Source organism: Simochromis diagramma, unplaced genomic scaffold (assembly GCF_900408965.1).
Source record: "Simochromis diagramma unplaced genomic scaffold, fSimDia1.1 OVJJ01000321.1, whole genome shotgun sequence".
NCBI classification, from domain to species: domain Eukaryota; kingdom Metazoa; phylum Chordata; class Actinopteri; order Cichliformes; family Cichlidae; genus Simochromis; species Simochromis diagramma.
The window spans coordinates 15245720-15297503 of record NW_024386772.1 but is presented as its reverse complement, the minus strand read 5'-3'; the positions used below and the strand labels follow the sequence as shown (position 1 = coordinate 15297503).

At 39.2% G+C, this 51784-nt stretch overlaps 1 protein-coding gene across 2 annotated transcripts; it reads right to left on the bottom strand.

The window, feature by feature from the left end:
* Nucleotides 1–3664: 3664 nt before the first annotated feature.
* nptx2a (neuronal pentraxin 2a) lies at nucleotides 3665–16527 on the bottom strand. Of its 2 annotated transcripts, none has more exons than XM_040051722.1 (5): nucleotides 15443–16527; nucleotides 13663–13909; nucleotides 9358–9602; nucleotides 6296–6475; nucleotides 3665–5665 (listed from the first exon to the last, which is right to left on the bottom strand). In XM_040051722.1, the coding sequence occupies exons 1-5, from the start codon at nucleotides 15890–15892 to the stop codon at nucleotides 5438–5440; spliced, it is 1350 nt and encodes a 449-aa protein (XP_039907656.1). In that variant the 5' UTR covers nucleotides 15893–16527; the 3' UTR covers nucleotides 3665–5437. The 2 variants fall into 2 exon arrangements, with proteins under 2 accessions (XP_039907656.1, XP_039907665.1); XM_040051731.1 differs by having other exon boundaries at nucleotides 13663–13906.
* Nucleotides 16528–51784: the final 35257 nt, after the last annotated feature.

The following is a 51784-nucleotide window of genomic DNA, read 5'->3' as shown; positions in this document are numbered from 1 at the left end:
ACATTCATACTCCGATGGATGCATCAGAGAGGAAGTTGGGGTTAGTATCTTGCCCAAGGATACTTGACATGCAGACTGGAGGAGCCAAGGATTGAATCACCGACCTTCCGATCAGTAGGTGACCTGCTCTACCTCCTGAGCTACAGCCAAGTCTTAAACTGCCATTCATGCCTTTCTATTTTTTCCAAGGACCAAGACTTTCCTGTAATTTATTTAAAATGGTCTGTCTGAAAGTATTTAAAAGTTTTTCTTTGGCTGGTTTTTCACTCATTTTCATTTCAGTCCTTGTGTCTGACCAATTTAGGATCAGGTGCAATGACTGGACAAATACATGTGTCTGATTCTAGTACAGCAGACCTGTAGGGTCAGGTACAGGTACAAATATTTTTTAGGCACACCTAAAAAAATATCTAAAGCCATTACCTTAAGAAAAAAAAAGGGGCCAAATCCAACAACAGCTGCCTTGAGGCTCATATTGTAAGGTAAAGAGGAAAAACCAAACAATCAAATGACCCCCTTTGAGCAAGCACTTGGTGACAGTGGGAAGGAAAAACTCCGTCCAGCAGAACCAGGGTTAGGGAGGGGGAGCTATCTGCTGTGATCGACTGGGGGTGAGGGGAGAAATACAGGGCAAAAATCACACTGTAGTCTGAGAGCAAAGTTTTGTTGGTGTGATACAATACTATGGGGTCTTTAGCACAAAATAGGGCTCGATTATTCAAGACCTCGTATGTGATGAGAAGGATTTTAAATTTGATTCTGGAATTAACAGGAGCTAATGAAGAGAGGCCAATATATAGGTGAAATTTGCTTTCCTTCTAGTCCTTGTCAGTACTCTCACTGCAGGATTTTGGATTAACTGAAGGCTTTTCAGGAAGTTTTTAGCACAGCCCTATATAAAAGAATTACAATAGTGCTGTCTACAAGTAATGTATTAACAAGTTTTACAGCATCACTCTGAGACAAGACGTTTTTACATTTAGAGACATTGTGCAAATGCAACAAAACAGTCCTACATATTTGTTTAGTATGCACACTGAAGGATATCGCTCTCATAAAATGTTATGGTCAACAGTATCGAACGCTGCACTGTCTCACAGGACAAGCACAGAGATGAGTCCACTGTCAGAGACCATAGGAATCAATCACTTGTAACCTTCTGTGTTTCTGTGCTGTGATGAACTCTGAAACCTGACTGAAACTCTTCAAACAAACCATTCCTCTGCAGCTAATGAGTTAGCTGTTTCACAAATGCACTTCCAAGAGTTTTTGAGATAAAAGGTTGGAGATTGATCTGTAATTAGCTAAGATAGCAGCGTAAAGTGATGGCTTTTAAAAGTAAATGTTTCATTACTGCCAGCTTGAAGGCCTGTGGTATGTGGCCCAGAGATAGATTTAACATATTTAAGATTGAAGCATTAATTAATGGTGGGACTTCTTTGAGCAGTCTTGTAGAAATTAGGTCTAATAGACACATTAATGGTGTATATTAGACCCAGTTCAGCAATGCAAGAAAGACCGGATGCAGGCACTGGGAGAGGCATCTGGCGCTTCATTTATTTATCTACTGTTCACTGAAGCCTCATCAGAAATGGCCGAGAAACACGCAGAGGGTAGTTTTTGCCAGTGGTGTTGGGGATCTTGTCAAAATTGATCATCTGGTTCAGAAAACTGCTTTCAGATTTGCACCCGGTTGACAATAGCTTCAGTTTTCAGCATGTCAGCGATCCCAAACACACTGCCAATGCAGTAAAAGCATACCTGTATAAGAAAACACACAATTGCAGACCTCAGCATTATTGAGGGGATCAGTGTGGGATTTTCTTGAGAGAAAATGGAACAAAAGGCAGCCAACAAGAGCTTTGAATGTCCTTTAGGAAGCCTAGAGAACTATGCTTGAAGACTACTTAATGAAATTACAAGAAAACTTTCCTTAGATAGTTCAGGCTGTGCTGAAGGATAAAAAGTTGTCATACCAGATATGGACCTTTAATCTTGGTAGAATTGTACAAACTCAGATTTTTCCTTATATGTTGTATTTCAGATATTTCAGTAAATCACTATCATTTTCCAGCAAACATATAAAGATATGAGCACGGCTCAAGACAAGTACTGTGTTTAAAAATCAAATCACAGTTAATGATGATTAATTGTGATAGTCTATTCTTCTCTATTTTGACTGTTTACCAGCAACCTGTGGCTTGGCTGGTCAATAAAACCCAGGTGATAAGTAGACTACAGGGAAAAATATTGTCCCTGGCCTAAAGTTTATATTCATATACAGATGTGTGTTTATAGAGATTATCTAACACTAATACTGTTATGTTGGTAGCCACTAAAGACTTAACACAGCACATATGCAGTGGAACCCACTGGGATCTGCAAATAGACACTGATGTGCACAACTGGTGAAGTCTCTCATGGAGCGCCACCTCACAGAAACCAAATGAAAGAAAAAAAAAACATAAAGATGTAAAGTTTTATTGATGTCTTCATACAGCTGAGTGCAGATAGAAATGATGAGAAGCCACGAGTTTTTGTCATTAACTCTGTGGCGAACTGTTCTGTAGGCACGTGAAAAAAGAGCCTCAACGAATATTAAAATAAACAAACAAACAAAAAACTAGTGTATCCATCATTTCTGTAAATGCAAGTGGGATTCTTTAATTTAACTGCAAATTTTTACTTTACATTTCAGAACATCAAGATGTGCAGTGTTACAGCAGCAATGCAATGAAAATAGATACAGAAATATAGAATATGCAAAACAAAAAAACAAACATAACACATACATATATATATATATATTTCTTTGATGGTATTTTTTGTTTGTTTGTTTTTTTGAAGGCCTCATATTGTTCTCTTATAAAAACAGGGGCTCCCTGGTGCGCCTCCGCCAGCGCTGTGGCGACGGCATCAGAACACACAGGGTCGAGAAGAGAATGAAGAAGGCTCACAGTGTCCTACATTGTAGCAGCTCCCATAATCCGCATGGGCAGATTTTTTCATTTCCACCTGGAAGTCTGCCAATCCAGAGGATTTCTCCGCTGCTGACAACATTTCATTGCCCAGATGAGAGGACATATCCTAGTCCTACAAATAATATGGCTACCAACTGGACAAGCACCCACGTCTCCATTAAAATTAATGCAACCAAAAATGTTACAGTAAAAAAAAGGAGCTTTTTTAATCTCCCTCAAAGATTAAAGTAAGGTTTCCTAATTTAGAAACATCAGTGAAGAATAGAGCATGACCTTTGCAGGGTTACACTCCTCTCTGACATCATCACTAATGCAGCGCAATGATATTTTAATAAAACATGCTTCGACTGTTTCAAGCGCGTGTTCACTTATTCCATCACATCATTAAGTTGCTGCTTAATTTATCACGTCTCGGGAACTTGTTCTCGCTCTTTTAATGGGTGCAAAAGGACATTCAACCGCACCGCAGAAAAGTGCACAACCAAAAACCTCTGCTGCACGCACATAAAGAGGACTTTAAAACATTGAAAGCAAACACATTTTTTGCATTTTCGTGTGTCCCTTGTCGTCTGTGCTGCTGAGCTGCGCCTTAAAAGCTGACCAAAATTTCACAAGAAAAAGCACATATGGTTTTCGCAAAAGGCCATTTTCACAATTAAAAAAGCAAACAATTTCTCCATCTGTTTTTTTTAACATAATGTGCTGCCAATGGACAAAAATCATGAGCAGAAAGCAAGAAAAATACACTTTGCTGAAATCCAATTTCTTGATTTTACATTAAAACACTGTTAACAAAGACACCGAAAAGAAGAACAATCACAAAATGATCACACGTCTTTATGTTTATGCTATTAAGCGTGGACCATCGCATCTCTGCCACATTCTGTGCTGTCCAGTTACCTACTGCATCCTAGTTCTGTCAGCTGTGTGTAGAAGCTTTTTAATGGCTTTTACGCTAGTATCTACTCAGTCAGGAAAAGTCCACAAGGAGACTAAAAGAAAGCCTAGAGGTGATAACAAAGTTTATATCATTTGTTGCCTCTCTTATATCTGTTTCCTTAGAGGAATCAAATCAAGATGAAACAAATGTCCACCACAACAACAAGAAGTAACAATAATTAAGCTGCAAAAAGCGTAAAAGGTTTTATTAACCAAGCAGTAACAAGATCCATCAGTTTCCTATATATATATATTTTTTAATATAACATATCCATCGATTTAGACTTTTTTTCTGGCTTAGTGTGAGGCAATTAATACCAAACTCCACCTGACAGCAACATTCATAACGCCCACAGAGTGCTGCTCTCATTTGACTTCCCCTTTACATCTCAATATTTTATCAGCTGTGAACCACTTGGCTTAGAGAAACACCAGTGGACCGGGGCTGCTCACCAGCACACTCAATCATTAACACACATAATTACTACCCAGATGAGGAATTAAGGATTGTCCTTGAAGGTCAAACCCAGTCTCTGCCCTCACTGAGCACTCTGCTGGCATCCGCAGCTCAGTTGATTCGCCAGTCCTGGGCAGCTGTCCGACATTGCTATTAACCTGAGCAAAGCCAACCCATCCATAAAGCTGTTTGGGATATGGCAGCTGCTCAAGGGGCAGTGAGGTATTAAGCATAGATTTACAAGAATGAAAATGTCCTCCATCCCTCATAATCTCCAGTCCTTCTACACGCAAGACAAGCCTCACGCACATGAACATACACACACTGACTTATGCAATGTTGTCAGAAAGCGGCATCGACTTGTTTAGACACACCCCGCAACACTGTGTGTGTAAACAGAAAGCATGCACTGCCACTTGTGAGCTACTCAGGCTCATGCATAATATTTAGACAGTCTGCCATGTTGGAATACCTCAAAAATAATCAACAGCGAGGGTTGTTCTCGCCCACTTTGAACTCGTGAGCGTCCACCTCATTTCACCTCACTCCTTGGCTTCTCTGTTTCATTGCTTTTCAAACAGCAAGGAAGCTCACAGTGTGTACTGCACTGCCATGTTACTTAGGAATGGTTTTCCACAGCACATCAAAGCCTGTTTGGAGCTCACATTGACTATGAATACAGTGCAGCATTGTCATTATAAGGAATGCAACCAAGAAGAGCTTTTTTTTGAAAGAGGAGTCGAATAAAAGTTGATCTACTGAGGAGAAAACACGAAATGACAGCAGCTCATATCATTACAGCAGACTGATGCAACGGCACATCTTCTTCAGATAAGCAAACGATTTTGAAATCCCCTCTAACGTCTTAAGGGTTCGAATTGAACGGACACATGAACTTGTGTTTCCAATAAACACAGAGTCTTTGAGATTATGCAGACCACATAAATATGTAAAAATGTTGGACTGGTGCTCTTGCCTTTGGGATTTGAAAGAAGCACCAGTCAGAATATTTAGCTTCCAGAGCCCAGCGGCCACACTGGTTTTCCTGCATCGGATCCTTTTAGGAATCAAAAGCACGGTCTTCACAGATTTCCAGAGCAGCCTTGGTCGCACCTCCAAACACTTCCACATTAGCATCAATCCAAGGAACCACGTTTCCGGGCATGTAAGCTGAACAGTTGGCCAGGCCCATGATGTCCACGGGCCGCAGTACTCTGTCCCACATGTTGAACTGGCTCAGCTCGCCCACAAAAGCCTGGGTGGCATCAAAACGGCCTCCCACAATGTCCTTCATAGAGAAAGAGAACAGAGCTGAGTTTCTAAAGGAAATGTAAACAGACTTTAATTAAAATTAATAAATTCTGTTTGATTTTAATCAAAATGCAAAACAAAAGCAAAAAAAAAAAAACCTAGATCCCACTGCAAATTCTTTTTAGTGTACTGCCACTTTAAAATATCCAAATGCTGTGCAATCTGCAATACTGTGCAATCTGCAGCAATCTCACCTTAAATGTATGAGTGAGGAAAAAAATCACCTCCTCCTTAAGCTCCAAAGTAATGCACTATGAGTTAATAGTTCTCTGAGGAGATTTTACATCACTGTATATTCCTATTTATACACATAGCGCTGTCATGGAGTTAACCAGCGTAATAACTTGCTAACACAGCTCCCAGGGGTAAAATGTTGCCTTTTAGAAGTGGATGAGTGAGGTAATACTGAAAGGGCCACAATAGCGTGAGAAGAGCCTCTCTTCCTCCTCTTCCCTGCTCCCTGCTCAGAGCCTCTGGCGCTGAGCTTGGGGGAGAATACCCCCAGGGATGTTATTGACACAAGGAAAAATACACATACACACACAGACACACATATACATGCACATACACTTGTTCTTTACCATCAAAGCTTCTCTATTGCTCTCACCTGCTCCTGGCCCAGGATGATCACCCCTCCAGGTTTAATTGGGTGCCAGGGGGCCAGGTTGTCCCCAGTGCCTAAACGCTCGCCATCCTGGTAAGCCTCCCAGAAACCATCTCTAGTTGTCCAGGTGATGCAAATGTGGTGCCAGCGCCCGTCACTCACTGACAGAGGGAGTTGGGCCACCTGATTGAGAATGAAGTGCGAGGTGTGAATGGCGTGAGCACAGTGAGGAAGGCTGAAGAACGAGGAGCAACGATAGGCAGATACAGTATAAGGGTGCAAGAGAAGTCGAGAGAGGTACAAGTGTAATTGTGGCATGCTAGAAACAAGGACACCAATTAGAAGGGCCGGGGCTTCAAAGAGACAACCCTCTGCAAAGAAATCCCCACATGAGCCGTATGACATATAAAATTTAGATTACCCAGGTGACATCAAGGGATAGAGCATCCTTCAAAGCAGTCAGATAGCTAACAGCAAAACAGTGTCCTCTTATGCTTTGTTCACAGATCAAAGAAAAACAACCGGTTATTTTACCAGCCAATGACATCATAGTCCTCTGAGGATACAGTGCGGCACATAGGATTATCAGTGTGTACTGTAACTCATTAGCTTTTTTTTATATAACCCTACAGAGCTGCTTTATCCTAATACCTAGTTGCAGATGTAGCTCCAGATGCAAATAAACCCGAAAAGATGGGCAGTCACTCAAAATAAAATTCGACTCACTTGCAATTACAGAAGCAATTGACCCTGTTAAGGACACCAGGCGTTACACTTCACCACAGGGAACACTGGGAAGGTTGTTATAAAGTCTCTCTGATTTGGAGCATTCTGGGCCACATGGACTGTTTAAAGATTCAGGTTGTAAAATTGAAAAAACAAAACAAAAAAAAACAACAACATTCGTCAATTATTCTGCAGCAATGGATTTATGCCAGCTGTGATTCTTTGTAGACACAGAGTTTCGAATTAAAGCACTATATCCACAGGGCATACTCTTGAGAATGACTGACTCATTTTTTAATACTACAAATGACACACTCACACCGTAAAACATACAATTTTGCAGTTATTACATAGTTGAAATGCATATTCTCCTCTCGGCTTTTTAACAAAAAAATAATAATATTTTGACTCGCTATAGCAGGAAAAGCATGCATGTTTCTCTTTTGTTCCATTTCTCTATAAGACAAAACAAGGAAACTGGAGCCTGGAAGGGGACACCGAAAATGAAAACCATTGTTGGTATCTACATCTATGCTTTTCCCTCTATGAGATGTCAAAATGGCCCGTGATGTGTTTTACTTAATGTTCAGAGGACTTTCTGTTCCTCATCTCCAGCAGGGTGTTGATGAGGTTCTGCAGGTAAGTGTGAAATGTTTTTAGAAGGTGACGCAAGAAAGAGCGAAGTCATTAAAGTGTCCGTATTCTACAGCAGTGATTAGAGTGATGTTTGTCTTCGCAGACAACTCAACAAAAACACACCAACTGCATGAATTTTGAATGATATTTGGAAAAATGTGGACCCATCACACATTTGTACACTTACCAACAAAACAGTGTTACTATTGTACAAGGCCAGCTGAATCCATTACTGATTAAACTCCTGGTAGTCCCATTTGAATGAAAAATTGAGATGCCACCGGCATCTTTTGAACATTGGAGGGGAGAAAAAACATGACAAAAAAATCAACTTTTTTTTCCTTTTTCTGAGACAAAATATACGATGATGAAGATGCTGCTTTATAACTACAAAGACGCTCTCTCCCCCCATAACCAAGTACAAATACATAATACAGACAACGCTGCACTTTTTAATACTGTCGAGGCAGCTTTCTGCTTTCTTCTCAGTATGCTGCCAAATGAACAGCATAAACAATGTGCCCCAGAGGGCCCTGTTATCGCTGCGAACAAGTTTAGCACATGGATGTGCTGCTGCACATACGGTTATCATATTCACCAGCCTCTCCTCGCTCTCTCCTGCTCTCATGCTTTCTGTCTCACTTCCTAACTTCCTTTTTTTTCTGGCACCTTCTCATTTTCCCCCCTCTCTTTACCAACTCCTTCTTACACTGCTCCATCACCTCCAGAGCTTGTTTAATTTCCACCCTCTTTCCCTCTTTTTCTCAGTCATACTCTCATCATTTTCTCCCACCATCTTTCTATTATCTGCCTGACTTGAACACATGTATAATGCATAGTGAAGGAAAAACTGTGGGTAGACCTGTCTGTGCCAGTAACACCACAAGTAAACAAGATAGTGGGACTATGATTGTTTCCAACGCAGGAAAATGTTATCATAAAATTCCCCAATTTCAACAATAAGCTGTGATATCATAAGACAAAGAAGCGTTAAGTACTACATTGGATAATGTGTGTTCTTAGCTTTACACTAAGAACTTATTTCCCATGAAGCTTTGCTCCCAAGTTTCCATGTGATGTGAAGCTTGATCCCATCACAAAGAAAGCAACATTTAGCCTCAAAATTTTGTCTTTCATCAATAAAACAATTATAGGTCTTCTGCTTTATGACAAAATTGCATTAAATATTGATAAAAGTTTATTTATTTTTTAACATTTTCTTATTTTTTGGGTTAATTGCGATTACACTGTTTAACTACAATATAACCTCCAAAGAAAGTAAAGAGAACAATGAAGCAGATGAGCACATGTGGCAACACAACTCCTCTAATGAATTACTGTTATTCGCGGGTGTGAGCGAAATGTGGGTCGATGGTATTAAATGTTTATAAGGAGCAAAATTAAATATTCAGAGCTAATGGTCAGCGAATCGCTTCTCGGCTGTATCGTTATTGTGCACACATGTACGTACAGAAGCTATGTGCTTGTTTTGGATCCCAAAGCCGGCTCATTCTTATTCATTCTTTGCATTTAATTAGTGTCTTTGCTGATCCACATTTACGCCCATCATTAGAGCCAGCTGTGTTGCCAGGAAAATACTAAAGGATTTAGAGCATCTGTCTTCAGAAAATCAGGTCAGTGTGAAGGATTTACTCTGCAGCATGAGCAAATGGTGAAATTTAAGTTTATCATAATAGACTTACCTTGTCATTGACTAGTAGCTCAATGGGATTGTTTCCCCATTCAATGAGGACTATCTCATTGGCCTGGCCTGGAACGCCATATGAAAATGGAGTTCCTATTCCCGGACTAGCGCTGGACTTGAGCCACATGCAGACAGTGAAGGCGTACATCTCTGGGAGGCTCTTCTTGATGCGTCCATACAGGTAGTTTGTACGGAGAGGAAGGGACACCTTGAAATCCTCAGGTGACTTGAAGGCATTATTATCTGTTGATAGATGAGGAACACTTAATGTAATATATTCAAAGTTATTTTTAGTGTGTCACGACTTGATAGTTCTGAGGATGACGACAGAAAAAAGAAGATAAGAAAGGGTGAGTCACTGTCACACAGATCACTGCCACTGTCTTGGTAGTCCAAAGATGAAATGCAGAGCTTTAAAGATCCATTTTCCACATTTTGCTTTTTGCCAATTAAGAGCAATTTCAAAAATATGTAGAACAATTGGCAAGGTGGGTTATTGCAGCTCACCTTAGTGCTGTTATTCTTTTATCTTAACCTTTGCTGTGGAGAAGACGGATGAAGTCATAAGAAATGAAAAATGTATTTGCAACAATTACAACTTTCCACTCAGTCCCACTGCATTTCTGTTTTTTATGTTTCTTGCTCTTCACTTTTCCCTTTCCTGTTCAAGCCAACTTTTTAACCAGTCAATATTTGACCTAGGCATACTGCCAGTGCATGCTGCTGCATATCCATAGCCTCTGTGTTTTCATGATCCTTCACCCTGAAAAACCTGAAACATCTTAGATAGACACAAATTTGGGACCATAATTCTAGCCTAAAACAGGGAAGAGGTTTCATAGACAGTCACTACAAGATACATACAAGATATTTAATATGAGGTACAGCCTCCTCTGGAGGTGATGCAAACTGTCTCCCATCTGGTCGTGGAATGAACACGTGTCCGGATCTGTTGTTGAGGAATTGCTCTCCATTGCTGGATGTGTGCAGCCTGCAGCTGTGCAGTGGTCGCTCTGTGTGGCTAATGAGCACGTTGGGCCAGCAGGTCCCAGGCATGTTCAGTGAACCATATGAAGACTAAATGATGGCCAAGAAACTGTCTGGATATGTTCTTGATTTAGAAAGATCTGTGCTATTCTGGCAATGTGGGGGCAGGCATTGTCCTGCTGAAACAGCTGCAGGGTGGGGGGCTACCAGAATAGCACAAGCACAGGTCGGAGGTTGCACCTCTATCCAGTTAGATTTCCACCAAGGATAATCAGATCAGAGATGGTGCTCTCATAGGCATGCAAAGCTGTAGCAACGGCTTGGACATGCATGTCAGCATCCAACATGCCAACAGGCTGGCCTTGTTTGACTTCATTCAGTCACAGCACAGTGGCACTGATGACAGTGTTGTACAAACACTGTTTTTGTCTTCTAACATTTATGGCTTGAGCATCCAATAACTTCAACCAATTATTTTAAAATTACCAATCACAAATGATTAAAACCAACCAACCAACTTAAAACTACTCACACAAGATATTTGGGCTTTCCAAGAGATTAAAATCATCTGATGAGACTACACCAGCAGTTGGTCACCAACTTTTCTTTTTTTAGTCTAAAATGTTGGCATTCAAGTGATTAACCATGACGAGTAACAGTGCAAGTTAACAATTAAACACTAGCATTGTTATCTTTATGAGCTGGAACAGCCTGATGTTAGCATGCTAAATTTGCTGAGTAGCATGAGCACTGAGTCTGATAGATTTGCAGGTGTCTGGTGAAAAACTAAAAAAAGAAAAACCTTTATCAGTCCTATTAAATCATATCTATACCAAATTTCACAGTGACAATGATGGCAAAGAAAACCTAAATAGCAGCAGAGTGGTGCAGTACAACACTATGTTCCCTCCCTTGCTTGTGGAACTTCTCTCTGAGTACTCCGGCTTCCTCCCATGATCCAAAGACATGGATGGCGTTAATAACAATTCTAAATTGGCCATAGTTGTGAATGTGAGAGTGAATGGTTGTCTCTCTGTGTTGTCACCATGATAGATTGACAACCTCTCTACTGTGCATCCCATGTTTCACCCTGTGACCGCATCCCTATGGCCTTCAAATTTCAAGTTTTCTTTTTTCATATTCAGGTAACAATGGCACACGGGCTTCATTTGGACAAGAAGTTTCCAAAGAGAGACACAGAGAGAAAGAGAGAATAAATCTAATGGCCAGCTCTCTTGTAGTTGTCGGGACATTTTCAGATTTGAGTAAAACATGAATTTAGTGGATTGAGAGTGCCTAACAAGCAAAAGATCCCTGGGAAAACACACAAGACTCTGCCAAATAAAACATGTGGAGTGACCGTTTGTGAATAAAGGAGCAGCTGAAAGTAGCATCTTCTTCTAGTGAAACACAAAGTTAAAAAAATAATGTTGACGCAAAAAGAGAAGCCAGGAGAAATCAGGAACTATCACCTGGGGACCGCAAATGTCTAGCATCTTGTTCTATTGATTACTGAGATGCCCGAGTCTGGACCAAAATGCTGAATTGACCATGAACCGGCAGACAGACAGGGGAACTGGCTGACACACTTGGAGTCATGACTTGCTCCAGGCTTGTTTACCAGGTGTTTCCCAATCTGAGGAACACATCGCCGGCAGATAGTTCAAGAATTTAACAAAAAAGTTTCACTGTATAAAACTGTGAATAACTTAAGGATTTCATCATCTACAGTAGACATAATTATTAAAAGATTCAGAGACTCTAGAGCTTCCTCTGCACTTTGAGACCCTTATAAGGCACAGCACGGCAAAAACACGCTTTCCTGTGTTCTGTGGGTTGACTGATCAAAATTAGAAGCTCCCTTTTCTCCAAGTATTATTATCAGCTGTTGACAGCTGCTGAAAAGCTTTAAAGAAGATGTGAGGTGGCATTAAAAGTGCTTCTGTGCCAAATTTGTAAACACCGTGTTGGCATCACATGGAAAGATTAGCATTTTCTTTTTTAGAAAAAAAAAAATCCAATTTCAATTTTGTCTGTTTAAAAACTTCCTTTAAAAAAATCTTTGTACTGTCATAAGTTACATCAATACAGGTTTTACAATATTTTCAATTTGCTTCCATTGAAATTTGTATGAAATTTCAACTTTTAAAATTGTAAATGCACAAATTTTCATCCTCCAATGTTATTATGTTAGTGCTCCAATTCGCTTAATTCATTTCTGCTCAAACTCAAAGCTTGGAGTTAATTATTTAGCTGTTGGTCAGCTACATAAAGGAAAGGAAAGTTGTGAAAATCACACATAATATGATTTTGTGGTTGATTTGCAGGAAAGTAACACATTTCAGTTTTCAAAGTGGTGGAATCAGGGTTTTACCTGTGCTGAGCACAATACTCGGGCCTTATACACCGCTAAAAACCACAACTCCTCTGGTTATATTGTGCAACTTTAGCACTAAAATAAGGCTTTACAATGCAGACCATTTTAGAATTAAATTGGTTTGACTGCTGAACCGGTCAAATCAATTTAACCTGCAGAATTAGAATGTGAAATGTAAAATCTAAAAATGTGCACTGACCTTTAAGTCAATACTGTTCTATAAACTTGCATATTTTACTGTAATGCACAGGGCAGATGATACCAAGCTGTTGGAGAGCTATCACCAGTGTAAAAATCTTCACAAATCCGACTGACACAACAACACCACACCACAGCCTTGAAAATCGCTGTGGAATTGAATCGACATCTCTCTGGCACAGATTTGATATAAATTGAACTAAATAAGTCTCACAATGTAGCATTTGTTGAAGGTCTATTGTACTGACTTGCAATATCATACATGCGGTTGTGTTATTCGGTCCACTGCCCATCTGAGCAATTAGCTTTAGCTACCCAAATCTATAGCTTGTATCAGACCCCTGACTCTATCAGCTAAACCTTAGGGGGGTACATGGGGACAACAGGAAATAGGTGAGTGGCGGGATCATCTTCTAAAACAGTTTTCCTTCCAGCAGACATATTTTGTGGTATTTTAACATGTACCATCAAAGTGATACCCGGGAGTGTGGACATCTCTTGAACATTTCTTAAACTCATTAAGCATTCAACGTTGCTTTCCAAGCCTTATTTTCAAGACCAGGAACTTCTCTGAGAATGGCTCTGAGAAAAGGATCACTTTTACTTGCATCATCAGAAAAGTGCACAGGGATTGACTAATGAGTTCTAAATCCAGCAGACAACAAAAAAAGGGGAAAAGGAAAAAAAAGTTTGGCATTAAATTTTGCCATGAAATTTCCCAGCACCCATTGTATCACTTACTTTTTTCGAGCTCTGTGATCCTCTCCAGGAGGGAATTGAGCGCACTCTCGGTGCGTTGGCGGTGGGCTGCTGTTTCATTGTAGAGCTGGCTCTTCTCCTCCTCCAGCTCAGCCACCTTCCGGAGGAGCTGGGTCTCCAGCGCCCCCAAACGTTGCCGCAGCAGCTCCCTGAGCTCTGGTGGCAAGGGAGTCAGGGCCGAGACACCAGCGGTTGACACATTTGTGATGGGGAGACGCAAACTCTGCTGCTGGGAGATAGATAGATAGATAGATAGATAGATAGATAGATAGATAGATAGACATTTATATAAATACCCAGATTTGTCTTATAGTTATCTATATATTGATATCTGATATTCTTTTAGCACTATTGTTTTTGATACATCAATATCAACATGAAGACACTGATTGGTGACCTGCCATATATCTGTGGATGTGTTGGGTATTCGGTAGATTGCACAATGTTTGTCTCCAGGTTGTTTTTTGGACATAAGGAAACAGCTCTACAGCCTCATGTTTATAGGGGGTGCATGGTTTGATTGCAAAATGGCCCTCAGACATTTTTAGTTTCCTTTGCGGCCTGGTTCGCCATGGAATTCAGAAACCTTGTGGATTAATTTTTTTCTGACACAATGACACCATCCCAGAGCCTCAGTTGAAGAGGTTATTTGGTAATCTGAGACTGAAATCAGAAGCAAACAGTCACATGGTGCAACTGTTGATGTGTGTAGATGGCTTTGATATGAGCTGCACATCCTACTCTAGACAGCCATATTGCTATCAGCAACACTGGTTTTACAATAATCAGGATGTTAAGCAGGTCCAGATCAATAGATATGTGATTAAAATGCAATGTAATATGTATCCTTATGACTGCAATGCATCCTTCATCCAATCGGGGTATTGAAGCTTCCAATCAAGTGAAGAGGGAGAGGAGGGAAGGGAGTAGAGAGATAGATGGATCAGCAATGCAGTATACTGAATATAAAAATAGCCTTGAATTTAAAAACAGTATTATAACTGCTTATGGCATCAGGGCTGTCAGCTGGTGAAAAACACAGTGCGCAGTGACATGACATAAGCGACAAAGCCAGGGCTTATGTTAGCGTCTACTGCATGTAAAAAAAAACAAACGAAAAAAAACCCCACTTCACTATAGTTGACCTCACTAAATGTGATCTTTGAGCCTTGTAGAATTAAATGGGACTGAGCAGAGGGCTGGTGATGGTGCAGAACTCTCAGGCGAACAAGACAAACCATTAAGCATTTGATTTGATTTGAAAATGTAATGCTCTGATGCAGGTAAAATCTGGGGAAATCAAAATCATCAGCTGCCATGAATAATTAGCCACACGACCGCAAATAAAAGCGTATGTGGAACACATACACGCGGCACTCATAAATTATTCAAGGTTGCTTTGCAAATTCCTGCACCACATGTATGATTACACCTTTGACAAGATTTATTTTTTTTGTTACTCATCTCTTATTGATGGCTCTTATGCAGTGGGTTTCGCCATCAGAGATATCTTTTAATGATTAAAGGGGTATTGATGTGACATGGCCATTACGTGACCCTTTGATCTCCCGATTCCCCCGAGAGGTCTCCTGCGGCGGGGAATATTATCAGACGCACAATGCTCTATAGTAATACATGATAGTAGAGGGGGGGCGGGCTGGACTGGAAACGATGCAATGGTGCATCTTATGTTCACGGGGGGTGAGAGGGAAATAAGACAAAAGTGCTTTTCTTATATGTACACAGCATGTTTCCACCTTACCTCCAAGTTCTCGAGCCGACCTTTAAGACTCTGCATGGTCTTGCCCAGTTGATCTATAGTTTCACTGGGGTCCCGGGGCAAGTCTCCCATGGTGTTCTTGCCGTACTCCTTCCGTCTGGAGCCCTGACCTCGGGACTTGCCCTGCGACGACTCGTCGGCTGCCGCCTCACAGCGCGCAAGCTTAGAGTTGAGCTCTTTGATGGTTCCCTGCTGGCTCACGATGGTCTCCTTCTGCTGCAGGATGGTCTCCCTAAGCTGGATGATCGTATTCCGAAGCTCGTCCTCCACTGGGCTGCTGCTCTGGACACGGTTCCCCGTAGGACCATACCCGCAGCCGGGCTCTGCGCCCGGAGGAATAGCGTTACATACAAAGCGGCTACCTGTAGCATCCTGGCTTCTCACCGCGCGTCCAGCGACTAGATACAACAGTCCAACTACTAAGGCCAGCATCCTGACAAGATAGACTACACAAATCCCACCGTAAAAAAAGGGGAAAATGATCCTAAATTACGCACTTAACGCTTGAAAGTCTTCTGTAAAATAATAACAAACAAAAAAAGCCCAAACTTCCTACAACACAACTCATTCATTCAAATGGCCGCGGACATTTTTCTGGACTTTCAAAGTGTAGCAAGAAGAAAGAAAAAAGGATGAAAAAAGATCAAACTTCATCTACAGTGTAACCATGGCAAAAAACTAGATCAGAATCCGCAGTGAAAAATCGTAACAGCAGACATCCACCAAACTCACGGTCCTCTTAAATAAATAGATACCAGCAAATCTAAATTCTTTCTGCAGATGGTGCAAGAAAAACAGGTTTTGATAACTCCTTTACTGGGAAATGAGTTGCAGTCTACTGAGTTGTTATCATCACAGGGAAAGAAAAAGAGATGGAAAGGGGGAAAAAACAAATCGGGCTGCAGAGAACTCAGTTTTGCTGTCTTGCCTCTCCGGTTGGTTGGATTGTGAGTGAGTGGTGCTGAAAAGACAGCGACGCTGCTCAGCCAGATTATTATGGGGAGGTGCGCACTGGCGCATCCGCTCATCAGTGGAGCGCTCAGGTTATTCAGCTTCAGCCTACGTCATCACTGAATCCTAGTGGAGCGGGTCCGCGCTCCAAGTGTCTCTCATTGAGTTTTTATGACCTGCTTAGAAGCGCCGAAGCTTAAAGATGTCAAAGATTCTTTTTTTTTTATTGTGTTTCTTTTTATTAAACAAACGCACCGATAGGGAATGCTTCGCCTCTCAACGACCCGTAGAGCCTATAATGGAATACACAGGAAAATGTCCCCACTGGGAATAAACATGTACCACAGACTCAATAATGTGACACCCCCTGACGGATTTAATTTAACAGCTGTCGTGATCTTGCGTCGGCTCTTTCTCTCTCTCTCTCTCTCTCTCTCTCTCTCTCTCTCTCTGACCCACAGTGTCTCAGCGTTGAAGTAAGTGGCGTTTTTTCCCCAAGGTGCTCTAACTGTAAGGTCAAACATTAAGATTAAAACACATTTTTCCTATTCACACACTGATAATATTGAAAAGGGTTTTCATTTCTTACAAAATAAAATATCCAGTGACAGACTGTTAAAATGGGATAGTTAAAGGTGTATTTGCACCAAAAGTTACAGTGAATAAGCCACTGGTTTGTTATTGAAACTTCATGCTGTTACAGAATATAAAGCATAAAAGGGTGTGCTTCTTTTCAAGTGTTAATCCTCAGTCATTTCTCTCTGCAGGGGGTCTATCTTTGGGTCCAAGCTCCACCAATTTAATGAGGCTACACTCTCTCTGTTAGATAGAAAATAAAAAAAAAATGATAAACTTAATTTGTGTCATTTGAAGTCAAACTGGGCCAAATATAACTACCAAATTATGTTGCAAACATTTTCTAACATTTGAATCCAGTCCCTGTAGATGTAAATCTCCCACTAGCTTCCCATTTTAATGTGAAAACCTGTCTAAACTCCGAGTTAAACTGCAATCTCAACATCTTTTCAGGATAAGAGCTCTTCTCACAATACCCCGAAGACAAAGAACAATATTTCTAAAAAAGAAAAAAAGAGAGAAGTCTTTCTATTACCAAACACACAGCGGTGGTATGTTGTAGCGTGTGCAACATGATTTAAAGCCATCTTTTCTATATAAACCTGGAGGCAAACATGTGTAAGTAGAAGATGAGGTCATTAGCCTCACTAGGTTTTCACAGTAGGGAGGGTTTGGCACTCCCTTTAAGGGAGCAGGTGTCTGTCAAGTATCTAGTAAGAATATGAAAAACTTCAAAGCCAGACACCGACTGAGTTTATATTATAAATCCAGCTCAGCACACCTGATATCACGCACTGAAACTTTTTTCCCCTTGCCTCATCAACCTTTATTTCTCTAAGATGTTTCCACTCAAATTCTGAAACAGTGGGACAGCGACAGCTCCTGCCGGATGCTCTCTTAACATGGTGTGCAGGATTACCACGCTGCCCATCACAGCCTTCATCTCCAATCTGTTTGCAGGGCCTAACAGCTAAATGTCAGCAGGCATTAATGCACACACAGCATACAATGGGAGGGGAACAGCCCGTGGAAGTCACTGCTAAGGGAAGCAGTTTCTAATATGACAGGTCCCCCGAGAGAAGGGACGCACAATCACCATGGCAACTTTATCTTCTAGCTGGCTGCCCTCCAACCCCAACATCCCTTCTCCCCACTCTTTTCACCCCACCTCAGCGAGGAAAGGAGCTGGCAGAGGTGAAGCGGGAGCGCTGAAGACTGAGCAGAGATGACAACTTTCACTTCAAAGTTGATGGGATAAAGTTATTTCCTTTCATGTTGCAGCTGGTGAGTGCCGGGGTGAAGCAACTTTCCCTTCTTTTTTTGGCGCCTCAGTGAGGGTTAAGAAGTCAGCAGGGATTGAACTCTTATCCTTAGCTGAGTTTCCCATCTAAAAGAATACATGTCAAAACTAGGTTGCTCTGCTTGCCACTTTATACAAGACAATAAATCTTGGATGAGCATCCAGAAAAACAGAAACAGTGCTGCATGCAGTGGTGAAACACAACGCAGTGACAATACTACACTTCTCAACGCTTTGCAGATGCTATTTTATGGTTGCAACTACTGTGTGACTTTACAGAAGTGCATTAAGTAATGAGCAGTTTTCAACATAATTCTAGCCACCACAACCCTCTGACCTATACAGCCTTCAACATAGTTTCAAAACAGATTAAAAGAGTGTAATTTGTAAATATTACACAGCTGATAGGTATGGATTGCTTACCTCATAGACAAATAGATTCATCATAGACTCGTACACATAGATTGTGATTTGGTAAACACAACTAACACAGATAACATGTGATTTTCCCCATTGCATTAGGAATCAAATCACATCCCCTCCACAGATTTCAAAAATCTCACTGATGTAATGGCAACATCAGCATCCTAGCAACTCTCATTACGAGCTGCTTTTGACAGTAATGCTTCTGGGTCTATTTAAGACCTTAAGGAGTGTGATTCATTACCCCCCTCCCCGACTCTTTGCTCATTCCGTGTACTCATTCTTGCTCACCATGTGATATTTCACTACTTTCAGTTCCACCTGTTGAGTGTGATGTAAGCACCACACTCACAGAGCATGACACATTACAATGGCTGTTTGATATTTCAGCGAGTCACATTGTCCAAAAACACTGAGCGCATCTTCCTGTGTTCTCAACATCCCTCGAGCCACCCAGTGCCCCCCGCTGCCTGCTACCTGCTCAGCAGCATGCTCGTAGCCATCAGCTCTGCGAATTAGAGTCTGGCACAGCTGACGCACTGCAAGCAAAGGGAAAGTGCACGTATACTGCACACAAACGCATGCCTGCGGAGGCAAGCATGAGGCACTTGCGTTATGTGAATGGCAAAAGTCAGTCTCAGACATAATTCTGTTTGACGTGTATTTGTGTGTCTGAGGAGAAAATGACAAAAAAATATATAGCACGTTTCATTAAAAGTGAAAAAAATCTAATGTATGAAACATGTTCTATATCAGGCAATGAAGGACTAACCACCAATTCTAACCAAGTCAAATGAAGTCTCCAATATAAAACCTGGTGGTGCTTACCGTACTCCACCTGCTGTACTACATCTCTAACACACACGTTGTGGTAAGGTGGTAGGTTTAAAGGACATTGTTTTAATGCTGCTGCAGAACACTCATGCATACTGTTCATGTAGCATCTCATAAGCAGCCCCCATCTGCCAACAGTAATGCAGCTTGAGGATGACTTTGTGTGGGAATAATCATGTTTGCGACACACTCCCTGCTGGTGCTGCAGTTACTCAGCGACTCCATTCATTTCTCACATCAGCTGTCAGCCTCCAGCACCCCTTCATGGCAGAGGAATATTGTGAGCTGATGTCTTGGCTTTGTTCATCTGGTGTTTGCGTTCCTGGCAATATGCTGTTGGCTGTTTTGCTGGTCTGCTGCAGATTTGCTTGTAGGCGACGCCTTGGTTTCTGATGTCTGACAATCTCTCCTCTTATGCGGCTGCTGTTGCCAAGTATACTTATGATGACCGCTCGGTCAAGAAAAGTTCATGGTTAACTTAGCAAAGGTCAGTTGTCAGCAGATGATAGAAACCAAACAGTGGACTGTTTTGTAAAAGTCCAACTACTGATTGAAAAATCAACTGTGGACAAAGAAAACCATCTCCATTTGGCTGTATTGCAATGTACTTCATCTTTGCACTGAAATGAAAAAGAGTCATAGTCATAGGCAGCTTGGGACTTCATCACTCAGCATAAACGTACTTATATGTTGTTTTACTCATTTGCTTGGGAGGAAAGCATCGACTATAGTTTGATTTATCAAGGTCATACACTAGTTAGTATTTAATGTGTCCCTGAGGTGCCTATACTTTCTGGATAGTACATTTACAGCATGTTTACACACTTTTGAATAGTGATGTCAACTCATTTTAGATTGTGGGTCACATACAACCCACTTTGGTTCTTAGTGGGCTGGACCAGTGAAATGACCCTTTCTGTCAGTGTAAAAATACATTTAACTAAACATTTAATCCCTGAAATGTTTAAATTTAAGAAAAAAGTGCAATTTCAACAGTATGTCTCAGTTTCTCTACATGATAAATGTGTAAAAAAAAGCTTCTGGTAGCCCATTGCCCAGATTGTTTATTTATAAAATAATAAAGTTTTTGTTAATTCACAGATTTCTTAAAAACTTGAATCCACTATAATAAAAACAGAAATGTCTATAGCAAAAGTGGAAAAACAACTTTCCTCTGATTTAATTATTTATGTATTACTCTACTACCTTGGTGTAGTATAAATGGCAGTGCAGGTCTTTATTAATAGGAACAGCTGCAAAACATATGGCAATACATCTAAAAAAAATTTCAAAATCTATGCATTCCTTCTCAAAGCCTTTCTTTGGAAGTCTTTCCAAAGAAAGGCTGGGCCCCTGGTCTTATATTTGGGAGTAGGTTCATTGTGGGAGCCTAAAGTCAAACCCCACAAATAGTCTTTTTTTTTTGTTCATACTGAAGTAAGGTTTTCTAAAACAGGCCTGCACCAAAACTCATGAGCAGTCTTGAAACGAACCGGCGGAGGAGGATACGGCACAGAAAACAAACACGGTAATCTTTGATCCCTCTAATTTCAGTGCTGGGTGACACATCCCAGTGAAATTAGACAATTATTTCTCCACATATGCATCATTACACATTGGTCCTTTACGCAGCTATCATGCTGGATGTAGGGCAGCTGCCTTTTATAAATAAATAAATAAAAAAAAAATAACAAGGACTGATTGACTTTGTTCAGAACCCTGCCAAATCCTTTGATGTTGAGAGTGGCATTGAAGTGAAGCAGACAAGAGAATCATCAAGTTCAAATTGAAAAGAACTTAATCTCGGTCTGTGTTGGGAATGTTATCAAGCTGCTGAAGTGCTCGCCTTGGAAAAAGTGGGGAAGGATGTGTGAAGACAGGTGGACTTAACTAGGGCTTTGCAATGACCTGAACCCTGATGCAGGGCCACGTATGACACAACACAGTGTTTTAACAGGTTGTCTGAAGTGGAAAAAAACTGTCTTTTTCCCTTGCATCAGAACATTCTGGCTTCTTTCAATTAGAACTTGCATGACACTTATTGATTTAACTATTATCAAGTAAACTATGACTGACATGCCCGAGATTTGTGCTATTATTCATCTTTACAGTCTTTCTTGCTACATTGCTCCCAAGGCTGTGAGCACTGCATCATGTGGAAGTGCAATAAGGTCCAGTTCACACTTTATGGCCTAACACACAGCTCTTAATGACTTGTCCGTAAATGAAAACAAACAGGGTGGCTCACAGGTTGCATTATGCAATTCACATGCTGCCATAGGGAATGGCCGCCCACAAACACCACATGGCCCGCCACCATCGCCTGGCCATAAGACTCTGTCTGACTCAGTGTTTTTGCATGTGTTATAATTTGTGTATGTATGTACTCTCTATTGTAAAAATGAGATGCAGTAGCTTCTAGGAAAACATTTATAAGATAAGAAAACAGAAGGGAAATTATTTAAAGCTCTAATTCTCTGTGCAGTCCTCCAGTGCACCGTCTCTCCCCGCCTCTGTTGTTGAGTAACATAAGATACACTCAGCACTCACTGAGACGCCCCTCAGCACAACAGTGATGGTTGTTGTTAACTTCTGAGGAGAGGGTTTTATCTCTTTCTGTATTTTAATAATTTGCTGTTTGGAGGGTTATATGAGGAATGTGCTTCTCAGTCCCAGGAGAACTGCTGGCTTTGTCTTCCTGCTTTGTGATCAGAAAAACTGCTCCCATTTTAAATGAAGCAATTGAAAATCAATTAACCTCTAAAGCATGAACAGTCGATCCTCTAAGTAAGAGTTCTGCAAGATGATACAAGCATGGCTCATTTGAAGGTGATAGAAGTAACCTTTGGGTTGTTTTCTGATGATTTTATTGCTCTTATTGCCAAAGTACCCATTTAAACTAGAAGTGCTTGCTGCAGGTAGATAACCCACATTTGAAACTTGAATGATAACTCAAGTATTTGTTAAACTCCATGCAGAAAAAGAAAACAGTATTTATTGGCTGGCTCTAGGCCATAATTTTACAGCTGCACAGGTCTGCAAAGAACAACCTAAAGTACAATGGAAGATATATGATAAACAATAAAATATACAATTCTACATGTAATCTTGTAATCAATGCAATAAGCAAGTGAAATCCAAAGCTGTCCCTTCTTTATCTTTTCCTTTCATGCAAATGTGCACAAATATAAAAATAAAAGACTAGTATTTTATGTCCTTTTTGTGATTTCAGGTAACAGATATTTTTGGGGATTTAGTGCAATCCTTCAGCAAGCAACAGGTACTATAAGGACAAAACTGGTGCGATAAACATTTGTTGATAATAACAGAAAAGTCTGTGGAAAGCAATCCCTATTTAAAATTCTCCACTGATATTTGGGACTCACCCCAAATAAATGAGCGTTCAGTGTTCAAAAGGTCTGCTGGTGTCTCATAATATCATAACTGCGGGTGCTGTCTGCCAAATGTGGCTGTTTTAGATTAGAAGCAGGCCACGGGGGACTGAGCCAAGGTCCAGCTGTAGCAGGTTGTGGCTGGACTGGGAGATGGAGCATGGTGGAGGGCGGAGGGGTGCGGGGCAACAGGCCTGGCAGCATTCACGCCCAGGGGACATGCAAGATTGAGACCGAACCTTCTGCATGTGTAGGTTGCCAGATGTTCTCTGGACAAAATATAAAGCTGCCTAGCCCAGCAGGGGCTAGCCAAAAGAAAGCCGGTAGCTGTGTCTTTGTCATGGAATCCAATAGGCTCACACTGCTAGACTACCAGCTGTCAGTTTATGAGTTTTGGGTTGTCTCAGCAGGAAGCCAAATAATTTGGGAGCTTTTTTATTTATTTATTTTTGTCTGTACTGACTTATTATTGGTTAACTTTTTCACTCCTTTTCCTCACAATACAAAGTAAAGAAGAAGAATATTTTAGACCGGCCTTTTTGACAGACTTCCCAAGTCTCACTGATCACGTAAGCTTGCCAAATGGCTCAGGAGTCACAGGAAGCTGCGAGCGCCACGTCATGTTGGACTGTGATCTTTGATCACAGATCTCACATTTCAAGTAAAAGGTCAGGATAATACCATCATGCCACTGTTGCAGTGTTGTCAGAAAGATGTCAGAGTACAGGTTAATTGTTGAAAACGTACTTTTTTTCTTCTCCTTTTCACAAATCTGTATTGCATAGAGAGTTAAATCCATGTGGAAAATACATGCAGCTTGCATGAAATAGTCAGGTGTCATTTTGTTTGTGATTTGTTTTATTCATCTTTTATGTGTCTGGATGTCATATCAGAAATCTAGGACTGTGATTATAGTTTTTGTTTGTCTGTAGATGTGTCTGTAATAGATCTGCACTATAGCTTCAATAATGAGATCGCTATCAGATAATGTCTGAATGCTAAAGATCAACATCCCAGTATTGGACAATAACGTCAAATAAACCCTGCTGACTGTCATCAGCGCGCTGCTGCGTGGATGACTCCCAAATGGTTGTTACATTTTAGTTCAAATTAAGGATCCAAATAAAGAATACACAAGGCAGGTATAAAGAACAAAACTCTGGCTGTAATTAAAGCTGGTGAAAAACCACAAGAAGATCAAATGAGGAATAACAAGCAGAAAAGGGAGAGACGAATAAACAAAAAGGTTTAGCAGTTCACTGCATTTTAACAAAGATGTAAATTAAACTACCGTGTAGATTACCAGTGAGAGTTTAAAGTTATTCAAGCACATTATTGTATTCACTGATTTGTTTTCTCTCAACCACGTTGCTGAGGGTCAAACCACATAAAAGAGGATGACAAATTGCAAGTAAATATGGAAATGTGGAAATAATCATTTGTATGTCTAACTTTTCCAGACTCTATGAAAGCATAGCATAGATCCATACATGGATTTTTTTTATACTTTTCTTTTCTCTAGTGTTTTGATCCATTTGGGCTGAGTTTAGTGTTTTCATTAGACAGTCGATTCAGCCATCATTTTCAACTACTACATCACTGGAAATTAGGAAAATTTAAAATAACAAGTTTCAGTGTGAAATAAAGTTTTATTTCCTTAATTATGCCAGCAATTTAAACAAAGCAAACTTGTGATGCAAACTTGGCAGAACAAAAGGAGAGCCTTTATTAAGGCTGATTAAATCTAAAACAAGAAATCCCCCAAAAAAAGCACAAAACAAGGTTCAAAATCCTAAGGAAATCAGAAGGAACCCACACAGGCAATATACTAAGAACACCAGCGCAGGGAAACAAGAAATATGAAGCTATGAACACATATGAGGTAATGAGGGAAGAAACAGCCAGGTAACAAGAGGTAGCTGAAACTAATCAGATAAAAGGGGAAGTAAAATCAAACAGAAGAAATTACAGACAACAGACTACCAAAATAAAATGGGAAGTGAGCTGCATAACTAAAGGAGGAAATGCAGGCACGTTGTTAAACTAGGGCTGATGAGACAAATGGATGGGACAAGAAACAATAATGGAAAAAAATAAACTCCGAAATAATCTGGAATTAAGAGTTCAGGATTGAACAGACTGAGGAAACTGATGAAGATAAAAATATAAACAATAAGGAAACTTGTAATTTAATAATTAAGATATTTAATAATAAACAGAACCTGAATGTCCAGAAAATTAAAGTGTTGGGTAATGAAAGGCATCTCAAGCTTGGGATTTATGTGTATTCCTAGTTGTCCAACATCCTAGATAACCCTGTCCCTCCCAGGGTGCATAACTCCAGTAGGCTGCTGAAATAGACTCCAGGAACTGTCGAGACTTTGTAAAGACTATGCTCCTCAAATGATATGTGTTGCATTTATAAAAACTATCTTGAGGGAAACACTAAGATGTACGGCCTTGGCTGGTCTTTTGTTATTCATGATAATGGCTGGCTGCCAGCCACATACAGTGTACATGCTAACTTCTTTTCTTTCTTCTCCACTGCTGTATAAATGCCACTATCTTCTTTGTAAATGTATAACCTTAGACATCATATGGTATAGAAAGAGACAACACTATACTGGACTTAGGCGGTGTGCTCTGAAGGACTTATCAACTCCATTTGAAAGCCATGTAAACATCTTTTTTGGTTTGATTTAGCTGTCTGTACATGCTGTCTTGTCCTTGATATGTAGCATCTGTGGGTATTTGGATATCTAAGAGGAAGGAATAACCTCTGACGTGTGAAATCTGCTGCAACCTTCAGCCAGAAGACCTCAGGATTATCAAGAAACTGAAGATGCTCTTTTTAATGTCTTTGAAGAAACTGTTGGCCTGTGGTTCAATCGCCAGCTTAGTGTTCTTGGAATTACTTTCACCCTGAAATGTTTACAGGCAGGTTATGTCCCAGTGAGGTGCAGCTGTGTTTGATATAGAGACTGGTAGGTAATCTCTAGCTGTGAGAGCTCATAGGTTAAACTTGTAGCACACATTATAGCACAGCAACTTGTGACGTGATGCTAAGCAGCTAAGTAGCAGATTTCACAAACAACAGCCGACCATATTATTAATATTCAGTAGTAGTTCACTAGTTGATTGTCAACTGTCATCTTCATCAGCATCTTGGCTTTCTATTTTCTCTTTAAGGTCTTGAGCAGTCATGGTGAACACAGTTTTACCCCTTTACTCCCTCGCATTCTTCTTTGTAATCCACCAAATTCACAATCTTTGCTTTTGTGCATAATTTAACTCACAATCTTATCTACAGTAATTATGTCAGCTATGCTTTGTAGCCAGAACTGATATCTCTCAAACTCATTGCTTCACTTGATAATGTCTCCTGGAAGGCTACACAATCGCAGCCACAGTCTCTTTTGTGTATGAAGAATCAGTGCTGAATGTGTTTTAAACTTCTTCTGTTGTAGCCTACTTTTACCTCCTGCATCATTTGTGGCAATGTATATCTTGTAGGTCATCGTCAAATTTCACTCACATTGCCAGGCATTAGTGATGGTGGTTCCCTCCTTTTGACAGTTTGTTTTTGTCATTACCTCAGTGGTAGATCCAGTCGCACATTAATATTCCTCTAATGTCTAGCTCCAGATGTGCTCTTTTGGAACCTTTTGGTGGCTGTGAATTAGAAAGTGAACTCGCAAGTTACTTCTTGTAGCTTATTTCAAAGTGCTGAGACTGATCCTATTTATGACACCAGGTAAACAATTTTTTTTATTTTTGCATCAGAAATCAGACATGAAATGGCAACAAGATACCGACTGAACATTTTCATCACTTGTTATTGTTGCCAACCTGTGTACAAGACTGACTCGCTTGATCTAGGTAACTGAAGATCTTTTCTAGGCAACATCTAAGGTGTTTTGTAGCGCTATTTTAAATAGGCGATATCATTCATTTTAAGAATGAAAACAAAAGTGCAGCAAAGTAAAAGTTGGTGGTTTCTAAAGGACAGGGTTTCCTATCAGGGAGCAGTAACAGTTTATAGAACAATTTATTCAGAACAATTTATCGTTCCGCGTCCAACAAAGCTTTGAAACTGTCATTATTGAAATACATCAGCAATGTAGCATAGAAGTCAGTAGTATCTTTGGATTGTGATGGCAAACTGGGGCCACATGGTGTGTTCAAGCTGCAGGAGGAACACAGGTGCACACCAGGGTGTTGGAGAGGAGAGTATTCCTGAATTGTTTCTCATATTTATGAGGAACATTGTTGTTTTCAGGTTATTGATATTGTATTTGAGGGTGTGTATTAGATTTCTAAATCAGTCTCTGTGTGTTTTGTGGACATGGAGAAGGCATTTGCAGCATCACCTCAGGGTTTCTTGTGGGAGATGCTATAGGAGAATGTGAAATGAAGCCTATTGTTGCAAGCTATTTGATTCCTGTACAATTGTAGCGAGAGTTTGCTTTACAGTAAGCCAAACCCATTCCCAGCGGGTGCTGGAGCTGCCTTTTGTCACCAGTTCCATTCACATTTATGGACAGACTTTCTACATGCAACCAATGGACTAAGGGTGCTGGGTTTTGGTGAAGTGACTGGGATGCACTCTTGGTTGGGAATGAAGAGCGGGATATTGACAGATTGATTGGCATTGCATAAGATGATGTGGATGGACAGAATTTCTACATACAGCCAAGGGGAAAAATTGATTTTGATGGCCGCAGTACATCTTTTTTTTTTGGCTTTTATTGTTGCCATCAAATTAAAAATGACCTTTTTTCAACATTGCAGTTTTTCTCAGTTTAAATATTTGATAGGTTTTCTATCTTCTATTGTGTATAAAATATGAATTTAAGAGATCTGGAAATATTTTCAGGAAAATTTTTATTAATATTGTTCAGATCTTTTCTTTCAGAATGGGGTTTGTACTTGATTACAATCTTTTAAACCTAATCAACTACTTTTGGTGGCATAATTTAACTGAATGGTCCTAAAAGGAAAATAAAATACTGAGAATTAAAACAAAGCAACTAACAAGTAAAACAAATCTTCTAATCAGAATTTAAACCTATATAAAGCTGTTTCTACCACTGAAAAAAATGCTCGAAATTCACAGTTAAAAAGTTGAAATTTCGAGTTGTGGATGGCATTCTTTTAGTGGCAGAAAGGTAGAATTTTGAAATTTTGACTTAGCGCTGTCAATTATGAAGCTTTAGAAAGACATAATTTCCTTGTTACCAGATGCCGCAGATGCTTGGACATTCAAAATTGGGTAGTGACAGCATCATTGAGCTACCAATGTATGGCAATGTGAACAAATCTGTGCCAGCTTCTTCAGGTTTAAACGCCCTTAAGCAAATTATGACTGCATAAAAATATGTATCGGTGTGAATCAATGTGCTCATGTCAATGGGCTCATTTGCCTTCTACTTCCAGATACTAAGTAAATAACATATCGTCAAAGAGCTTCCTGATTTGCAGAGCTAACTTAATATTTCAAGTTATTTTCAGCATATTAAATCAAAAATCTAAGATACCAAACTTGAAAATTCAATTTATGGATGGTAATTTTTTTTCAGCTGTGGAAACAAGCTCACATATAAACCTCCTGGTTGACAGTCACCACTGTTGCCTCCTTATGTAGGCTTTGTTGCACTTTGTTGTCTAGTGTCTCATACAGAAGGTCAACAGCATTCAGCAGCTTCAAGGTCCCAACCTCAGCATCTCAGATTAAAGTCAAACAACTGAAGTGAGAGCAAAGGATATTTGCCGAGTGGCCGATGCGAAGGAGGTAAATACATTACAGGGTAAACTAGGGAAGCTGTGTCTGGAATGTCCACTAGCAAGCAACGTTTAGCTACCAAGTGATGTGCCATGATCGAATCACTAAATGTGTCCAGCTGCAAACACAAAACTGTCCAACATCATCAACCTCTTCTGTCCCTTTTCCCTTTACTGCATCCACATTCAGCACCCACTTGAGCAGAGAATTAAAAAGAGCATAAACATGATGTAAGGTCAGGACACCCTGATCTGATCATGGTTGTTTCTAGCTATTTGAGCAGTGAGTGCAACAGTTTATCTGGCTCACTTATCAGTGCTGATCAGTAGAGGTGAGTGATTGTGGGTTTTCAATAGAGATGCAGAATTTGGCTATGATTTGTTTTTTCAGAGAAACCTACAAACAGATTTATGATGACTCACTGGTACAGCGAACACAACAGCTCTGATAGTGATATCGTATGTTTGTTTTTGTTTTCCTTTATTTTTTTATGGTGAGTAGGATTTTACTGGGCAACAAACTGGTATCCTTCACTGTGTGCTGGACCAAAAGCCTCTTTGTGGTTATTTGTGCTCAATGGCCTCTTCACTTTGCAAAAGAGGCAGTTGTAAAGACATTACAGACCTGAGACCTTCACCTGATTGGGTGCTTGTTTCAGGCAGATGTGTGGATGGTGTTCTTTAACCCTTCAAAACCGGTCAGAGCGGGCACGCTCCGTTTTGCGCAACTACTTTTAAATCCTTGTAGAACTGCAACCACGTAAGCTAGCGCAATAAATTTTTTTGCATATGAAACCGGAGGAGTTGTACTTACATCTTATGCCATCAGCTTGTCCTAGGTCATGGTTTCCTTCCACATATAGCTTTGCAAAAACACCATAAAAAGCGCTTGCAGGAACAAAAACATAATATTCCAGAAACACGCTTTGCCGATCCGCGGAAATGTAGTTTTTTACCATCAGGGCCTCATGAGCCTATACTGGTGTTTTTAAAAGTTATGTTTGACTTTATGACTTTCTGTGTCATTTCTGGGATGCTTAGAACTAAAATTGCACTGCTGGAAATAGTTTATTTTGATGCATATGCTGCTTTTTTGCAAATTTGCACTATAATATTTATTTTTGTTTTTCCTGCAGTGTATAAAAATTGGTGTATTTCAAAAATAAAACTATGAAGACACTCAAAATAAATTTCCTGTGGTGGGAAACTATTTTGTGCAACTTTTTTGTATTTACAATTTTGAGGGATAAGCCTTTTAAATTTCTCTAACTAGAAATATATGTTAAAAAAACAAAAGCGATTTTCAATTTTTTTGGAGTTTATTGCACTTTCTTGCAATTTATGTAATTTCTATTTACTTAATGTGTACATATTATTAAAATTTGGGCTATAATGGTTGTATTGATGTATAGCAACTTGAAATGCTCCCAAAAGTGGCACTACAACATGTAAAAATATAATATAAGCTCTGGCGGACTTGGTTCTATGGTAGGTCTTAAAGGGTTAATGTGTAAACGTAGCTATATTTACACATTATATATAACTGCTTTAATGCTTTGTGACATAGATTCAACAAGGTGCTGGAAACATTCCTCAGAGATTCTGGTCCATGGTCACATCATAGCATCACGCAGTTGTTGCAGATTTGTCAGCTGATGTAAATCTCCACATCCCAAAGGTCCTCTGTTCTGGGTTGGTTTATCCAGTGGGTATTCTGGTCATGTACACAGGACCCAACGCACAGATGGGGGCCCAAATAAAAGGCAAATGAAAATAACTTTTTATTCTCTTACACAACTTAAACTTCAGCTCTTGAATTCATATATTATTATGTATTACCCATAATGATATTGTGGGTAGAATACAGTAGTCTGTATTTATTTGTGGTCTCTGCCAAACCCAGTTAACTACTTTTTCATTCAGATTCAGTACTTCCAAAATGCATAAAAGAAGCAGAAATTAACCAAATTAATTGAATTTGTTTAATCGTTTTTTTCATTCAACCAAATCACGATGAAAACATTGCAGTTAACTTTCAGTTTCCTGAGACAACTTACATGAAGCTGATCTGGAGGTTAGCTGTAGCAGCAGCTCACAGACTCAGTGCATTACTGACCTGATAGTGGTTAAATCTAAGTGAAGGAGTTAGACTTTCACCATCATTGGATGACCTGCTGCTCTTCACAACCAAACAAGTGAGTTCACAGGCAATATTTCTGCTTTTGCAACTTTTTAATTCAATTCTCTCTCTCTCTTTTTTTATTCCCTTCCTACATGGACACATCTCAAAAGTGCTTTTACCAAGAAAACATTCAGCCTGAACTTTCAACCTTGTAACTTTACCTGTGCATTAATTATTAGCTGAACAGTCATCAGGGAGTGGGACTAGGAAAAAGTTCAACAGCTTGAGGGAAAGAAGTTATACAAGAGGTGAGGAAAAACAGCAGAATGTCAGTGAGACCGACACAAAGAGAAGCAGGAAGAAGACATCTCTCTCTCTCTCTCTCTCTCTGTCTCATGTGTATGTGCATGTGCATGTGTGCATGTGTGTGTGTGTGTGTCTCATTGTCATGTTCAAGAAACTACTAAGCTTTGTGACGTGTTATCCTGCTGGAAACAGCCATCCGAACATGGTTACAATGTGGTCATAAAGGGATGGATATAGTCAGCAACAATAATTAGTAGACTGTGAGGTTTAAGAAATCCTTAGGTGGCACCTCGTGGGGTCTTCTGCTGCAACCAATCTGCTTCAAGTGTTATTTGTTCAAAGGTGCTCTTCTGCATGCTGTGGTTGTAATGAAGGATTAATTGAGTTACTGTTGCTTTCCTACCAGCTTGAAACACTCTGTCATCAACAAGAGATTTTCACCCAGAGAACTGCCACTGACTGGATAGCTTCTATTTTTCAGACCATTTTCTGTAAACCCATGAGATGGCTGTGTGGAAAAATCCCACTAGATCTGCAGTTTCTAAAATACTGACACCCGCTGGCTCAAAGTCATTTAAATCTCTTTTCCTCTGCCTTTTGAAGCTCGGTTTGAACTTTAGCTGGTCTTCTTGATGCTGTGTACACGCTTCAATCCGCTGAGTTGTTGCCACGTGACTGGCCGATTAGATATTTGTGTTAACAAACAGCTGTACCTAATAAATTGGCTGGAGGGTTGCATTCACAAGTTTCTGTTGCTGAACTGAAATGGGATCATTTATATTTTTTTGTAATTTATGATCACACACTCCTGGTTATGTTTCATATAAAGTGTAAGAGGGACTCAGTTCTTTCATCGTGTTTTATTAGCTTTAGGCATAACTTTATGAGATTAAGTGTTCTTAAATCTTTTAAAGGAATTAGTAAAAGTATTTATTGCTACCTTTGTATATGCCGAAGCCTCATTTGATTTCATGGATAATTAAATTTAGTGAAGAATTACTGAAATGAACTGTGCAACATGACTGCGTCTTATAAAAGGCTATGGATCACTCAGATTAAATCAATTAGCAAATGTGCGAACAAGTCACCCAGTGCTTTGAAAAGCTTTAGAATTATGGTGTAAATACCACATTATTTAGATTACACATTTAAATACTCAGATTTTGACTGTGTGCAAACTGCTGGTACTTTGTTGCAAATGTTAAAATATAAATGCAAATGTTAAAATATAAAGTAATTAATAACCCTCTTGTTTCATTGATTTGCTTTGTAGCCTTTCACTAGTCTTATAAGGAGAACTGCTGCGCTTTGAATAGTATTTTATATTTTGATTGTGTTACATTGTGAATAGGATGTTGGTGCTCCGGTTGCATTATAATACTCACTTTAGCCATCTTTCCATATACTGAAGTCACCAGTAGCCACTGCAGTTCCTGGAGCTGTCAGTGGATGGTTGACAGGAGTGACAAACTCACCTGTGAGGCTGCCTGTGAGTGATTTGCCACACTGAAAAGAAACACTGGAATGTTTTTGCAGTCGTAGCTAATTGATTGTTTTTTGTGCCAAACAAAGGACCTTGTTACTCCAAAAAAACTCAAAGCTCTAAGTGCACCAAAGAAAAACTTATTTCCGTGATGCTCCCCTGAAGGTTGTCACGAACTGCCCTTTCCCATGAAGGACTCCTGTCTCTTCTTTGTGTCCTCTAAGTTTACTCAACTTTTTTCTCTTTCTGCCAAACCCCAGACGAACACACACATATGTGCACACATCCACGCACACACTCTTACCTCTCCCTTTTCAACCGTGGGCCACAGATATTTGCTGGCTGGGAGAGGATTTGGCAGCATCCGGATTTAAAACAGCTGCGCCATGTGAAACAAATGGAGCGGAATGTATCCCAGAAATCAGACGATAATACTCTCGCACAGATGTGCCCCCACTCGGTAATATGTCTGAGCACGTTTCTGTCAGACATAGTGACCCGTTATTTGAATATGTTGGTCAATTTATCGTGAGATTGTGAGGTCTTTTTATATTCCTATTTTAAATAATAACGGAATGTTCCAGTCCTTGCATTGACAAAATAATTCAAGTGGCGTTTTGCATCTTTGTTTCAGCTGAAGGACAACTACTTTCCAGAATTTCCACGTTCATTATGAAAAACGCTTCAAGGAAAGCTACTTAATAACACCCATTCCCTTTTCCAAATTCTTCAGGCCGAGCATTTTCTAATATTCACAACCTTGCAATAATTTTCGAGGGCTGCTTGAACCTCGAAATCCATTTGTGATCCAAGTTTAATTAGATTTTTACCATGTGTTCCTCACTGCTTTCACAATGGAAAATACCTAAATATACATGTTTTTTTTTTTGTACAAGAATTCTTTGATGTTCTTTGGAACAAGCATCCATCCATTTAAACTTTGTCACAAAGTGCCACATTCGTGCGGGGTAGTACAAGAATAGCAGTAACAAAAAGCAGCTGATCTCAGTGCCTTAGGCAGGCTGAATTTCTAGCATTTTACAAGGGGTTTAATTCACAACGCTAAAACCTTATTTCAAAACTGCCATTTCTTTTTCAAGAGCTTAGAGAAACTTAGATTTAGTTCAGTTAATTTAATTTTTAATTAGAGTTTTAATCTGAAAACTATGCCTGGATTTTTAACAGAACCTGCAGTGTGCTAAGCTGAAAATATGTTTCTGTTTATGAAAAATAACAAATCCATCCAAAATGAAACTTAGGTTTTGGCAGCATGGAGAGCCTAATGTATGCAGCCCATGTCTTATCAGTACTTACCTTCAGAATCCAGGCACCAGAAAAGGAGACCATAATTACACAGACAGCCTAGTTTAATTTCACTTGTTACCTGTCTATTCTGAAATTGATTTCAGAGTTTTGGTAATGAATATTAAAGCTCATCTAGGATTTGTACTTATAGACATTGATGGGATTTTAATCCCACGTGAGCCAGAGGACAGTATGAGATCTTTTGGCAGCACTTCTACCTCCACCGCAGGGCTGAATAAGGATGAGGAGCAGTGTGTCAAAAGACACATCACTGAAGAAACGGTTAAAAACTTGCTTTTAGGTTATTATTTGTTTTTAAAGTGATTTTGTTTCCATTTTTTTTTCATTATGCGGTACTAATTTCTTTCTGGCATTTCTCCAAAGTTTGATGCAGAAGTGTGAGGCTGTGCTCACAAGCACACTTGGTTCTTGCAGTAAGGTGACATATGCTAGACCTTTTTTGACACAAACCTTATAAAAAAATGTATTGAAAACATATTTAAAACTTATGCAGGCAATCTCGTGAGCTACATGATGTCAATTCATTGTTGCTTACTGTTTGTTTAGCCGGACAGTCGTCTTGTTACTTCTCTCTGTGCCTAAATCAGTTGGCAAAACCCTTTGAGTCTAAAGCCAAGAACCATATACCGGTAAGCAGAGTGTGAATTATGTAGAATCTGAGATCCTCCCGTCTGTACAAACAATGCAACAAATGTTGCTTAAATCCCAGCCTTTTTTCTCATCTTAGTTAATCTAAGCTTCTTGCACTTTCTCCCTCTTTCTTTTACCCCTTCCTGAGTTGTGTGAAACCAAATCTTTGTTCTGAATAGAATTTGTGGAGACGGCTGGCATAAAACAACACCCACTGTCTCTGAATGCCACAGTGATATAGGATTCTTTTTGTCCTCTCAGCCTCTTCCTCACTCTCTGCATCAGCATCAGATATTCTTTTATAGCAGTCTCAGAGGGAAACGGGAAGGGAGGCTGCGCACTGAGCACTGACCCACACTGAAAGCAGACATCCTCCTCTCTACCCTGCTCTAATTCCTAATTTTACCCACAGTTGTACATGTACACACACATGCAGCTAAAAGTATTCACACACTCTGCTGGTCACGGTGCTTTTTTGTGCACCACAGCATTCATCACACAGCCAACCGTGGCGATGGTTTACTTTGTCTGTTTCACACTCACCTGTTTGAACCTGGGGAACCAATGATGTGAATTCTTATTTTTTCTGTGACTGACACATGCAGTGTATTTTTTCATTTCTATCCCTGCTTGTCAGAAATGCATAAAATTGCAGAGATAGACCCAGCTTGGTACTTGACCACCTGTCTCTTTATTGTCTGCAAATGAAGCATCCTCCTTGAGTTTCTTTCATATTAATTCAAGCCGTATGCAGGTAAGGCTCTACATTTGTTCACAAAATTTCTTTGTTGCTTGTTGCTGTCTTGACTTTTCTCCTTGCTCTCCCCTGGCTGTGTTTGACCACAAATCTCAAATTGCCTGCAAAAAGGTATCAGCACACCCCTCACTGAAGCCTCTGATACCGAGCATTAAAAACCCACATACACTGGGTAGCCTTCTGCAGCTTCAGTCATTAGTATGAAACATGTTTTCATATTTTCTCCAGATTGTGCTAACTCACAGAGTGTCCACTTTATGCTTTTTTAATGACTCGCTGATAGTGGCTGTGTTGATGCTTCTGAAAAAAGACAGATGCAGCCAGTGAATGGATTGAAATAATGAGGTCAGAGAAAACGGGGCAGATCATCACATCAGACCCTATGAGATTTATTTTTTTGAGCACCTTGCAGCAAGAAAACAGTGATTATGAAGGTCGGTTTGTTATTGTATAAGGAAGCTCCTATTCCAGCTGCTATTCCAGCAAGACTACTAGTTTTGACATTTGACAGAGAGAGTGCTTCATGGGTCAGTATCTAAGCTGATACTAATGTATCTAATGAAATCATGTATACCTCTATCACACTACTAATGTTAAATTTATCAGTCCATACATCTATCTATCTATCTATCTATCTGCCCCTCGTTTCTTTATATTTTGCTTCCAAGGAACCAGACTTTCTTGTAAATTTTTTACAAAGACCTGAAACACGACCTGAGAGATGTAGCTCACCCTTCACTTGATTCATCTGCTGTTCACATCAGTAACAGTCTCAGTAGCAGGGTGGCTGTCAAGAAGCCATTCTTAAGGAAGGGAAGTGGGGACTAAAGGGTGAGGTATGCCAAATTACACAAAAACTGGACTGAAAATCAGTGGTAACAGGTCTTATGGAGTGATGAATCCAAACTTGAAAGCTTTGGTTGGATAGAATATGGATAGGAGGTCAGGAGAGACGTACAACAGTAAGTTTAAGTGACATCTGTCAAACATGGTGGAGGCTCTGTCATAGTTTGGTGTTGTAGATCTTGTCAAAATCGATGCAAATGTGACCACAGAAAAATACCGTACAGAAAACGCATACATGGTTAGAAAAGGACAAAATGGAACACCATCAGTCACCATCACCTTCCCAGAACAGCTGACGAATTATTGAAGCAATGTGGGATCATCATGATGGAAAAAAAAAGAACAAAGGACAGCTGATGTCCTTCAAGAATCCAGAACTATTCCTGAAGACTAATCACAAGAAAGCTTTCCTAAAAGAAAAAAATAAAAGTGGTCATGCCAAAACATTGACTTTTAAACTTGTTAGATATGTGCAAACTCTATTTTCCCTTATTCCCAGAATTTTCACATTTGCTTATGTGTGTTTCAGCAAAACACGGCAGATATTTTGGTATGGGGTGTTTCCGCCAATGTGTTGTGTTAGGTTTTCAGCCACATTTCCACTTTGGTCTGATCAAATCAAAGACAATAACATTTGTTCAGATTAAACTTTGCAAACCTAAGCCATGCTGCTATGTTCCTTTTTAGAAAGAAGAGGTTTTCTCTTTGCACACATCTCTGTTTCAAATCTCCATATTTTGTCTCCCTTTCTGTCTTCATTTATTTATTTGTACTATTTTTTTTAATATGTTCTATTTCTATTGTATATATTAATCGGCATCTGCGGGTGGACAGCAAAGAAAGAATTTCATTGCACAGAGAAATGCCTTTTCTCTTGTGACACATGACAATAAAGACTTTTAATCTTGAATCTTGAATCTTGACAGCCCTTCCAATAAAGCCATACTTGTTCGGTGTTTATCTAAATCTACAGTCATGAACTTTAGCATTTAACATGCTAACACACCTGAATGCTTGCAAACTGTCAAAAACTTGCTTTTAGTATTTCTTAGTTAGGTTTTAGTCTAGGTTATCACCCATGCTTCCTTGTTAACGTGTCATTTCCTGTTTCCTGTGTAATTCTGTCTTGTCCTCTATGTATGACTTTTAGTTATGCCCGTGCCTCGTCCCCCTTATCTGTTCCCAGGTTCCTCTTCTTGTGTTCCTTTCCGTCACTCCAGTCTGTTTCATGTCTGTGTTTTCCATGTCCTATTGTCAAACACCTGTTGTCACAGACTTCATCTCATTATGTTTCCTGTTTTATTTTGACAGTCTCGTGTTTCCGTGTTCAGTGTGTTTAGGTGTGTCAGCTGTGTTCCCCAAATGTTTCCACATTACCCTTCTGTGTATTTACTCTTCTTTCTCCCTTTGTTTAGTGTTGGGTTGTCTGTTTATCTTGCCTCATGATCATGGTTTTTCATGTCTCTTCAGGTCTCAGTTTTTTCATGCTCCAGTTCATGTTTGTAGTTGTCATGTCTACTTCTAGATGTTCCCAGTTTAGTTTATCATTTAGTCTTTGCCTCTGTTCGCCTTTGCCTTTGTTTTGTTCTTTTCGCTATCAGGCTAAATAAACGGCTCTGGTGCTGCTTTCTTTTTTTCTTTTCTGAAGTTTAAAAAAATACACAGGCTTTAGAATCTGGTTAGGGTCTGATCATTTTTCCCTATGTGTTATTATTACAGTATTTATTACTTTCAGTAACTATCATGGTGTTATTTTTGCCTCTTGTTTAGCTTTCAACTGTTGTTCTTTATCACAAAAGCTTCCATGTACCACAGGGATATTATCACTCTGATCATATTATATTATATTGTCCTTCACATTGATGCTTTAACTTTGGTCTTTTGAATAAAATTAACCACTGGTGACAATTTTTTTAGTTCTGACAATCAGATCATCAAATTGCCTGCTTGTGAAGTTGGGAGATTTTTTCTAGACACTCCCTGCCACAGTGTCTGTCTGTATTCTTAGCTTCTGAACTCTTACATTTTCTTCACTGTGTGTTATTCCTGTATTCCTGACTGGGCGTTGTGCAGCATATCTTGCAGTTTGACGTGTGAACTTAAAGGAAGAGCTTCTTCTGTGACTTTACACTGAGTCACTGCGTTTGTGTGTAGTCAGTGTGTGTATATGCATACATGTGTATCTGATGTTCTTGCTCTCTGTGAGGACGGCTTTGTATCATTGTCTTCGACTGCTACTGGAAAGACTCATGTGGCTCCCCATCCACCGTAGGCTGACAGAAGGGCCTGCTGTATGACAAGTCATTGATGTCTGGATGATCTGAGAGGACGCTATCTGCTCTCTCTCGCTCACACTGTGCGTGCGTGTGTGCTTGCAAGCGAAAGAACAAGTGAGTTTGAAGGAAAAGTTCAAGCTGATTGCCTTTTTTAGCTACAGAGAGCTGAGATCGTGGCTTCTGATGCATGTGAAAATATCCTATTAAATGTATGTGTCCCCACATGCAAATCTCATTGAAATAATACTGCACAATATAAGAGAAGGAAATGACCACAAAAGCACAATAACACCCCGCTTCTTTCCCACATTGTGAATGAAGAAGAAATAAAAGGACACACTTACACCAAAAAGAAAAATTCAGTTCTTTACTCCCACTCAAGTAAACAAACACAGTTAATGCCAATTCAAATGAACAGGTGTGAAGAAGCAACAAAGAAGCTAAAAAACTTAACTTCTGCTGGCAGGAGCCTGAAGTAGAGCTCGGTGTTTTAACCTCTTCCTATAAAGTTTTTCCTGAGGAGTAAAAAGTGAAACTAGTGTGAAACCGCAGTGAAAGGGTATTTTTAAGTTTAGTTAAGGACTGCGCTAAAAAAATAAATAAATAAAATTGAAGCACAGCAACAAAAGCCCTTATAGAAGGAGAAAGAAATGCAGTGTTATATGAAATGTCCTTAGCATGATAAATGATAAGCTTTAAAGTAGGAGCTGAAAAAAAACCTTTAGCATAGAGAAGTCTGTGTAGAGAAAATTCAGTGCAATCACACACACACACACACACACACACGCACAGAAAAATTCTGAGTGTCATTCTAAAGCAGTAACTAAGCTGCTTTAGAATTACTTTTGCCTGAAGCGTTTGCCTGAGAAAGTTGCCAAGAAGTATATAAACCTAAGTGATGCAAAGTAGAGGTGTTGTCTTTCTATAAATTATTTCTGTATCTATCATTGCAATAAAGAATAATGACAGTGCGACGGTGCAACAGGCCTCTTCAGAGCACACGCTTTGATTTGTCATACTAAGAAAGCGCTGCAGATGAGAGTAGCAATCACAACAGTGACAGCGAGCCAGCACACAAAAGACCAGAATGGTGAAATTAAAACAGTTAAATGTAATTTTGTCATCATTAATTTTATTAAATAAACTTCCACTTTCGATAATGTCAAAATATTGTGGATGGAAGTGTTCTCCACACAACTGTGTTGATTAAGCTTCATCTGACTGGCACTGTCAGACGAAGAGATTAAACTCATCTAATCTCTTTGTCTGACAGTGCCAGTCCTATGAATGTGTTCACCAGTGTTTGGGTCCTTACCACCCAAAAAAGTAATGTATTACACATTCCCCATTACTTTTATGTGCCCCTCAAATGTACTGTGACATAATTACCAGTTAGTTTCACTCACTGACACGAACCCCTATCCTTATGACGACACCTACAATCTCTCTTTAAGTGTTTAAGTTGGACCACAAAGCCAGCAACAGAATTCAAAGTTGAAATTCAGCTCAAAGTGACTTCAAAGTAACTGTCACAATGATTCTACTTCAGAAATATGTACAGACTGTAAATCCTTAAGCCTGACTACACAGCACTGACTACGTTACCTGTTGAAGATCAAGTTCTGGCTGCTGGGCTGATGTCAGCATTCACTTTAACTTTGTTCTGGGTTCTTTGCTAGCTGTTTGTGCTAGCAGTATAATGCACTTGTTTCCATCCTGGACAAAGTGTTGACTTTACCATTGTGCTCTTGTTCTTTTGCCCAGGAAAACTAAAAACATTGTCCATATCACCACTCCTCAAAAGTTGTAGACCATTCTATCATTTTGTTTTGTTCTTTTTGTCTAGCCACCTTGGAGACAACTGAACCTTTGTAACACAAGTAACAACTTTATTGCAGTTGTATTGTGAATTTGAAAAATATAATGTGGTTACAGTAACATGTTGCTTTATAATCCTTTGCAGCCAACACTGGTCTTCACTTCACTGAAATCACAGTACAAGGTTATATGGTATTTTGTCTAATCTAGTACATGCTCATGCTACAGTGTTGTTTGGTGTATTTACGGAGTTTAATGTGAAATAAAATATGACAGGATTTTATAAGGTGCATAATTGTTTACAATGGGTGATTTTAGCCCATTCATAGATGATTGCTAGCCAAAATCACAACATTAAATCATTTATAATTGAAATTCTGTTTTTGTGGATATAAATAAAATATTGCTCGCATGAAGAAAAAAAAAATGATCGGTTGCTTTCATAAGATCTTGTTGGTGCTAAAACCAGCTAATTTTAGTCCATTGCTAAGTGGTTACCAGGTGACACAATGGCACCATAACAGATAATGTATAACATGTCTTGAAATTAAAATTATTTATAGGTGCATAAATTCCTAAAAATTGTAATTTTAGCCTTTTGGTAAATTGTTGCTAGGCAACACGATGACACAATAATATGTGATATAGATAGGAACCTTCAGGCGCCTGAGAGAATTCTAGGAGGAGATTTTGTGTATTACAGTAAAATACTAATAAAAAACACACACGAACTGCTCCTTCTTTGCTGTTACTGTCTGTTCTTGTGTCAGGATTTAATATAGCGCCTTTTTCTAAATTTCCCATAATGAAATCATGAGTAATTGAATTGTGTGACATTTAGTTAATTTGTAAAATTACACAGCTGCCAATATAAATAGAACCAAAACAGAATGTTTGGCCAGCGTTCAATTCTGTCACTACTGCAAGAGCAGCATTAATACAAAGACTGCTGTATAGTATGTTTACTATGACAGATCAGTGTGGCATAAAAATGACCAGATAGTGCTTACAACAACATTAGACAGCACAATGCAAGGAACAAAGAAAGTCTTAGTTTGGACCCAATGAAATTATGCAAATTCAGTTATCACTATGTACTTGGAAGGCCTTGCAAAATAAAATTATTGAAGAGTTGTTAAATTGATTAACCAGATCCCAGGATGAAAACATTTTAATGATGTTTCACTGTGTAACATGCCCACCTACATATTCAGAAGCCAACTCCCTACCCTTCTGAGCAAATAATAGTTGTTCAGTAAGAGCCTGTGTTTAGTAGACCCCAAGGCTCTTCACATATATTAGTTTTCAATTGCATATGCAAGTAAAGAAAGAAATATCCTTATCAGACCAAAGCATGCGTTTATAACAGGAAGGGCTCAGAACTTAGGATAAGTTCAGGGTAAGTCTTTGTAGTTGAGTATATCAACAGGAGCACACCATTACCTGGTTTCTTCTAAGGAAAACTTGCAATTTGTATGTTAATGCAGAAACAAACATTAAATGTGAGAGCCAAAGAACCCCAGCTTTGTTGCATTATTAATGGTTGCAGAGAGATAGCATAAAGAAGAAAGGTGGAAAGTAAGACTAGAAGACAGGAAGCAAGAAAATGGCAATTTAGAAAGAAAGGTGAATCAAAAGCAAGAATAGAAAATGAATAAAACATAAATACATGCTATAAATATTACAACGACAAACAAAACAGAAGCAAAAAAAAGTAAATGACACTGGAGAAAATCTGCAAGACTGAAAAAGGCAGATTAATCTCATTTGAGTTTATTCAACCAATTAAACCGACTCCCATCTCCCTTGCTGTTTCTGTCTGTGCCAGATCAGCAAACCGCACAGTCTGTGCCACCCAAACTCTCAGTACCTGAAGCAACGAGCTATTTAAGCACCCATTAAATTATTCAGAAACCTCAGCAGTGTGCTGAACAAACTCTAAAACCGACTTTACCTGAACTTTTCATATCTAGTCTCATGTTGTTGTTGTTGTTTTTCGTAGTTCGACCCTTTATTTCTGTCTCATTCCTTTTATCTTCCTGTTCACATATTGTAAATTTCAAAAATAAGAACAGAAACTGTCATTTGCAGAACTGTACAGACCTGTTGTCCCTATTCATATAGATATCGTAAGCAATGAGATATCAAGCTTGAGGCACAAGGCTGAAAAATAGGGCATAGGCTGAGATACAGTGCACGCTCTCTACAGTGAACAATGATTTGCAGGGTGAAAAATGATATGTGAGCTGGATTATTTTCTGTCAGGGTGTGAAATATTGCCACAGCCTTACAAGCCAGTGTGATTATGGGTTTTTTAATAACAGATTTCAAACAGATCTTCAATATCTTAAAACTCTTGCAGCAGATGAGCTACATGTGCAACTTTCACATTACCCCAACAGTTCCGTTTTTTTTTTTTTCTTTGACCCACTTTGCTACTGTCTCCATCCATTCGGTGTCACACCTCCAGACTCACCTCAGGGGCATCATCCCTTTGGCCCATAATTCTTTATCCACATTGGTTGCAAACGATAACCACTGAAGCTAATTCCTCTTTATTTCCCCTGAGTGCCGTATCGCTCCTTATATTCAATAAAAAAAAGTTTTCGTTTCCTCAATCAACAAATGATGTCTCCAACCTTTAAGCTTTGTTCATTCATTCTTTACACCTCCTCATATTGTCAGTGTGACTGCTCCGTGTTGGTCTGCAATGAATCTGTAGGTTTTATTGCCGCTGTAGATCAGTTTTAGCCCACTGGATCCTATGTGGGTGTCTTTCAAAACTCAAAATTGAACAAAACACAGAGGAGATACTAAAGTACAACAGGAGCCCAGTTCTTTAAAGTTGTATTTTACCCAGTGGATATTTGTATTTCTCGCTGTATGAGTCACATGTGAGAGTGTAGATTTCCCCCTATTTTAAAAACAGAAGTTCTGTGACGTGATCTTTATAGAGACAGAGCTGGAGTTGGTAGAGTTTTCTCTCCACCTCGTCATAGTGCTACAGGCTGACATGCAGCTCCAGCTGTCAGAAGAGTTCAGGGGAAACACATTCACTCCACACATCACACAAATCCATCCATCACCTCATCCAACCCCCTGACATCCAGCCTTCTCTCTCTGTCAGATTCAAATGCTGTCTAGAGGAAGGCTTGCAGCTGTGTTGGAAACCCATAGCTGGCTTAGCCAAAACCCTGAAAAATGAATGTATTTTTCTATTGTGCTCTGGGGGAGGCTATCAAACTGTCTTTTTAAGGCACCAAAACAGCTTCCTCTTTGTAGAAGAACCCATGAAAGATGAAGAGACAATCCGATGCTCCTTCTGTTTTATTAATGCCTGTGAGGAAAAGCAAGAGATTCATTTTATTTTTATTTATTTTTTGTCACTTGTCATTTGCTAAATTTCCTGTGTTCAAATGTGGAAATTACAGTACTGTGCAAAAGTCTTGAGTTTTGTCTTATATTTCTGTATATTTTGCTCCCAAGACGATAGAATCTCTTTGATTTTTTTTTAAGTGATCTTGAGCAATTGTTCTCCAGATTTTCTGTGTTTCTTCAAACATTGGCAACCTTTTCACTAATTTTCAGTCCAGTTTTTTCTTTTTTGGTTAAGCACTGAGTTATAAAAACGTACCTAACTCAAGGGATAAAGCAGAGTTGTATTTACACATAAAAGAAAGTTTATCATGGATCCAATCTTTATTTTGTTACTGGCATCCTGCCACAAAAAAACAAAACAAAAACAAAAACATTTCTGTACTTGAATTAATAAAGAAATGACAACGATAACATAGTTATATGGTTTGAAAGGCATAAAATAGTATTTTTGCACCAGTAAGGAAATTCCTAGCTGAAAAGTAGGCACATTTCCGTATGCTGTGCAGTGAATCCTTTGAGAAAACTGCAAAAGTGGAAGACAAAAAAAAGAAGTGGCAGACCTAAAAAAATAGCTATCTACAGCAGATGAACAATATCTAAAAGTCATGTCCTTCACAAAAAGGAAAAGGTAAAAACCTGATGTAGAACCTGAGAGATGCATCTGGCCCGATAGCTGATTCAGCTACTGCTCACTTCCCATCAGAGAAGGTCTCCCTTCTTAAGGAAGCAAAACAGGGAGAAAAGGCCAAAGTTTGCTAAATTAGAAAATAATTAAACTGAAAGTCAGTGATGACAGGTCTTGTCAAGTGATGAATACAAATTGTCACATGTAAGTTTGGGAGAGACGACAGTGAGTGTTTAGACCCATCTGTGAAACACAGCGGAGGCTCAGTCATGGTTTGGGTTGCATTTCCGCCACTATTGTTTGGGATTTTGTCAAAAATTGGAATTATGGACACATAAAAGTACCATCAGATTTTGATTCACCATGCCGTACCATCTGGAAAGCATCTGAAGTTTGACCAGTTTAATTTTGCAGCATAGCAATGATCCGAAACACACTGTCAATGCAGTAAAAACATACCTATATAGAAAAAACACACTATCAGTCATGAACTAGCCGCCCTAGAGCCCAGACGTCAACATTATAAAGCAGTGTAGATAATCTTAACAGAGAACAGAACAAAAGGCAGCCAAAGTAAGGTGAGATTTAGAATCCTGATATACCATTCTCTGCATGCCCATATGCTGTCAATAAAATGATGGCAGTAAATAGCTTTATAAAGCAAAGATCAATCGGATGACCTTGAAAGAGAGTTCAGATTTCAATCTATCTATCTATCTATCTATCTATCTATCTATCTATCTATCTATCTATCTATCTATCTATCTATCTATCTATCTATCTATCTATCTATCTATCTATCTATCTATCTATCTATCTATCTATCTATATACATATATATATATTATGTATGTCACATTTGAAATCTGAACTCTCTTTCAAGGTCATCCGATTGATTTGCTTTGCTTTATAAAGCTATATATATATATATATATATATATATATGTGTGTGTGTGTGTGTGAATCATTGTGCCAAAGCTACGAGGCTTTTTGCCAGTTTTCGCCCAATAAATCATCAAGTTGACCTTGGTGGAAGTAAGCCAACTTTCAATGGATTGTTAACGTGATCCCAATCTTCACCTCTAGAAATTTTTTTGCAGGATTAATTTGAAACTTTGTGTGCTATTGTGTTTACAGACAATATCCCACGCAAACTCCACCAAAAACATAACCTTGTAGTAAGAGGAGGTAATAATGGGTGGCTCAAGACTTTTGAACACTACTGCAATTCAATCCATCAACTAAATCATTCAGAAAAACGGAATTCAACAAGATACAATAATATTACAACAGGATAAGTAAACAAGACGACACACCAGCTAAACTGGACAAACACGCCATTCAGTGTGTCCTCAAGTTTAAACACAGCCCACTGGTGGCAGGTTCGTAAACAACATATGCACAAAACATATGCCAGCTCCCACACATACGCTTAAAACTGAACATATAGGTAGAACTTGAACACTTTACAACTTACTTGGTATACATATTTCTCTAGATTAAGCTACAGGTGAGTTAAGATGCTGAGATTGTTGTGATCTATAAAATGACTATTAATCGAAAGCATTTTATTTTAAATGCATCCCTAATTAACCTTCTTTTCTTTCTTAAACAGTGAGTATAACATGGCCAGCTCTTGGCCTCTTCTCAATTCATCTCGATACTGTTTTACATTTTATTTTTCCTCATTTCTCTTAACAAATGAGCAAATTTCTCTAACCTTTACATTCAATTCTATAAAAACTAGGCCAACATAGTAGTGGCAGAATAGAAAACAAATATGTAAGCATGGATTGGTAGAACAGATTGAGGTCAGTTATTCAGAAACCTGCAGGCGCTGAATTGTCACAGCGCCTACTTTTCATATCTGAAAACTGTTATGATGAAAACTACAAGCTACCATCATGTAGAGAGAAACACAATGATCTGTTAGATGAAATTATTAATTCCCCATTTTTATTTGAAAGCACATGGGGAGCAAGACCCTTCTGTTTTATTGAGCCTATATTCAGCAGATTGCGATGTAGCCATTATTCATAAAGAGAGGCTACTTGAGTGAATTGCACAAGCAATGGGATGATATGTCAATCCATCAGTGTATCTCTATTAATTTGAGCTCTTGCTGTTGTTTTGTCTTACTGTAACTGGATGACAGTTTTAGTAATGAAGCAGGCATATTGTCAATTCAGCACGAGTGTCAGGTTAGCGAGAGTTTGTGGGAGACGTCTGTGGAGGGCTGTTACAGGGAGTGAAGAAAATTACTAAGTGCACAATGATCACTGCTTAACAGTTTGATAAAACATAACCGCAGTGAATGCTGCTTCAGAGTGGTGTGGCATGTTAATGTGCTATACTGCGGTTATGAGGAAACGGTGGTGATGAAACATCTCTGCAGGTGTGTAAACGAATCGAAAATGAGTTTTATTCTCAAGGAAAGTACGAGACAAACGAGCATAACGTCGCAATGCGAGGACATAAAGTAGATGACTGAAAACTTACTTGGACACATGTGAAGAGGGAAAACGATCACTCGCTAATTTGCGCGCTTGATATTAGAACATTGCTTAGTGTTGTCAATATCTGAGCTCCCCTGCTGCGACTGGATGCTTGAACAGAGAGTGTGTTATGAGCACTTCAAGTGGGCGATTCTGTATATAAACAGGACACAGCATTTGCTGAGTTCATTTTGAGAGCATTAAATAACAAAAACATGACATCACGGGGTTAGAATGGATCAATTAAGGTGCAAATAAATTAGCACCACAAAGAAGCATCCATCCATTTTATTCAGGGTTGGGGTGAGATTGGTGTCTATCCCAACTAAGTTTGTGGGAGAGGCAGCGTATACTCTGGACAGGTGTATCACAGGGCTAGAGTTAAACCTAGTTGTTTTAATGATTTCATTTAAAAAAAGAAAGTGGCAGGAGATTTGTCTGGGCCTAGTCAATAAAAGAAATGGCAGGGTTATGTAGTAAAATGTGTTTTCAATCTTTTAAATCCATCATTTTAATCTCTTAGAAAATCCAAACATTCTGTGTGTGGCTCTAGTTGATTGGTTTTAGTCAATGGGCGTTTGACATTTGTTGATATATATGCCTGAGCTGTTGCTGTAGCCTTGCATTTCTATGAGAGCATCATCTTCAATCTTGATTATTCTTTGTGGATTGGACAGAGGTGCTGAGACGAGGTGCTCAAACTTGTATTTGTGCCATTCTTGTGGTTGTTTCAGAAGGATAATGCCTGTCCCAGCACTGCCAGAGTCACATAGGCCTTTCAAAATGTCTTCTTTTGAACACGTCTGGTACATGCTGGTCCGATGTGCTCTTCAGAAGAAGCCACAACCTAGGAACATTGCACAACTGCAGGCAGTGTTCACCCAGGAATGCTGTGCAATTCTCAAACAATAGATCTGGATACTTGCACAGTCTGCTTGCATCATGTACAGAGAAGGTCATTCCTTATATTCCTTGTTTCATATAGGGAGTGCAGAATTATTAGGCAAGTTGTATTTTTGAGGAATAATTTTATTATTGAACAACAACCATGTTCTCAATGAACCCAAAAAACTCATCAATATCAAAGCTGAATGTTTTTGGAAGTAGTTTTTAGTTTGTTTTTAGTTTTAGCTATTTTAGGGGGATATCTGTGTGTGCAGGTGACTATTACTGTGCATAATTATTAGGCAACTTAACAAAAAACAAATATATACCCATTTCAATCATTTATTTTTACCAGTGAAACCAATATAACATCTCCACATTCACAAATATACATTTCTGACATTCAAAAACAAAACAAAAACAAATCAGTGACCAATATAGCCACCTTTCTTTGCAAGGACACTCAAAAGCCTGCCATCCATGGATTCTGTCAGTGTTTTGATCTGTTCACCATCAACATTGCGTGCAGCAGCAACCACAGCCTCCCAGACACTGTTCAGAGAGGTGTACTGTTTTCCCTCCTTGTAAATCTCACATTTGATGATGGACCACAGGTTCTCAATGGGGTTCAGATCAGGTGAACAAGGTGGTCATGTCATTAGTTTTTCTTCTTTTATACCCTTTCTTGCCAGCCACGCTGTGGAGTACTTGGACGCGTGTGATGAGCATTGTCCTGCATGAAAATCATGTTTTTCTTGAAGGATGCAGACTTCTTCCTGTACCACTGCTTGAAGAAGGTGTCTTCCAGAAACTGGCAGTAGGACTGGGAGTTGAGCTTGACTCCATCCTCAACCCGAAAAGGCCCCACAAGCTCATCTTTGATGATACCAGCCCAAACCAGTACTCCACCTCCACCTTGCTGGCGTCTGAGTCGGACTGGAGCTCTCTGCCCTTTACCAATCCAGCCACGGGCCCATCCATCTGGCCCATCAAGACTCACTCTCATTTCATCAGTCCATAAAACCTTAGAAAAACCAGTCTTGAGATATTTCTTGGCCCAGTCTTGACGTTTCAGCTTGTGTGTCTTGTTCAGTGGTGGTCGTCTTTCAGCCTTTCTTACCTTGGCCATGTCTCTGAGTATTGCACACCTTGTGCTTTTGGGCACTCCAGTGATGTTGCAGCTCTGAAATATGGCCAAACTGGTGGCAAGTGGCATCTTGGCAGCTGCACGCTTGACTTTTCTCAGTTCATAGGCAGTTATTTTGCGCCTTGGTTTTTCCACACGCTTCTTGCGACCCTGTTGACTATTTTGAATGAAACGCTTGATTGTTCGATGATCACGCTTCAGAAGCTTTGCAATTTTGCGACTGCTGCATCCCTCTGCAAGATATCTCACTATTTTTGACTTTTCTGAGCCTGTCAAGTCCTTCTTTTGACCCATTTTGCCAAAGGAAAGGACGTTGCCTAATAATTATGCACACCTGATATAGGGTGTTGATGTCATTAGACCACACCCCTTCTCATTACAGAGATGCACATCACCTAATATGCTTAATTGGTAGTAGGCTTTCGAGCCTATACAGCTTGGAGTAAGACAACATGCATGAAGAGGATGATGTGGACAAAATACTCATTTGCCTAATAATTCTGCACTCCCTGTATATACACATATTATGGTGTGGACTTAAAATCTGTTTTTCACAAACTTGCACTTCTTTTTTTGACTAATATATTAAAGCTATGCTGGGAATACTTTTTAGATTATTAAGATACTATATTTATACATGCAAAGATCAGAGACTTGCTGCCTTCAGCATGCATGATTTAATGCTCCCCTGTATGAGATTTGTGTTTTAATCAATGTATCAAACCACTATTACTAAGTTATTATTATTCATATAATCCATCCATCCATCTTTATAGCAATATCTAGGTCATGAGGAGAGTCCATCACAAGACTAACATGGAGACAGACAAACCACTGTCCAATGTGACTTTAACATCTGAAGAATCATTTCCAAACATCGCATGTTTCTTGGACTGTAAGAGGAAACACAACTGACCAAGAAGTTCAAACCAGGAACCTGGCTATATATGTGCTAACTGGTACCTTTGAACATTTAGGTCTAATTAATAGTATTTTTCCCCTTTACTGTGGCTTAAATATTTTTGGTTTAACTTCATCCTCCCATTACAATGTATCATTTGTGATTGTTCTCCTTTCTATTTTCTTACTTCATGTAGAAAAATGGGTTGGCCCTCCCAAGCTAAAAGAAAAGAAGAAGCTGTTTATTTGCTCAAAGATTGCCTTCTTATCACTCTTCTTTTAATAAATTCTAATTACATCATCATCATTGTAGGTTATTGTCACGGTTCTGGGTCAGTTTCCACCCAGTATTTTGAGTTTATTATGTTTTGGTTTAATTTTGCATCAGGGATTGTTTTCTTGTTCTCTTGTTGTGTTAATGATGATGATTATGATGTTTATTATTAGAGTTTCATGTTTCTGTTTGTGTTTAAGATTTGTTCTTCGGTTGTGTCTGCTTAGTATATGTCTAGTTCCATGTGTCATTTTCTGTCTGTCTCTCAATGTCGAGTCTGCGTCTTAGTGTGATGGTTTCTTGTTCCTGTTTTATTGTGAAGGTCTGCGTCTCATGTGAGTGTGTTCAGTTTTACCTCTCGTCTCATTGATGACTCCCACCTGTGTCTCCCACCTGTGTGTAATCTCCCTGTGATTCTCTGAGTGTATTTAAGTCGTGTCTTCTGTGTTTGTAGTTGCTGGTCCGTCTGTGTATCCACCCTGCTTCACCTGTGTGTTTCCCTGCTGTCAATCTGTTTCTGCTCGCTCTCGTTCATGTTCAGGTTTGTGTTCTGTACTCAGTTTGTTCCCAGTATAGTTTAGTCTTTGTTTGGTTCGCCTTTTGTCCATTTTTATTTTGTGTTTAATAAACCACCACCACACCTTTACAAGTGCCTGCGTTTGGATCCTCCTTTATTCTCCACACGGCTCATCTCACTCGCCGTGACAGTTATTGTATCATTAACAATGTATTACTGTATAATATTACTAAATGGTTTTGCATCATAGGCATATGTTTGTGTCCACATTATTACTCTCAGTTTCTGTCCTGCTATTTTGCAATTATAAACACCACCGCATATATACCACATATATCACAATATTACTAAGCAATAACAACTGCTGATAAAATACCTTACAGTGGTTTTTTTTTTTTTTGGGGGGGGGGGGGGGTGGTAATTAAGTAGTAACAACTTGCTAGTTCTGTGTTATTACTTTATTTTCACAAGGTATTACTAGCCACCTTATATTAACCCACCATTACCACAACTGTAACAGAAAGTGATGCCCCTATTTAGTCAAATGTACTTGTTACTATGCATATTGTTTATATCTTTATTTCATTTTTATATTATGTGCATGCAACTCACTGAAATGAAACAGTGGTTTAAATCCATTTTTACATTATATATGGATTATGTTAGAAAACAATGAATTGTTTCTGTCATTTATATTACAGATCCATCACTCAGAGTTCCATATGGTTAAACAGCTTTTTTTACTCATTGACATCATCCACACTTTCAAACACACTTTGAAGTAATAGGTTATTCCACCAGTGTATGAATGTGAGAGTGAATGAATAGTGGCATTGTAAAGCGCTTTGGGTGCCTAGAAAAGCGCTATATAAATCCAATCCATTATTATTATTATTATTATTATATTATGCAGCATTTATTTATTTATTTATTGACACATTTAGATCAATGTAAAACACTTGATAAGCTCCTCAAACATGTCTGTGTTGCTTGTTTTACAGAAATCATTGATTTGCAAAGGCTTCAGCATTGAGTCCAGAGGTTGGTCAGTATAAATGCTTTAAACTTGCAATATATATGAAAGCGAAGAGAGTCTACACTCCATCTAATCAAACTCTAGTCACTCTGTGATGTTCTTACCAGGCCAACTCTGTGTTAAAAAAAAAAAGATACTAAAAGCAGTCTTCAAGGCTTTAGTGTCGGTGTTTCATGTGAAGGTCTGGATAGAGAAATGCCAGGATGTTACTAATGAACACAAGTAGCAATGCCTGGAGAGCTCGCC

What these genes read in the sequence shown, in the direction of transcription:
- nptx2a (XM_040051722.1), bottom strand. Translation starts at nt 15,892, where the DNA reads ATGCTGGCCTTAGTAGTTGGACTGTTGTATCTAGTCGCTGGACGCGCG. An exon ending in GATCACAGAGCTCGAAAAAA is followed by an intron (nt 9,603 to 13,662) that starts GTAAGTGATACA and finishes ATCTATCAACAG; the next exon opens with ATAATAATGCCTTCAAGTCA. An exon ending in TCATCCTGGGCCAGGAGCAG is followed by an intron (nt 5,666 to 6,295) that starts GTGAGAGCAATA and finishes TTCTCTATGAAG; the next exon opens with GACATTGTGGGAGGCCGTTT.